Here is a 72,089-nt window from a genome sequence, read left to right as displayed (position 1 = left end):
CAAGCGTTGCTATCTCAAGCTTTTTTGTCAAGTTTAGTTGCCAAAATTATAAGTATGGATTTCTAGTCTACTTATAGCTATGTCTCAGATTAGGATAGAATGTGTAGTTGAGCTTTAGACTTCACGACGTTCATTGATTGAAGAAGAAGAACTACTAAGAGGAGCTTGTGGAACTTCTACAACAAAAGGTATGTGGAGACTTGAACTCGTCTATCACTCAGAAGTCTATTTCTATTTTATCTCCTATTGAGACAAAAGTCGTATAGCTATATGGACTTTAGTTTATACACATTTGATATTTCGAGCTGAGTTTAACTCGCTTACATATTTCTCGAAATATGTGTTGGTAAGCTTTCGCTTTAACCAAGTTCATCTTTTATTCTTGACGAAAGTCAAAAGATGATCATGTGAAAATCGCCTGGTAACATCTTACATGATTTGTGTGAGACAGTCATTTGATGTAGACTCAAAATGTTTCGTATTGATCTATTGATCACTTGAAAATTGCTTTGAAGCTAATAGTTTGTGTGAGATATCTATTCCCGTCTTCTAAGAATATTTCAATGATTAAAATGGAGTTTAGAACAATTAACCATTGATTGGATATAACACAATATGTGTACTTGTATGCTAACTGTTGCATGTTACTCCAAGTCCGAGAACTATAGTATGCATACCCGTACGCGTACTGGTTTAACAATTGAAGTCCGGGGACTTAGTATGCACTCCCGTATGCGTACTGGCTTAACATCTCAAGTCCGGGAATTTAGTATGAGTACCCGTTTACATACTAATTCAACTGAGTTCGGTCGTGAACGACAATGTGCGTACCCGTTTGCATACTGGCGGACAGGCCAAGTCCATAACTCTAAGTATGCATACCCGTTTGCATACTTGAGTGGGTTAAGTTCTAAAATCGGTTTATTAGTGAACAAATACATTTATATAATAAGGAATGCAATCTTTTGCAAGCCGTGGCTATAATGTTCATGAATTGACTCAAGTGAATCAAAATCGATTTTGCTTCAATTGTGTCTTGTATACTTCTATGAGAATATAAACAATTGAACAAACTCTATAACTAGTTTCATTTGAGTCATTTGAACTAGTTGTGATGAGGATGAACAAGGTTGATATGAAAGTGTTCATATGACTAACTTCGGTTAACTATTGTTGAGCCAACCAAGTGTACACGTTTAGGTACGGTTACCCATATCTAAACGAAAGAACATTTCATTTGTGTATAACAAGCTAAGTTCAATATAACGGTTGAAAGATATTTGCTTGAATCTAATCAGGTTTTCATCTAACGGTGAATATTTAATGCTTTGTTACCAAGGTAACATTGATTGCAAACCCTGGTTTGAAGACTAAGGGTGAACTCTAGCAACTGGGAAACCTGATCCTCACACCTCTTGTGTGATACTAATTGCGACTAGATTCGGTTCTTCTTTAACCTAGGTTTTTCTAAAACCATTATTAGGTTAACGACTTGAAGACTTTATTGGGATCCTGAAGCCAGACCCAACTATTTTCTTTGTAGTTGCGTGTTCTGATCTTACTTTCTTCTATCGTATTGAGTACTATCTTCTCTAAGATTTGATCGAGATTCAATCTCCGATGGGTAAGATAAAAAGTAGTCACAAACATCTTCGTCTTATCGTTTGCGATTCCACAATATCGTGGTTCGCTACCATACGATTAAGATCATTGTGAGGTGATTGAATATTACTAGGTTGTTCTTTGGGAATATAAGTCGGGTGTATCAATTGGTTCCTGTTCACCTTGATTTATCAAAATGCGGAACAAAAACTCGTAGGTATTTCTGTGGGATACAAATTTATCTATTCAATAGACTTTTCTGTGTGAGACAGATTTATCTATTCAATATACTTTTCTGTGTGAGACAGATTTGTTTATCAAGTCTTCGACTTTGGGTCGTAGCAACTCTTAGTTGTGGGTGAGATCACCTAAGGGAATCAAGTGCGTAGAGTCATGCTGGGATTCAGAGGCGTAAGGAACGCGATTGTACCTTAATCAGTGTGAGATTGGTTAGGGATCAACTACATTCCAGTCTGAAGTTAACTTGTAGTAGGCTAGAGTCTGTAACGGCTTAATACAATGTGGTGTTCAAATCTGTACTAGGTCCCGGGGGTTTTTTGCATTTGCAGTTTCCTCGTTAACAAAATTTCTGGTGTCTGTATTATTTCTTTTCCGAGTTATATTTTTATATAATTGAAATATCACAGGTTGTGCGTAGTTCAATCAATCAGATAATCCAACCTTTGGTTGTTGATATAAATTGATTGACACTTGAACATTGGTCTTTGGTACCTATCAAATCATTTCTCATATTGATCTAGCTTATAGATTCCTATATGTTCGATTGCAGATTGATTTGAGAAATTGAGATATAACTCTTGGATGTATTTTCCTTGATTGAGTCTGACTATCTAGTTGATTCTCTTGGAAATATATTTGAGTTAGTCAATACATATTGCCTAAACGAAATATTGGGTGTGGTTGTTAGACCCCCGCCTTTTCATCTTACTTGGAGAACTTACTACTTACTAGCCATACTTTAAAACATAATTAATCTCATTAAATTTACAGAACAATGATATTACTTTTATTTTTTAATCAGCAAAGATTAGCAATATTTTAAAGTGCCACCAAAGGTAAGCAAAACAAGCTCAAGAGATACAACAAAAACAACTCGAGTTGGAGATATTCCTCAAGCGACAGGTGCCCAATGATGTTATCTCAAAGTTGTTGTAGTAATAGGTTCGTTGAGGCTTGTGAAAGCAAAAGATTCTAGACTTAATAAAACTTAAAAATAAAGAAAACTTAACTCAAAATTGATTTCAAGATATGAGAAAATAACCAAGACATTGATTCCACTATTACACATGAATGAATGATGGTAAATAACCCAAAACTCTAATTATCTTTAGGCCCCTTATTTTCTTAACTCACAAATAATTAGGAAAATTCTCAAATATTAATTGTATCCCCTAAGCATAGATTATCTAAACAAAGTATAACTTATCTAATTGAATCAAAACTAATGAAGAAAATTATGCAAACAATTAAAACTCTGCAAAAGAAATAATTGAGTGAATTATAAATTATAAATTAGAGAAAATAAAATAGTTGCCAATTATTCATGCGTAAATAGCTTCCTCATTGCCTTGGTTGTGAGATAATTAGCTCATCATCATGTAGGAAACACGCTCTAAAATCATTATTATTGCTCAAAGGGTTTTTACAAAGATGAAATGGAGAAAATGATGAAAATCGGGTGTTTGCAACGTTTATAGTTGTTGCAAACACTGTTACAGAAAACGATAAAGATGAACTGTTGATGTTACTGTAACTCTGCGACCCTTGTATGAATGTCGTTGTCACTGTAGCATGAACGACAGTCTCTGGTGGTCTTTGTTCTTCGTGTTCTTCGCAGCAGCAGCAGAAATGGTGGTCTTCTGCAACTCGATTATCTCGACTTTCTGATGCTCTGAAACTCTCCCAATCTCTCCGTCCCTTTCTATGAACCCCGAAGCACCTTTATATATCCCACAGACTCCACATTAATTCTCAAATATTTTGAAAATATCTCCCATAACTTCGACAGTAAAGAAAATAATCTCGAAGATATTTTCTTTCCCTTCTTGCTTTTCACGGTTCTGCACGCATCTAACACCCTCCAAATGCGTATGATATGAGTCTCGGAGGAAATTAAGCTCTCTATCCACACGAAATCTTTCCAAATATAAAAAGAGAATCCGAGAATAATACACTTCTCCTGTTTCATCGTGACACGAAGTTTCCTTCCATTTTTACGTTGAAAAGGTCATTAATTTCCCTGTTTCATCGAAACAGGTTATTACCAAATACATACCATCAAAAATCCTGTCGCAATCTCGTCTAAATCTTCTCAGAATTTCTCTCAGTTTACAAAACCAAATTTTCCCGCCAGTTTCGTGTTTGAATGAAGAAAAAAGAAGGTGTGTCCCCTAAACAGAGTAGGGGTGCACTTATCCGCGGGGTGGAAATAGTAGCTCCAGGGTGCAAATAGCGGTGGATGCCCCTTATCACTAGGGTACCCCTTATCCAAAATGTGGGTCCGAATAGCAGGTGTCCTCCGGAGGTGCCTTTAGCAACTTTTCGAGCCGATTTATCCAAAAATGTTTATTTCCCAAAAAATACCTACAAACACATAAAACATCAAAATTATTACAAAATCGAGTGCCAACAATATATAGTATTGAGATCTAATTAGACACAAAAATGTATCTATCAAATACCCCCAAACTTATTATTTGCTAGTCCTCGAGCAAAACTAATAAAAAATAAAACCGAGTTAATCTCGGGAGGGTTTACTAGAGGTGTACCCACAAAACCATGACTTCTAATTGGTCACAAGTATCCAAAGAGCTATGAGGACATACAAATTCTCAACCTATCTCCAAGTAACTAGAATGCCATAGAAATTAAAGGTGTCATCTCTAAAGCTGACTGAAGAAAAGGGGAGACACATCCGCAACACTGCTAGATAAAGAGATATCCGCTACACAGCTGGATAAACATTGTAAGATGCGTCCGCTGCTTTACAGCTGGATAAAATTAGGAGAGAGATAAAGATGAGAGGGACATCTTCTACACAGCTGGACTAATTACGTGTGATGAGTTAAACCAGTGCTAGAAAGATCTTGTGCCAGATTGAACGCGGACTAACAAAGCAACCAAATGTATCTTTCTTCGATTCTCTCATAGTGCTCAGTAGAAGCAACGTATTCTCCGGTCTTCAACTGTTGATGATAAACTATCGAACCTCATGGAACCTTGACAATTAACTCTTCTCTTCGATTTCTTGCTTTACTTAAGAATTTCTACTTCCCTATGCCTTATTGAACAAAAAACTAATTATAGAACAAAAAGAACGTAATGATTTTTATTTTATTTTATTATTATTTTATTTTTCATATTTCATCATTTTTTTTCTATTTTCTTTTTCTTCATTTTTTTTCATTCATTTTTTTTCCAAAAGCTACAAGACAAAAATTTACATGGCAATGAGAGAAGGACTTTAAAACTTGGATCTTCGCAACTTGTGATGTCTTGGTATCATGAATTCCAACAACTTATATCATTTGCTCTTATAACTTCTTGTAACTAAGTCTTCAACTTTGATTTTTGAATTATTCTTTTCTATTGTTGCTTCTAAACCTTAAACGTCTTCAACTTTCTTCATAGATTTTGATGTCTCTTCGCTTGTTGATGATGATAAGTTTCTACTGAGAGAGAGTCGTAATCCAGTAACTAAGACTACATTGTGAGGTTGCTTTGTCTTTCTGGCATTTCCTTACCTACTTGCCTTTCCATCATGGATGGTTAGGTCCATCACGGTTACCCTCTAAAAGGAACAAGTTCTCTCCTGAATTTCAAAGATCTCAATGTCTTTTTCTCTAATGTCTCAAAAGATTGTTATCTCTAGCATTCCAATTTCTATCTTTTCGGTGAGAAACACTATGTAAACTTAGCTAACCGGATACTATGTGACGCTAGAAGTTTCAAAAATGCGACTAAAAAGTTCTTCCCCACCCCCAAACTTAAATCTAACATTGTCCTCAATGTTTCTAATGAAAGATCAGTACCAAAAGTAAAATAACACGAGGAAAAGTTGGAAGATAGTACCTGGGGTGAAGAAAATCAAAAACTAATATACGACATACAACTGCCTCGATGGTCAATCAAGGGTAAACAAGGTCCTCCAGAGGGACCTCCTCAACATCACCTGTAGGAAAGGGCTCTAAAAAGGGTTTCAATCTCTGACCATTAACCTTCGAAGAACTACTACCATCCGGTGTCTCAATTTCAACAGCTCCATGAGGAAAGACAGTGCGAACAATAAAAGGACCCATCCACCGAGAACGTAACTTCTCAGGGAAAAGATGCAAGCGTGTATCATACAGAAGAACTTTTTGACCTGGAGAAAATGACTTCCATAAAATATTTCTATTATGTACAAGTTTCATTTTGTTCTTATACTCCTTCGCACTATCATAAGCATCTATACGAATCTCGTCCAACTCATTGAGCTGGAGTTTCCTATGGGCTCCTACCTTGTCAAGTGAAAAATTTAGCTGCTTAACAGCCCAATAAGCTCTATGTTCTAACTCAACAGGTAAATGACATGCCTTGCCATACACAAGCCGATAAGGCGACATTCCAATGAGGGTCTTAAACGCAGTACGGTAAGCCCATAAGGCATCAGTAAGCCTATACGACCAGTCTTTCCGATTAGGATTAACTTTTTTCTCTAATATATGTTTTATCTCCCTATTGAAAACCTCTACCTGACCACTAGTCTGTGGATGATACGGGGTAGCTACCTTATGTGTAATACCATATTTCCTCATCAGAAGCCTAAAAGGCCCATTACAAAAGTGCGACCCTCCATCACTAATTATAGCTCGCGGTGTACCAAAACGTGTAAGTATATTATTTTTCAATAACTCAATCACAACCCTATGGTCATTGGTTTTACACGCAACCTCCTCAATCCACTTAGAGACATAGTCTACAGTGACAAGGATGTATAGGTTACCAAAAAAATTAGGAAACAGACCCATAAAGTCAATACCCCACACATCAAAGACCTCAACAATTAGAATCGGGTTCAAGGGCATTATGTTCCTATGGGAAATAGTTCCTAATTTCTGGCAACGTTCACAAGTAACACAGTAACTATGGGAGTCTTTAAACAACGAAGGCCAATAGAATCCACACTGCAATATCTTAGCAGCAGTCTTCTTAGCACTAAAGTGACCCCCACAAGCATGATCATGACAAAAGGAAATAATACTGGACTGGTCACTCTCAGGTATACATCTCCTAATAATCTGGTCTGGACAATACTTAAACAAATAAGGATCATCCCAAAAGAAGTGCTTAACCTCTGCTGAAAACCTAGAACGATCTTGTTTACCCCAATGTTGGGGCATTCGACCAGTAACAAAGAAAAGTTGTTCATCAGGAAAACTATCCCTTATAGGAAGGGAATCATCAGGGGAATCAACAACTAACCTAGACAAGTGGTCTGCTACTACATTTTCGGCACCCTTTTTGTCTCTAATGTCTGGAGAGAACTCTTGCAACAAAAGGATCCACCTAACCAATCTAGGTTTCGTATCCTTCTTAGACAAAAGATATTTCAAAGCAGCATGATCAGTATATATGACGATCTTAGAACCTAAGAGATAGGGTCTAAACTTGTCTAAGGAAAACACAATGGCTAACAGTTCCTTCTCGGTAGTGGTATAGTTCAACTGGGAATCATTCAGAGTTTTGCTAGCATAGTAAATCACATGAAGTAATTTGTTTTCTCGCTGACCTAGCACAACACCAATAGCATAATCTGAAGCATCACACATGATCTCAAAGGGTAAGTTCCAGTTGGGTTCCTGGACTATGGGGGCGGTAGTGAGTAAAGTCTTAAGCTTCTCAAAAGCCTCTAAACAAGCATCATCAAAGACAAACTTAACATCTTTTGCAAGCAAATTACAAAGAGGTCTAGAAATCAAGCTAAAATCCTTAATGAATCGACGATAAAAACCTGCATGCCCTAAGAATAACCTAATATCTCTTACGGTTTTTGGGACCTGTAAAGTCTTGATAAGGTCAACTTTGGCTTTATCTACCTCTATACCCTTAGAAGATACGATATGCCCTAAAACAATTCCTGATCGAACCATGAAATGACATTTCTCCCAATTAAGCACTAGATTCTTTTCCTTACACCTAGTCAACACTAATGACAAATGATGCAAGCACTCATCGAAAGACGAACCAAACACTGAAAAATCATCCATAAAGACCTCTAAAAACTTTTCTACCATATCGGAAAATATGCTCATCATGCAACGCTGAAAAGTCGCAGGGGCGTTACATACGAAAGGCATGCGTCTATACGCAAAGGTACCAAAGGGACAGGTAAAAGTAGTTTTTTCTTGGTCTTCTGGGGCAATAACGATCTGATTGTAGCCTGAGTAGCCATCTAGAAAACAGTAATGACTATGTCCAGCTAATCTCTCTAGCATTTGGTCGATAAAGGGAAGGGGAAAGTGGTCCTTCCTAGTGACCTTGTTCAATTTCCTATAGTCAATACAAACACGCCAACCCGTGGTCACTCGGGTCGGGATTAACTCATTGTTATCATTCTGGACTACAGTAATACCGGATTTCTTGGGAACAACCTGAACGGGGCTGACCCACTTACTGTCTGAAATGGGGTAGATAATGCCTGCATCTAACAGCTTAAGAACCTCGGTTCGAACTACTTCTTTCATATTAGGGTTTAGTCTTCGTTGCATCTCCCTAGAAGGTTTGGTATCTTCCTCTAAATAGATCTGATGCATACAAACAGTAGGACTTATACCCTTAATGTCTGCTATGGTCCACCCTAAAGCTTCCTTGTTGTTTTGAAGGACGGTCACTAGCCTACTTTCCTGATCACTATCCAAGTCGGAAGCAACAATCACAGGTAAAGTCTCAGACGGGCCTAAAAACACATACTTCAGGGTATCTGGCAATGGTTTTAGGTCCAACTTAGGAGGCTCTTCTAACGAAGGAACTAGGGTAGACTTAGAAACTGGTAGTGGTTCGAACTTAGGTTTCCATCCGTTACTAGTGTCTAACAAAGGGGTTGAATCTAACAAAGCATTCACCTCATTAATCACATTATCATCATCGAAATCAATCCCAAAGTGAGCTAGGCATTTCTCTAACGGATCTTCTAACAAAGTGTTTGGTAATGACTCCTCGACTAATGTTCCTATCATGTTTACCTCTTCTATGCTCGAGTCATCTAGTTCAGAGGGTAGCTTACTAATATGAAAGACGTTCAGCTCAATAGTCATATTACCAAAAGACAATTCATAATACCAGTTCGACAATTAATGATCGCATTGGATGTTGCTAAAAATGGGCGACCTAAAATCACTGGTATCTGGTTCTCTGGGTCAGGGACAGGTTGGGTATCTAGGATAACAAAATCCACTGGATAAATAAACTTGTCGACCTCAATAAGAACATCCTCGATCACACCACGAGGAATTTTAACGGACCTATCAGCTAACTGAAGTGTCATCTGGGTAGGTTTCATATCACCAAGTCCTAGCTTGAGGTACACATGGTATGGAAGTAAATTCACACTGGCTCCTAAGTCAAGCAAAGCTTTCTCAACACGGTATTTACCTATTGTGCAAGAAATGGTAGGGGACCCTGGGTCTTTATACTTAGGAGTAGTGGTATTCTGAATAATGGAACTCACGTGACTAGCTAGGAAGGCTTTCTTTTGGACACTAAGCTTACGCTTTCGTGTACACAAGTCCTTAAGAAACTTAGCATAAGCGGGAATCTGCTTAATCGCATCCAACAATGGTAGGTTGATAGTACCTGCTTAAAAACCTCCAATATATAAAGTTGGACTCCTCTTAGTTGGAACTAGCAGCTGGGGAAGGGGCTCTGGGAACAAATCCGCTCATAGGACCCTCATTGGTCTCTTTAGAGACTCTATCAGTCTCCTCATTTTCTGGCTCAGAAGGGTGAACTACAGCATGTTCACTATCAGGCATGGCAACCTTATTGTCAACTTTCTTTCCACTCCTAAGGGTTGTAATAGATTCACATGATTGTACGATTTCTCTGCTTTAGGATTGGGTTGAGTTTGACTAGGAAACTTACCTTTTTCCCTCAAAGATTCATTTATCTGACTAACCTGGTTTTTTAACTCAGAAATAGCTTGGGAGTTAGCATAACCTATTTTTACTTTCTTCTATCCCTTGAGCAACCATTAGGTTGATCTTATCAGAGTTTTTAATAAACGAGGCTAGAGTGTCTTCTAAACTTGTGATCTTTTTATCCGAAGGGTTCTGAAACTGGGGTTGACCTGAAGAGTTCTTAGCATAACCAAAACCTGGGGGAGGCTGAGAATTACTAGACTGACCTTGATTCTGGCCCTTAGACCAAGAAAAATTAGGATGGTTTCTCCAACCAGGGTTGTAGGTTTCTGAGTATGGGTCAAACTTCTGACGGTTTCAAACCTAGCGTTGTTATAGACAGCATGGGCTTGTTCTTCACTAACATGACCTTCCCAAAACGAGTTATTGGGCTCTACTCCACAACTAGAGACTTGAGAGGCTCTAATCCTATCATCAGGTTCAACAAGAGACCTATGTTTAGGCTGATTCAATTCCAAAGCTTCTAACCTTCTAGAAAGCAGCAAACTTAGCATCTGACTCGAAGCTTGTATCTACCACATTGGTGCTACTTCTATTGACCAAGAGTCTTTTAGGGGTTCAACACAAGACTCCCACTGTTGGATTTTCAGCAACTCCTAAGAAGGTAAAGCATCATCAGCTTTTACTGGTGAACTCACCAGCGCACATAGACTGGACCATGGATTTGGTCGAATAGTCTAAACCATCATAAATAATCTCTACGAGTTTCATCTTATCAAATCCATGGTGAGGACACTGGGATAGGAGATCATTGAATCTCTCTAAAAACCTATAAAGAGACTCTCCCTCTTGTTGCACACTAGCACTAATTTTCTGCCTAACAGCTGCAGTTTTATGCTTAGGGTAGAATTTCATATAGAAAGCAGCAATAAGCTCCTGCCATGTTTCAATGGATTCAGATGGTAGGTTGTTTAGCCAGGTCTTGGCTTTATCTTTCAAGGAAAAGGGGAACATCTTAAGTTTTAAAACTTCATCAGTAAGGTCTTTTATTCTAATTGTCTCACAAATTTCCTCAAAGTCCTTAATATGAAAATAAGGGTTCTCATCATCTTTTCCTAAGAATATAGGTATCATCTGAAGAATACTAGGTTTTATCTCGAAATTAGCCGTATTGGCTGGAATTTAATGCACGAAGATCGGTTGGTCCTAGTTGGGAACATGTAATCTTTCAAAGTTGCCATCGATGGCACAGCTGAAGTACTAGGGGTACTTTCCTCACGAAGAGACAGATTCTCAAAACTGAAGTTTCCAAAAATGGGGCTCTCAAAAGAAGAGTCTCCGAGCTCCCCGCCTTCACAAGAAGAACTACTAGGTTTGTCACTAATCAAACGACCTAGAGTGTTTCTTTTCCAAGCCCGTTCTCTAATAATCTCGGGCATACACTAGAAAAACAAAAAGAAGAAAAATCCTAACTGGAAGGAAACTTCTATGCAAACAAAAACAAGGATGACTCCACCACAGCAAACCTATTGATTTATAGCAAACAAAAAGCATGATGGCTCCACTTACATTGTTTCTAGACCAGCTTCTAATCCTTCGAAAGGGAATTCGTTACAATTTGAGCAAACCCCTCTGGAATCAATCCGAGTTAAAGTAAGTTGAATAGAGGCGAGGGAAGCTCAGTGGAGCTTTGATACCCAAGGCCTCACCGGCTTAAGGCGGCGCAGTCACGCATTAAACTCACAGAAACCATCATGAACTTCGAAGTATGCTTAAAAGAGCAACCAATATTTTTCGAATGACTTTCCTATTAAGCTCTTTACCCTATAGGTCTCGTTCTATTCCAAATTTTAAAGCTTAGGTTCGCGTTAAGTATCCTTTTCCTAAGGCGGTCAAGAAGAGAACGGTGATGAAATCCGAACCCTTATCTTGTATGGCCAGGCCTTTGCCCTTTACTAGGAATTAAAGCAGCCGTATTCAGTTCCTCGACATATATGCAAACGAAGGAGTACAATAAACCCACTGACATGGGATTCGCGGGTGTTTATATAAACTTACCTCCCATTCCAGACGGGGATGAACCGTTGTAGTCGACTCGGGCCACCGACTCCGATGTCAGTGTACGAACCCGAGGGGCCGAGACGATATCGTAACCGTCGTCCTTCTCTGCACACAGTTTATATTTAAACTACCCTTCCGTAGGGTTTTAAAAAAATAATGTCCCAAAGTTTAAAGTCTAAAGTACAAAAATAAAGTGCAAAAGAAAAGGAAAGTCTAAAAAAAAAAATCTAAAAAATTAAAATGTCTCTCTTTTTTTTTCTCTCTTTTTTATAAAATCAAATAAAAAATATCTTCTTCTTTCGCTCCTTTCGCTTTGCCTTTTACTCCAAGTCTTTAAGTATTCACCAAAAGCTTTGGCAAAATTTTCTTTCGCTCCAAATTCCAAATTCTGTAAGGAAAAGACAAAAACCCAAAAACGTAAAGAAGAACAAATAAAATAAACACAAATAAAAACCTAAAAAAGAAAAAAAAAATCTAAAAAACTCTAGCCTAAAGACAAGCCCGCGTCGGCGGCGCCAAAAATTGATGTTATCTCAAAGTTGTTGTAGTAATAGGTTCGTTGAGGCTTGTGAAAGCAAAAGATTCTAGACTTAATAAAACTTAAAAATAAAGAAACTTAACTCAAAATTGATTTCAAGATATGAGAAAATAACCAAGACACTGATTCCACTATTACACATGAATGAATGATGGTAAATAACCCAAAACTCTAATTATCTTTAAGCCTCTTATTTTCTTAACTCACAAATAATCAGGAAAATTCTCAAATATTAATTGTATCCCCTAAGCATAGATTATCTAAACAAAGTATAACCTATCTAATTGAATCACAACTAATGAAGAAAATTATGCAAACAATTAAAACTCTGCAAAAGAAATAATTGAGTGAATTATAAATTATAAATTAGAGAAAATAAAATAGTTACCAATTATTCATGCGTAAATAGCTTCCTCATTGCCTTGGTTGTGAGAGAATTAGCTCATCATGTTGGAAACACGCTCAAAAATCATTATTATTGCTCAAAGGGTGTTTACAAAGATGAAATGGAGAAAATGATGAAAATCGGGTGTTTGCAACGTTTATAGTTGTTGCAAACACTGTTACAGAAAACGATAAAGATGAACTGTTGATGTTACTGTAACTCTGCGACCCTTGTATGAATGTCGTTGTCACTGTAGCATGAACGACAGTCTCTGGTGGTCTTTGTTCTTCGTGTTCTTCGCAGCAGCAGTAGCAGAAATGGTGGTCTTCTGCAACTCGATTATCTCGACTTTCTGATGCTCTGAAACTCTCCCAATCTCTCCGTCCCTTTCTATGAACCCCGAAGCACCTTTATATATCCCACAGACTCCACATTAATTCTCAAATCTTTTGAAAATCTCTCCCATAACTTCGACAGTAAAGAAAATAATCTCGAAGATATTTTCTTCCCCTTCTTGCTTTTCACGGTTCTGCACGCATCTAACACCCTCCAAACGCATGTGATATGAGTCTCGGAGGAAATTAAACTCTCTATCCACACGAAATCTTTCCAAATATAAAAAGAGAATCCGAGAATAATACACTTCTCCTGTTTCATCGTGACACGAAGTTTCCTTCCATTTTTACGTTGAAAAGGTCATTAACTTCCCTGTTTCATCGAAACAGGTTCTTACCAAATACATACCATCAAAAATCCTGTCGCAATCTCGTCTAAATCTTCTCAGAATTTCTCGCAGTTTACAAAACCAAATTTTCCCGCCAGTTTCGTGTTTGAATGAAGAAAAAAGAAGGTGCGTCCCCTAAACAGAGTAGGGGTGCACTTATCCGCGGGGTGGAAATAGTAGCTCCAGGGTGCAAATAGCGGTGGATGCCCCTTATCACTAGGGTACCCCTTATCCAAAATGTGGGTCCGAATAGCAGGTGTCCTCCGGAGGTGCCTTTAGCAACTTTTCGAGCCGATTTATCCAAAATTGTTTATTTCCCAAAAAATGCCTACAAACACATAAAACATCAAAATTAGTACAAAATCGATTGCCAACAATATATAGTATGGAGATCTAATTAGACACAAAAATATATCTATCTCCCAAAGAACAAGAATACAACTAAGTTATGAAGTACATGTCCCAAATATCGATAATGTTGTCTAGATTAAAACCATTTAAGCCGTCATATGAACTAGCCCAGTTGAAGACTTGAATCCGAACTTGCATAATAATATCATTTAGCATCATCGTTTTATCATCAAATACTAACGCATTATATATTACTTCTCATCAGAAAGGTTATGTTGTGAGGTTATGATCACTTTACTGATCGAGGATGCATGTGTTGCATCTTCCATGCTAACTTAAGGTCAATATTGTATAGGAGACTAAATCCCAATTAAAGCTTGATTAAAGATTAAAAATGAAAGTAACACATCTTTTTAGGACAACTCCTATGGAGCAAAAAATTATCCATATCTTTATGATGGTTCACATCTTATGAACCAAAAAGTGCTATTATAGATGAGTTTAATATCCATATGTTTTTAAAGTCCAGAGGGGACCCCTGAAATATGAGGAGGTTGTTGTGAAGAGTCCATCAAATCATAAGATGACCAGATTCCCCATTCAGATATTGTGTCCGGACATATATACTTTTTTTCTCATCCGGTCACTTAGTGACGGAATGCAGTTTTTTATTGTTTGAGTAGTGTAACTTGGGATAGATAGTAACGTTGTTTATTGAAGTTACTGTTTTGCTCAAATCGGCGACGTTTATCAGCATCACTAATTTTAATATTGTGAAATCAGCCACTTAATGACCGGATGGATTATCTCTTTTGATTTTTCACCCATGGTGGGTTTTAGCTCCGCTCTTTGCCAAGAGTCCACATATATATGTGGATACTCCTTAAGTTATAAATGATTTTACCTTCATACCGTAGGAGTTGCCAAACTATGAGTTGAGTTTTGTTAGGACTTCTGATTTTTGAACGATTTCCTAAAACTAGTTATTTCTGAAACCTAATATCTTCACTCCCTATAAAAGAAGAGTATTGTTCATTGTTTTTACAAACATCTTGGGAGAAATTGTTCGGAACCGACACTAGGGTTTTCCATATATCTTCGATATTTGAAAAAATGGGAAAAAGAAAATCGAATGACAAAACTTATGATCTAGAAAAAGATCTTATCCCCTATAATCAGATTGAGAAGATCATACGCACATAATCAAGGATCAACATGAGCTCACTAACTTCATTGATAGTACATATTTTGACAAATATCAACTTCTCAAAGGAATGGAATTCAATGCTGAAAAGAGATTTGTCTTGGAAGTTTCTGATGTGGACAATGTGAAGCTTGTTCAAGATCGAAACTGGGGACACTTTTTAATTTTAAAAAATATTCATCTGATGTGGTAAGAATCTTTTATGCCAGTCCCAGCAGTTAATGTTCATGATATGCAGTGGAGTTAAGGCTAAAAGAACTCACCGGAAACCCATTTTTTGACAAACATGATTCTTGACTGTGACTCCCATTGTTTGCTGGGGACTCTTCACAGACGAAATGTGAGGTAGAATATAAGATCCCAGAGATTTCTCTGCATAGCATACCCACCTGAATAACAAACAGAAAAACATGAATTCAGGCAGCAGGTGAGCAACTATAACATGAGAACCATGCAGAACAGTACTAAAATGACGATTAACAGATTTCTGCAATCTCAAGACATATGTGTTGCTAATAATAGTTGCAGTTGATAAGGGATATCCCAATGGAAAAAATGACTCGATAGCTCTAGTTGGTGCAAAAGCCTACTATTTCTTGATGATAGAACTAAATTACTGAACAAATGAAAGTTTAGTAATTAGTGTTAGTTTATTTTATTTTTGTGGTTATTGCTGCATTCTTAATCAACAACCTGACTCATTCGGACCACAAGGGATGACCACGCTCTATTATCTGCCAATTTTATAACTCCATAAAGTAAATTTTACAACATAGAAAAGATGAAACTTCAACATCTAAAGCTGATTTGAGGAGGTTAAAGGATTCATAACATGATAGTTCTATTTTGACGATGATATACCTCGTTAACGGCTAAAATTGCTAAATCAGAGACCTGTAGAATATCATGTCATTATCTAACATGATAAAATATCACGTCACTTGCTAAAACAAACCACTACATGACATGATAAAAAGTCATGTCACCCAAAACCAGTTCTATTACAACCCTTGACACTCATGTAGAGACGCAAGTAATATAAGGATTACAACATACCTGGACATGCTGATGAAATCATTGGTAACGACTGTTGTTGTTTGTATCGAGTAACAAATTCATTACACGATTCAATGAGTGATAAATCTCAACTATTGCTGGTATCAAATACACCCTTTACCCCGAGGACTTCAAAAAGGTTGTGAGTTTTCCAAAAACCTAGAAATTCAAAACAAGGTGTACCAGAAACTTGTCCCTCGTGTGCCCAAAGGAAACTATCAATCATGTTAATAATGGAAAGCTGCTTGAACAGTAGGAAATTAAGAGGAAAATGTAAGAACAAACTTCACCGTTTCAGTATGGAAGCCAGAAATAAAAGTTAAGTGGAGGAAGAAACGCAAAATCCAACTGGTAATAACTAAAAACAGAAACTGAAAGATCATAATCAAGGAATTCGATTACATCTGTGAATTGGTAGCTGATTTGTTAGCAACTCGATATAAATTAAACAAGATAACTTGACCATCTTTTAAGCGTCGCTAATTTCGCAACTATGGCCATATTCTGAAAATAAAAAATAACATAATCCTAGCTGAGCTATATATATAAGCGTTACTGTCTCCAGTAGCATTCCATATTTTTGAGCTATATATATAAGCATTACTGTTACAGCGGGGGGCCAAGATCAAGTTTCTAGAGAGCACTGGTGATTTTTTATGAACTAGTTATTTTTTCCTACATACTGTTAAAAACTCATCAAGTGTTCATGAAAGCTTGTATCCCTACTTTGATTTTAATCTGATCCAATAAGAAAAATTTGTAGACATTGTTTGGATTTTATGTGCAACTAGACAGAAATCACATCACTTATCCACGATAAGTTGATAATTAAGATATACAACTTGTTTCTTACCCGCATAATACATATGAAGGTTCAACAATAAGCGAATAAACTCTCACAGTCATACTTCATTCTGCTTGCCGCATGATTATTACAGATTCATATCAATTCAAATGTTACTAATTACACACAAATGATATCATCTTTTATTATAAAAGAAAACACAGTAGAATACAGATAAAATAGACACCTCACCTGCACGCTACGCAGTCCTTCAATGAAATTTTAACTGGTTTCGTGTTTAATTGTTTGACAAAAGGTGCAATCACCACTTGGTTCTGTAAATAAATAAAACAAGTACTAGTCAAAAACCATCAATTAACTAAATTTGACATGTAATAACTATAGATAAATAAGTGAATATTGGCATAAAATATTCTTACCACATCAGGTGAATATTTTTCAAAATCAAAAAGTGTCCCCCAGTTTCGATCTTGAACAAACTTCACGTAATCCGCATCAGAAACTTCTAAGGAAAATCTCTTTTTTAGCATTGAATTCCATCCCTTTGAGAAGTTGATATTTTTCAAAACATGTGCTATCAATGAATTTAGGGAGCTCATGTTGATCATTGATTATGTGCGGAAATATGATCTTCTCAATCTGATTATAGGGAATAAGATCTATGTCTGGATCATAAGTTTTCTCATTCGATTTCCTTTTTCCCATTTTTTCAAATATCGAAGATATATGAAAAACCCTAGTTTCGGTACCGAAAAATTTCTCCCAAGATGTTTGTAAAAACAATGCACAATATTGTTCTTTTATAGGGAGTGAAGATATTAGGTTTCAGAAATAACTAGTTTTAGGAAATCGTTCAAAAATCGGAAGTCTTAGTATATGAGGAAACAAATCCGAGTTCAGAACAAGGTCTTTCTTTTGGAAAATCGATTTTCCTTGGACCGGATATTTATTATGGATCAATTATATATTCATGCCAAAATATTTGTCAGCTCTATAATTATCAGAATATGATAATAATTCTGAAACTTACTCAAGAAATTCCCAATAGAGTATACAAAATTTAACATGACAAGATATTTATAAAAAATACTTTAGAATTATAAACCCAATAATGTTTCAAAAGATCACTTGCTTCATTAAAGAAGCCTCTGTTAATAGAATTATTAACTGAAAATCATCTTTTACATAGTCTGAAGGATTCCAAAATCGCAGCCTGATCAGCGATACATTGACAATCTTAGATCTGAAAATGTACATATATATATTTGGGTAATAAATCAAAAATATATTTAAGATCCCAGATTTTTCAAAATCATAATAGTCATGGTTAATACGTAGAAAAATCCCGAGTGGAATCTTATACATTTTTAAGATAAGAACTGTCACATAGAAAATTGTATCGGTGTTACTAAACTTGTTAGTATTAAATACCATGAGATACAATTCTATGATAATCAAGAGATTATGTATGTCAGTAGAGACATACACAGACATAATCCATATTCCTAACAAATTTAGGAACAAGAGTATTACATACTTCGTTCGTGTCTTCCACCAAGAGTCTTTGAAGTTATCAAATCTTGTTAATACGTCAATTGAATCATCCATTAAATTCATATCTTATAGATTGGATCGCACCAAACACATATTTTTAGATATTTTCGTGTTTGCCTGCTTTGATACCGATTGAAAAGACGAGGGTACCCGAATACACCACAATCTTTTATATATCAACCTATAAGTCTTTTACCGAATGTGATCATCTATGGACAGAGTCGAGACAATACAACAAATACGGTTCACACTTCGTGTAATTGTCTATGGATACGAGGTCGAGACAATACAACAACAAACTCACTTGTGTGATTGACTATGGATACAAGATCGAGACGATACGACGATGAAGTGATCACTTGATAATAGCTTCGTTAATAACTGAAACTCTCTAGGATCAATATCAAGTGTTACGGATTTACGTACAAGTGCAATTTACTTTAATTATAATAAAATAATTATAATGCGGAATAATAAAGTAAATGGCACATCAAGATTTTGTTAACGAGGAAACTGCAAATGCAGAAAAACCCAGTGACTATTCCAGTTTTCAATATTCCCAGAATTAAGCCGTTATACAAAATCTAATACCAACTTCGTACATTTGGGACCAAGCAGACTACCCCCAGATACTTAGTTTCCCCAGTATCCTTGCGCCTTTGCCTTATAGAGTCAAGAACGCGAATAACAAGTCCTTTGGATCGTATTCCAAACAGCAAAGGAAGAATATGTTTGATAACCACTCTAATCAGTCTTTCTAGAAGATATGTGAGTTGTTGACAAAGGCTCTTCCATTTAATCTAATAAACTCCTTTGTCTAGTTAGATCAATCTATCTTTTTATTACCGAATTAATCAAATTATAGATTCACAATCAATCAATATATATCTCAAAGAGAAACTATAAAGCGATGTCGATCTCACGCAACTAATCAATCAAGTCTATCAAAGATAAACTAATTCTAGTTGGATCCCAGCCGATCAAGGTTTATGCACTAAATCCACAAGATACGGAAATTAATAAGAATTCTTCTTCGTCTTTAAATCTTCTATTGCTTTCAATAACTTATACAACACCGCTTAAATCCTCTTGTGATCAATCAAGCGCAGAACGGAGTCTGTTAACAGTGGATTATCACAAGATGTCTTTAGATCCGAAGATGGTTTTAAAAATCCTGTCAATACTTTGATCTAGTTTGAGTGAGCCTTATATCAGAAGAGAAAGTTTTCAAGAATAAACAAACTAGGTGCAATCAAAGTTTCAACAACCGTTAGTCAATCAAATCAATAATCGAAAACTAATAACACTACGATTATCTAGTTTCCCACTAACCGTAATCTTAGAGCTTTTTGATCGCATAGAAGTCTTTAAACGAGCGGCCCTAAGAGATTTCGCCTAATTAGGGTACTTTCCTTTTCGGATAGACGGCTCCACAAGAAACAACAAGAATGAAGTTTTCCTGGCTCTTAGGATAGTTTGCAAGAAATGCAAACTCAAGTATTTATACACCAAGGTTGTTTTGACAACAAGGAAATTCCAAAATCGAAAATACTCTCAAGATATGCATTAAAGTACCTAAATTCGGTTTTCCTATTTCCAATTAATGTTAACCAATATTTCCGAAAACTCTCTTAGAAAAACTTCTATTATTAGTCTAACACATTAACTAATAATGTTTTCCAGAGGATATGCTTCAATTGCTGGTAATTAAAACATATATGATGAAAATCATAATTAAATGCCTTTCACTTTTTTGGACCAGGATCACTTTGAGCCTCAAAGAATATCTTTGAACAATTAATGATAAAAGTTAAGTACATGTTCAAACAATATCGACATCTGGAATCTTCTCATCTTGACAAACCCAAAACCCTAATCCACACACACCATGAAGAAATATGTGAACCATGGATATTGGTTTTGTTCATGGAACCGATTAACCATCACTCGAAAATATGTTGTGACCGGTTATAACATGATTTCCAATATAGGTTGTAATTTGTTACACCTTGCTCCACAAAGTAGCTTGTGACCGGTTACACCTTGCTTCCCGAAGAAGCTTGTGATAGGTTACACCTTGCTTCCCAAAGGTAGCCTGTGACCGATCACAACTAACTTCCCAATTCATCTTGTGGACGGTTATATTTTGGATCCAAAAGTAACTTGTGAACGGTTACAACTTGCATTCCAATATAGCTTGGGATCGGTTACACCTTGATTTCCAATGTAACTTGTGAGCGATTCCAACTAGCTATATTATACAAGCTGTGACCAGTTATACCTCAAGTCTCAACATAAGTTAAGATAGGTTCTACCATAGTCATCTTCCGTTGGTCATCCAAAATGTACTCAATGAATAACAATACCAATCATGATTTCCCTTTCGAGTTCATACATTTACTTCCTTAAACTAATGTAAGGATACATAGCTTTCTAGGATGAAATCACATCTATATAATGCACACATAATCCAACAAATATATACAATAGATTATGTTGATGTCGTATTTACGAAGTTCCAAAAGATAAGTGTTTATATTTAGTAATATGTTTTCCTTGATACTTTGATCATACTATTATGACCAAGTATCATCACTAGAGTATGATATACAATATATACAGCTTCGCATGTTATGTTTTCAATAAACACGACTTGAAAGATACGTTAGGAATAGAAATAAGATCAAATCAATATTACTAACCTAAGGTGAAGGGATGATATCGTCGTTGTAGTCGTTACTTCTTCTTATCATTAGGTCTTCGTAGTAATACTTGTACGTCTCAACATTCCTAGACTTTCTAGTCTAACCTAAACGAAGTTGACTCTAGTATTTAATCAAGCGACTCTAGATAAGTTTTGATACTAAAATATGACAATCAAACTTGACATACCAAAGCTTGGTAGCTTCAACCGAGCTATGCTCTAGTAGTATTTTGCAATCCGTTGATGCTAGGATTTCCACTTGGTTTCATAAATTATTATCCCATGCTGCTATAACTACTTTGATAAAAACATATTGGTCAGGCTATTCCCCTTTACCAAATGGGTGATTTTTTTATTCCTAAGTATCCTTGTAGAAAATTGATTCTCATCTCTGTTAGTTTTGGTGGGGGGGAACTGTCGACCCTAAGGGTAGTAAATTGTATATTCTAGGTTGGGATATCCTCCATTCTCCAAAATCTGAAGGAGGATTAGGATTTAGAAAAACTAAGTTGAATAATCTGGCTAAGCTTGCTAGAAAAGCTAGGTAAGTCATTGAGAATCCTAATTGTCTCTAGGGTACTACTTTCAAAGCTAGATACTTTCCTATGATTGATTTCTAAATGCTACTGCCCTAGTAACTGTTCTTGGACCTGGAGATATGTCCACGTACTATAAAAGAGCTTATCACACATTTTATCTCCTTGATTGTTGGGGATGGTCAATTCAATGACCCTTAGTGTGATAAATGAGTTTTTTCTTTAGGATATGCTACCCCTAATCCTTTGGTTCCTAGTGTGAAAGTTTCTTATTTCGTTAATCATGACAGCAAAACTTGGAACATTAGTACACTCAACATCCATTTTGATAACACTTTTTTTGAGAAATTCATCACTATTCCTTTAAGCCAGTTGTGCAGTCCTGATAGGAGGGCTTGTGAGCTTTCAAAGAATGACATATTTTTCTCAAAATATGCATACTTATGGGACCTAAACCCTCCCCATATAGTAATCATTGGAATTGCATTTGGAAACTAAGAGTCCCCCACCGTATTCAGTTATTTGTGTGGAAATTTTTTAGGAAAGCCTCACCAGCTAGAAATGTCGATGACTCGATGTCCTCGGTTGAGTGCAATAGATGTACTGATCCTTTTGAATCTATTATGCATGCCCTGGTGTTTTGTTATTTTTCTAGTCATGTTTGGTTTCTTTCTTCTTTGTGTGTTAATACTTCTATTTTTTAGGATAAATCCTTTTTAGATTGGCCCATGTACTAGCTAGTATATTATATTATTAAACTTCCTGATGAAAGCAAACATTTGTTTTTGTTACTATCCTCTGGTCTTTGTGGAGTAGTAGAGATAATTTGGTGTTTAGAGGGAAACATGAAACCTACTTAGTTGTTATTAACACATCCAAAGCTATGCTCCTGTCTAGAAAACCTAAGCTACAAATCCCAACCAACATCAATATCAGTTATCTGGAAAAATGGATGTCTTCCCCCTTTGGCTGGATAAAATGTAACATTGCTGGAGCTTTTTGATGTATCCTACGGACGTTACATAGTACCGATACTGTACCCATTTTCACCACTTTTGGCCAAACAGGTGTGAGGTTTTAATCTAAAAGGCCTCGATACTATGTAGGGAGATTCCACACCTTATTAGCCTCTACCTAGAATTCCGCTTATCCCATGTGGGACTAATCTTATGGGCTTTGGGTCAAGCCAAATCCCCAACAATCTCCACCTTGGCGAGATCCAAGCTATCTCACCAACCATCGTCGTACAATCGCCATTATGCAACATCTTAAGGTACACCTTGCTCCTTCATGTCCACAACTATACATTGATTGGAACCACTTAGGTGTATTGCATGCCAACTCAATCTATCGTACACGATCACCATCCGTATACTACCTTCGAACCTGGTTACAGTCAATATGCACCACTGAGCCTTGGTATCCCGTTCAAGCTTGCTTCACTCGAGTTATGTTGTGCTAACTCTACCATTAGCCCTAGCTCCATCTCGGCTTGCCAAGCTCTACCCGAGTCAAAGTGTTCCGCATCACCTTACTCTGCCTTGCGCACCTCATCCTACCTTAGGGTTGATTGACATCCATAACCGTAGGGTTGACATCCATAACCGTTGGATCTCTTAGTAGCCCTATCTCTGATACCAATTGATGGATCCTACAGACGTTACATAGTACCGATGATAATCGTTCGATCAATAAGATCATGTTGCTTTGTTTATGGCTTGCATCTATGTGGTTCACTTTCTCTTCTTCTTATCCTAGGTCATAGTAAGGTCCGTGGAGAAATTCGAGATATTAAGTGTTTCTTGTTATCTAATATGTTTCCGCAAGATTAGCACGTAGATGTCTCTGAACCCCAATAATTGGTATCAGAGCATTAGGTTAGATACCAATTGCCGCAACAGTTGGTATCAGAGCTTTAGGCTGGATAGAAGATTCTGAAGAGAGAAGTTTTGGGTTTTCTGGTTGGTAGAAAATTTTGAAAGACGAAGGATTTGATTTCATCAAGTATTTGATGTTATAGCTTCCGAAGATGCAAAGTTTGATGTTTTCAAGTATATGTGTAGGATTTGATTTCATCAATTTTGGATACAAAGCAAAGTAAAACATACTTCTGAAGGAATGAGATTATATCATGTGATCTGCATTCGATATGGTCAAGAATTATGGTTATGATGTTTGTGGTGCTCTACATTGGAGATTTTACATTGATACTTATTGGAGCATAAACCCTATGCATGGCTTCAAGTAAGTTTATTTATTCTCTATACTTCGTACTATATTCTTGGAACTGTTTGAAAAACCTGCGTAGATTGGTTTTCAATTAATTGGTGTTTGCTTGGCAAGACACAAGAAGGCAGGAATATCGTAGTTGGGATACAAATTTTTAGTTTATATGTTTGTGGAAGTAAAGATGGAATATTAGCATGTAAAAGTCTCATTATTGTTCCATACCTGAAAAGACGAGGGTACCCAAATATACCACAATCTTAAACTTTTCCACCTATAAGTCCTCTTACCGAAAGTGATTGTCTATGGATTGAGTCGAGACAATACAACGAATCGGTATTAACACTTTGTGTGATCGTCTATGGATACAAGATCGAGACAATACAACAATCAAAGTGTGATTACTTGATAATAGGTTCGGACTTAACCAAACTCTATTGGATCACTATCAAGTAATACAGAGTTAACTTTTGTGTAATTTACTTTAAATTATAATAACAACAATTATAATTGCAGAAAACAAAAGTAAATGACACAACAAGATTTTGTTAACGAGGAAACCGCAAATGCAGAAAAATCCCGGGACCTAGTCCAGAATTGAATACTCTCAAACACAAACTTCGTATAGTTGAGACCAAGCAACTAAACCTATAGTTCACCTAGTTTCTTCAGAATACCTGCGCTTCCGACATTCAATGAGTGCACATACTGGAACAATTCCTTTGGTTCGTATTCTAAACAGTAAAGGAACAACAGATCTGTTCGGTAACAACTCTATTCAATCTCAGTGATATGAGTTAGACAAAGGCTCTTCTATTTAATCTAATAAACTCCTTTGTCGGGTTTAGATCAATCTATCCAACAACTACCAAAGTAGCAGAGTTCAGATTATGCAATTAATAATAGGATCTATCCAGATGCTAAATACTGATGCCGATCTATGCAACTAATCAATCAAATCTATCAAAGATAAATCGATTATAGTTGGATCCCAGCCAATCAAGTTTTGTGCACACCAAAGATTATGAAACCAAATCAGAAATCTTCTTCGTCTTCAAATCTTCTTAAATCTTCAATAAACACCTGCACACAATAACTTGAATCTCTTGTGATAAATCACACACAAAATGAAGTTTGTTAACAATGGATTATCACAAGATGTATTTAGATCAACAAACAGTTCTAAAGATCCCGTCGACACTTCGATCTAGTTTGAGTGAATCTTATATCAGAAGAGAAGATTCTCAAGAATAAACAAACTAGGTGCAATCAAAGTTCAACAACCGTTAGTAAATTAAATCAAATCAAAAACTAATAGTACTGCAATTATCTAGTTTCCCACCAACGGTACTCGTAGAGATTCTTGATCCCGAAGAAGTCTTTAAACGAGCGGTCGTAAGAGATTTCGCCTAATTAGGGTACTTTCCTCTCCGAATAGACATCTCCACCAGTAACAACACAACAAGGTAGTTTTGCTGGATCTTAGGATCCTTTGCTCGAAATGCAAACCTGGGTATTTATAGACCAAGGAAGTTTGGACACCAAGGAATTTCCAAAACCGAAAATATTTTGAAGATATGCAATATATTCCAAATTCAGTTTTCATAATTCCTAGAAATGCTATGTCCAATATAAACCGAAATCCTACTAGAAAATCTCCAATTAGTAAATGCACATTACCAATTTTATTTTCTAGAGATATCCATTTTAATTGCTGGTAATTAAAAGCGTATAAAATTAACAACCTTAATTAAAAGATTCTCAACTTATTTCGGTCCGGGATCTCCTTGAGTTATTAAGGAATATCTTTGAACAATAAAAGATAAGAGTTACTGAACATGTTCAAAGTATGTCGACGTTTTATTTCTTTGTAAATCCTTTTTCATATTTACAATCTTGGAAATGATTATACCACACTTCCAAACAAGTTTAGAACTGGTTCATTTGATTTCCAAGAACTATGTGATTGATCAAATCAACACACTAATCATGGGTTTACGGTTCTACCAAACACAAGGATCGTAACTACCTTAATATGGTTACTGAGACCGGTTACATCAGTTACCAAATTGGTTACATCAATTACCAGGACCGGTTACCATATTCTCATGGTATTACTTGTGATCGGTCACACCAGTTACCAGGATCGGTTACACCAATTACTAGGATCGGTTACACCAATTAATAGGATCGATCACACAAATTACAAATATTGATCATACCATCTTAGGTGATTACTTAGGATCTGTTACACTAATAAAAGTCATACCAGTACATAAGTCAGGCATTGTGACAAGTTTTACCAAGATACATAACTAGTTATGATCTGTTCTACTAAATCACACATATTGGTAATCCAAAGATATGCAATGAATAACAATACCAATAAGCCTGGCGATTTCCCTTTCGATTCATAAAACAAGTTCATGAATGTACTTCCTTTAAACGAATGTGAAACATTGTTTCCTAGGACGAAATCTTCACCCATACACATACACATAATCACAATAGCATTCATATGATTATGTCGATGTCTTATATACAAAGTTCAAAATATAAGCGTTATACTTCGTATTGTAATTCCTTAACACTATGTCTACTAGAGTATAATCATTCACAGCTTCGCAGTTATGTTTTCAATATGAAACGACTTGAAAGATACGTCGGGAATGAAACATTTCAAGTCAAAATATTACTAACCTCAAGAGGAAGGACGGTGTCGTCGACGTAGCTTGTTACTTCTTCACATTCTTCAAGTCTTCGAGTAATACTTGTATGTCTCATTATCCTAATCTTTCTAGCCTAACCTATACGAAGTTGTCTCTAGTACATAATCAAGCGACTCTTTAATTGAGTTTTGATTCACTAAAATATGACAACCAAACTTGACATACCAACGCTTGGTGGGTTCAACCGATCTATGCTCTAACAATACCAAGGGAAACAATAATTTGGTTATCAATCGTCATCAGTTTGGATCATGTTGCTGAGTTTTCTTTAACCTGAAGTTGCAGAATGTGAAGATGGATTCATATTCGTTATGCCTTAGTTGTTTGTTACAATAAGGATTTAGGGAAATCTCGTAGTAGGTTTCAGTTTTGGAAGTATTGATCGTTGACCAGGTGTTTGAGGGTGAAAACGGTTTCTGCTGATTTCGGTAATTTCGCGTGAGTGGGTGAGAAACGAGTCTAAACCCTAAACAATGTACTACAAGGGAGTACTTTAGATTCGAGAGATCAATCTGTACAAATCCGTCCTAAACCAAGAAATGCCCGTTCCAGACTTGCTTCGGTCACAAAGTGAAGGAGAATGGTTGGTTTTAGGGAGGGAAGCGAAGAAAGTGTTGAGACCAGAATAGTTGTTTGACTTGTATCAGAAAGTGAAAGCTAACATATGGGAAAGCTAGTAAGTGATTTCCGAGTGTTTTATGCTCCTGACCAAAACTTGTTATTTTGTGGAAATAGGTAAGACCTATTTATACAAGTCGTAACCCAAACGTACTCTGGTCTCGCAAGAAATAGAAACGGCTGAGTAAAGTGGAAGGAGGTGGTAACGGGTAATGTCTGGAATTGATGTTCCATAATGAAAGAAACGTTTCACCATTATTCCTTGCATTTACCAACCGACTCATTCTTATGACACTTTCTTGTAACGGGCGTAGTGTAAGCCGCACGTTGTAAACCGTCAAACCAAAACCCTAATGAGCATACCCCAGTTTGTGACATGTATTGATGTATCGAGTGTTTTTGTGGAAAACGTGTAGCATGTTGTTGTTGTTTGGAAAGTTGAGCTTGGGAGATTTGCCGACTCGGTGGTGACCCTCGACGGTCGAGATTTTTCATCTTCAGAGGAAGGGTAGCCGTTGATTATTGCAACCCTTCGCTTTGTATCCAACAACATGAAAGCACGGTCGACATGACTTTGAAAGATTTAGGCGTGGCCAAGCTAGGATTTTGGCGTGGTTTAGGGGCGGCCAAAATTCAGGTTTTGGCATATTTTGGGCGCGGCCAAAATTGGGGCTTGGCGTTGGGCCAAAGGTTGTTGCGTGTTAGCTGGTGACTTTGGATGGCTAAGATCTGTGTCCCAGATGGTAGGATGGTCGTTGATTGTTGCAGCCCTTCGTTTTGGTAGCTAGTGGTACGAAGGAAAGGCTGACATGGTTTTTGCATAGAGTAGGCGCGACCAAAATTAGGGTTTTGGGAAAACCGTGGTGTTTGGCCTCGGGCCGCAAGTTGCCATGCGTTTGGTGGCGAACTTGGAGGGACTAGATCTGCATCTCAGATGGAAGGGTGGTCGTTGATCGTTGCAACCCTTAGTTTGGCATCCAGCGGCATAGTTTAAGGCCGGCATGGCTTTAGCATAGAGTAGGCGCGAAAAAATTAGGGTTTTGGGAAAACCGTGGTGTTTGGCCTCGGGCCACAAGTTTCCATGCGTTTGGTGGAGAACTTGGAGGGCCGAGATCTGCATCTCAGATGGAAGGGTGGTCGTTGATCGTTGCAACCCTTCGTTTGGTAGCCAGCGGCATAGTCTAAGGCCGGCATGGCTTTGGCGTAAAGTAGGCGCGACCAAAATTAGGGTTTAGTGCAAACCGTGATGTTTGTCTTTGGGCCGCAAGTTGCCATGCGTTAGTTGGCGAACTTGTGTGGCTGAGATTTGCATTCCAAAAGGAAGGGAAGTCGTTGATTATTGCAACCCTTCGTTTTAGCGTGGAGATGTAGCGGGCACGGCATGCCTTGGCACGGAGACGTGGCTGGCATGGTTTGCCATTGGCACGGTGGTGCGGCTGGCATGCCTTGGCGCAGAGACGTGGCTGACATGGTTTTCCATTGGCACGGTGGTGCGGCTGGCATGGTTGGCATGCCTTGGCGCATAGACGTGGCTGGCATGGTTTTCCATTGGAAAGATGGTGCGGCTGGCATGGTTAGCATGCCTTGGCGCAGAGACGTGGCTGGCATGGTTTGCCATTGGCACGGTGGTGCGGCTGGCATGGTTGGCATGCCTTGGCGCAGAGACGTGGCTGGCATGGTTGGCATGCTTTGGCGCAGAGACGTGGCTGGCACGGTGGGAGAATTAGGGTTAGGCATATACAGAGGTGATGTCAGTTAATACTGAAGGGTTCTGCCGTGGAACATGACACATGTATAAAAAAAAAGTACCCTGGTAATTCTTACGCAAGCACGCTGATTGATTCAATAAATGCGCTATTGGTCATAGTGATGTCATGTCAGATATACGGTTTTATGATTTTAAACCTAAGCTAAAAACCACCATCAACATTAAGTCCTCACTTAGCTCGGAACAGGAGCATTGTTGCGAGGTAAGCATAAGATGGTGACAGACAAGGACAAAATCGAAGCAGCGGTTCATGAAAGATGGCTAGGAAAATTCGTCTAACCTTTTCGAGAGTGTTCTGAGAATTTGTGATCCTTGTGTTGGCGGCCTTGCATGAATTCTACTTGCGTCGTTTACTGGCTAGACCGTGAAGTATTAGATGATATTGCTGGTTGAAATGCAGGATGTCAGCTCGGTTTGGTCATGTGTCACCTTGGAATGGGAGCCGCAGGTATTGCGTGGCTCGGAATGGAGCCGCTGGCGATCGGCTTGGTGAGGCGTTGGAAGAGGTTTGGCGCAACTTGGATCGGGGCAACTTGGACGCGGCTTGGCTTGGGCGTGACTCGACTCGGGCGCGGCTTGGCTCGGGCGCGGCTTGGCTCGGGCGCGACTCGGCTCGGGCGCGGCTTGGCTCGGCCTGGCCGCGGATTGTTGATACCGTGAGGCGGGCCTGGTTGCCTCTTTCCATGTGTATCTCGAATATGAAGCCTCTTCCTCATCCAAATTTGAAAAGCGTTACATCCTTGTGTTTCTTTTGTTTGCCTTTCATTAGAGTTTTGGTGAGAGACTCCGTTTGAGGCTGATTTCCGGGCCGTGATGTAATGACATTTTGTCTACTTGGCCTTTGATTTTTGTTTTTTCTTTAGGGTTTTCCCAGTATTTATGCCGGTGAAGGTGCGTCGTCTTTCTCGTTTCAAAACAAAGGTTTCTTCTTGTTGAGTCCATATATCTTCATCATGTCCATCAGAAGTGAATCATCCCCGAGCCAGCCAGATTCTCCACTCAAGCGCGTGAGGCCTAATTCTTGCAATAACTCCCCTACCCGGATCATCCGAGTCAAAAATATTATACCGGTATGCTTTCATTGATCAACATATGCTCTATTGTTTGTTGTTCCTTTGTTTGCTGACGAGTAACAAAATATTTTTTTTTTTTGTGTGTGCAGAGATATCCCGTCGGAGCATGCGTCACCATCATTGATGAGGATGACCTGGTTACCCCCCTTTCTTTGAGTATGATCTTGCCAAGCGCTGCAGATCTGGAGAACGCCGATTTAGGAATCTCCTATCATGAGTATCCCAATGCAGGTTGGTCGTTCGGAACCCGTATGCGGTGCTTGTCTTCCAACTATCGGAACGTTGGTGGGTTTCTAGTGCGGAAGGAATTCGTGACTCTTTACACGAAGATATGGATGAGATACGACCACATTGCCACCCGGAATGTGGTGCAACATTGCTCGTCTGCCTTGGTTTCCACAGTGAATTGTCTCTTTCCATGGTCGCAGAGATGGAAAACACGTCCATCCGTGCTGTTACGGAATCAACTATTCAGAAGTGGGATAACATGGTGTCTACATGTGAATCCCTGGAGTTCAACGTGATTTAGTTGCGGCATCGTCTTGATATCGTGAAGGTCGACAGGGCCGGTATTCTTTCTGGTTTGGTCCATGCTGCAAAGGCTATTTTGGAAGAGGAGAAGGATCTGGCCATGGAGTCACAGTGGGTGGAAGAGTCAGCCCGGAACTTGAAGAGTAGAACTGAAAGGTATAAAATCCGGTTGAGGATGATGCTTTCGAGGAATTACAATCTGTTGGATGGGCTTTTCTGAGTTATGTAGTTGTGAAATGTTTGGCTTCTTTTTGGGTCTCGAGCATGTTTTTTTTTTGAAAGAATAAGAGAATTTTATTGGCTTTCTTTGATTTAAACAAAAGAAAGAAACTTGAGAATTGAGCCCTGGAAAAGGAAAAATGCCCGACTATCCGTGCTTATGATATGGCAAGGCGCGAGGTGGCGGTCAGGCGTAGTATGCCTTGAGCCACTTTCCGTTGATGACCGCTTCCAGTTTTCCTCTATTTTCTTTAATGACCTTATAGTACCCACTGCTGTATGCTTTTGTGACTATATAAGGCCCTTCCCATTTTGGGGAGAATTTAGGTGTGGATGCGTCTTGCTGGATGTGTTTGGCAGTCTTCAGTACCAAATCTCCCACTTGAAAAAACCTAGGTTTCACGGTTTTGTTATATTCTCTGGAAACCCTATTCTTGTATGTTTGCGCGTGCTCTTCCGCTTTGGATCTTCTGGAATCCACAGTGTCCAATTCTGTTATTCTGGCGCTCAATGCTTCTGCTTCATTCCATCGGACTCCGCTTGCTTCAGAATCCTAGCTGATGGGATTTTAACCACCGTTGGGAGGATGGCGTTTGTGACATAGACGAGGTAGTAGGGAGAGGGGCCAATGGAACTTCGTGGTGATGTCCGGTACGCCCAGAGCGCTATTGTCAATTGTTCGTGCCATGTCCGAGGATTATCGTGCACTGTTCGGCTGATGATTCGGATCAAAGTTTTATTAGTGCTCCCAGCCTGTCCGTTTCCTTGGGGATAGTACACAGTGGAAAAGACTTTCTTAATTCCATACTCTTCAAGTAAGTCTCCTACTTGCTTGTTGCTTAATTCCACCCAATATTTCGATTAGCAATCTGTATGGACTAACTCCGAAATACTTTGCTAGAGAATCAACTAGACAGTCAGACTCAATCTAGATAAAAGTATCTCAAGGAGTTAATATCTCTCTCTTGATTTGATTTTTACTCAAGCGAAAAACAATAGCGAGTCTTTATAAAATACAAGGAATACTTGGACGGTACCAAAGACCAATGTCCAAGGATCAATCAATATCAATCAACAACCAAAGGTTGGATTTCCAATTGATGATCATGAACTCACAACCTGTATTATTTCAATTATATAAAATATAATGCGGAAAAGAAACAACACAGACACCAGAAAAACCCCGGGACCTAGTCCATATTGAATACACACTGTATTAAGCCTCTACAGACACTAGCCTACTGCAAACTAACTTCGGACTGGACTATAGTTGAACCCCAATCAGTCTCCCACCGATCCAAGGTACAGTTGTACTCCTACGCCTCTGATCCCAGCAGGATACTGCGCACTTGATTCCCTTAGATGATCTCACCCACAACCAAGAGTTGCTGCAACCCAAAATCACAGACTTGATAATAAACAGATCTGTCTCACACAGAAAAGTCTATAAAAGGATAAATCTGTCTCTCACAGATAAACCCTAGGTTTTGTTCCGTCTTTTGATATAAAATCAAGGTGAACAGGAACCAATTGATAATCCGGTCTTATATTCCCGATGAACAGCCTAGATTAATCAATCACCTCTCTACAATCCTTCCTGACTACACAAGCGAATTGTCGAGGAATCACAAACAGTGAGACGAAGATGGTTGTGACTTCTTTATCTTGCTTACCGGAGAACTCTCAGGATCTCAATCCAATCAATCGATTGTACTCGTACGATAGAAGATACAAGATCAGATCACACAACTACGATAAAGTAGTATCGGTATGGCTTCACAATCCCAATGAAGTCTTTAAGTCGTTAACCTGATTTTAGAGAAGAAAATCAAAGGTTAATGGAGATCGAATCTAGCGGGCGCACTAGTAGCACACATACGTGTGGGGATTAGTTTTGCACAATGCTAGATGTCTCCTTTATATAGCCTTCAAATCAGGGTTTTGCCTTAGTTACAAAGCAATCCTTATTCACCGTTAGATGAAAACCTGATTTAGATTCAAGCTAATATTTCTCAACCGTTAGATCGAAAACTTAGCTTGTCACACACACTTGGGTAGACGTTTACTGGGTTCGTGAAAACCATGCCCAAACGTGTACGTGTATGTTGGTTCAACATAGTAACCCAAAAGGTTAACCATATGAGCATTTCATATTAACCTTGTTCTTCTTCACCATAACTAGTTCAATTGACTCAAATGAACTAGTTAAAGAGTTGTTCAATTGCTATGAGATCTTATGTAACTACACAAGACACAATTGAAACAAAGATGATTCGATTCGATTGAATCGGCTCATGAACATTATAGCCACGGTTTGCATAAAGCATTCCTTAGTAATTTAATGTTTCATGTTCAGAGCACATCTTTAGATCATAACCTCTTAAGTTCACAAACAAGTTCGCGGACTTAAGTTAATCGGTTGAGTTTTCCAAACTCAGCAGAAATTCTCGGAAAGAACTTCCGCCAGTTCGCGGACTGGGTTCGGACTAGTTCGCGGACTTAACACAAACGAGTTTTGGAAAATCCAGCAGAAATTCTCGGTCGAGAACTTCCGACAGTTCGACTGACTGGAAGGTTGCGGACTTGGCAAGCCAATTCCACAATCCTCCCGATTTCTCTTGATCAACAAAGTTCGAAAACTTCGGTTCAAGGAATACATGGTTATGTAATCTAAACTCTCATTTCAATCATTGAGACATTCTCAGAGGACGCTATGTAGCCGTTATTCACAGACCGATTCACGTCAGAGCAATTCTCAAAGTGATTGAAACTTTTCATGACTTTCGTCACTAGGTGAAGATAAACTTGATCAAAGCGAAACGCTTTACCAACACACGATTTCGAGATAAAAGATAAGCAATGAATGCTCAGCTCGAAATGTCAAATGTGTATGATCTAGTCTATATAGCATACGACTTTTGTCTCATAAGAAGTAGGAGATAGAAGAGATAGACTTTTGAGTGATAGATAAGTTCAAGTCTCCACATACCTTTTTGTTGATGAAGTTCCACGGTTCCTTGTATAGATCTTCGTCGTTGTATGATGAATCGCCATGAAGTCCTTGAGCTCAACTACACTTTTCTATCCTAGTCCGAGACTTAGCTATGTAGGCTAGAAATCAAGACTTATAGTTTTGATCACTAACATTGACAAACATGCTTGAGATAGCAACGCATGCGAGGTTGACCGAGCTATGCTCTAACAATCTCCCCCTTTGTCAATTTTAGTGACAAAACTATTAATACATATGGAATACAAAAAAGATAAACTTTAGTGGCTCCTATTCCATAGTCTAATCTTCAACGTTCCTTGAAATCTTCGTCCTTCCAAGTACTCCAATGATCCCAAAGGTTGTAAGTTTAGCACCATCGTTGTTGAAGATCCGTAGCTATAACAATGAGAGAAATCGAGATTCTCGATCATTATTATACAGTGTCATAGTATTATTATATAACATCAAAGTCCAATTGTATCACGACTTTAACAATAATACTACGGTGATATGTATCACTCCCCCTTAGTCAATACTCCATCTCGATCATGGAAACCACTCCCCTTACACAATGATCCGAAAACCATATGTATTTGTAGTGTGAACTACAATATTTCTCCCCCTTTTTGTCAATAAAATTGGCAAAGGTACAAGAATGGGATCATAATGAAATTTCCACAAGAGACATTTCATGACCAAAAGAAAAATACATACCAACTTAATTTAGATGCAATCTAATAGCAAGCTAACAACATTCATCAAGGAGTTTTAAGATACAAGATAACCCCTATAAAATTCCACAGCCGCACTCCCCGCAAGATATTACCATTAAGCACAAGTTCAAAAGAACTCTCCCCCATTTGATGTCATTCCCGAGAGAACAACAAGAGCGACCTTAATTTCGAAAGAAAAGAAGGATTTTTTTTGGACACCAAAAACCATAGGAATGATTTTCTATATCCAAAGCTCAACCAAATTAACACAAGTAAACCCATGATTAATTCAATTGGAATACGCAACTAAATCAAACCACAAAAGTGATCAATTTAATTGAAAGTGCTCAACATAAGTAAACTCACGGAGCTACGACTAAGTCAATCACACGGAGATGACTAACTTAACCGTTCAAATACTCAACATAAGGAAAACCTTACGGAATATATGACTACATTAACCAAAGAACATGATAGTGTAGCCTTTCATATACTCAACACAACTTGTGGAATATAAAAACTCAACTAGATTAATTACAAGAGAACCTATAATTAATCTAATTGGAATACAAATAACCAAACTAATCACCGAAGTAATCAATTTAATTATTTTGGGCTCAACATAAAGAACTTATGGAACCCCGACTAAGTTCATCATAGAATATGACAACCTTAACCGTACATGTACTCACATAAGAAAGAAACTTATGGAGTACTAACTAAATAACCAAACTAGTTGATTAATTTAGTTCCTAATGCTCGACATATAGCATCTTATGGAACAACCAACAAAGCCAAGGTAAATCGACTTAGTTGTAAGGTGCTCAACATAAGACACACAATGGAGCCTTCACGGTAAAACATAATAAAATGGATCAATGAAGATCAATACCGTCGATAACATACAAGGATCTATTCTATTTTCCATCATAACGACATAATAGACTTTATCCTTGTTGAACAAAAGATTTTATCCTATTTTCCATCAAATACATGACTACATAGGCATAACTTTTGTATATGTCAAAAGTCCATTCGTCCTTTCATCAATACGAATACCGATTCATGAACGACTTTACTTTTGACTGCAATATGGGACCTTCAAGTTCACGGACGTAAACAATACATATCCCATAAAAATATTTCAATATCACAAACCATTAAAATACTGCAATAAACATCATCCTCCAAATATTTTTAGAATTTAAAACCAATAAACCTAAAAAATAACATAAGAAGATGAAAACAAAAATAGCTATGTGTAGTCACAATCATCGCTATTCAAAGCACTAGTTATTCTTCCAACTAATACAAAAATAAGACATCCTAGGCGACAATGCCTTTGAGAAATTCAGCATCATTCCCGAACTCCTTGTTGTCAACAACCATAGGAACATACGGTTCACGAAGATAAGAGTTTATATCAACGAACTGTCTTGGTTGATTATGTCGTACCAAGACTCTCTGAATTTCTAAGGAGTTTAACACAAAAGCCTTTATTTCACGAATCTCTTTTCTTACTTCCTTCAACTCATCAAGAACATCGGAAAACTTCTGAGAGTTAGAAGGCACAGCCCTGGGATTTCTTGTATTCCTTCTTTTTATTTTCAGGCACTTAGAAGCAGGAGATTTTTCTTTTTCCTTGATTGAAGATTTAACAATCATGTTGACATCCTTTCCATCTGACATGGTGCCTTGAGAACAGTTATAAACAACTGGATTTGTGTGATTGGATCACCTAACTCAACAAACAATCTTATATAGGATGTCAAAAAGGAAAAAGGAATCTAGGGTTCGAAACCTATTGACAGGTTCGTATACGCCCAACTCTAAAACCCTATAAAGAGTAGAATTGTCGATAATAACCCTTTATTTTATTTGATAGACATAAAATAACAAATATAAGAAAAGAAGGAAAAACTTTACTGAAGCCTGAATCAGCACTCAATCTTGTCTCTTTTCGATCAGGCACATGAGACAAGATTTTCCCAACAATACAATCAAGTTGTGTTGCGATGAACAACGATTTGTCCATCTTTTTCCTCAAGGGAGGAATCTTCATATTTCTGTCTATCAAAACGATTCGACCATAGTTTCTTTTCAAATGGTCTTACTCTATCCCTGGAAACCAACTTCTTAGATGAAGATAAGATCCTACAAACCTCGGCGGTCTTCTGAGCAAGTTTCAGCTTACTTGCTAATCGATCTGCTCTTCGTTGAAGTTTGTTGGCGTGCCTTATTTGGTGCTTGTACTTGTCACACCTTGATAGTTCGTGTCCCTTCATCGAACAAAACGAGCACGTCAAACTTGGATAGTATTCAGGCATCTGAGATGTGCAAGCATCTAGACATACAGTAGATCCTGAAACATTACTGACAGGGTTTCCAGTTAGAGAATCTTCCATCTTGATTGGGTTTCCTTCTTCTCCGAACTCATTGAGGTTGATATATGTATTACTACAAGTATCAAAATCGATGTTTTCACCCAGGAGCCCTACACTTGATTTCCTATCTTCATCGGAATCAGAGGTTTCAGACATTTCATCAAGTGTTACAGCTAGACCATTGTTCCCAGTGTATTTTCTACGATTTAGGCATTCGTTAGCAAAATTGCCAAAACCCTTACACTTAAAGCACTGAGGCATGTCCTCGTCATCAGCCTCGTCAGCATCCCTTATTTTAGGAGGTACGCGACCGTGAGGTTTGTCTGATGACCTAGGTTTGTCTCTTGAAAACCGTTTACTTCTCTTCAACAGAAGATCCCTAAACTGTCTTGTGATCAAGGAGACTGACTGGTCAAGGTCTTCATCTGAAAAATCATTCTCAGACTGATCATCCTCAGAGACATGAACACTTTTACCTTTGGCAAGTAATTTAGTGCTCTTCTGTGCTTTAAAGGAAACATCCTTACCGACTTTGGATGTATGCTCATGGTCAAAGATCCTTAGCTTCCCAACCAAGGTGTTTCTGGAAAGATTATTGAGGTTATTCCACTCAACGATGGCATGCTTCTTAGACTCGTATCTAGATGGCAGCGATCTGAGAATTTTCATCACAATGTCCTTTTCAGGAATAGTCTTACCCAATGCAAAAGATGCATTAACAATTTCAGACACTTTGTGATTAAACTCATCAAATGTTTCTTCATCTGCCATATGAAGGTTCTCCCAATCGGAATTAAGGTTTTGAATCCTAGCTTCCTTTTCACTGGAGTTTCCTTCAAATACGGTTTCTAAGATATCCCAAACATCTTTATACCTAGTGAAATTAGACATATGGTGTTGAAGACTTGGGGCAATGGCATGTATGATAGCATTTAACCCTTCAGAATTCTGCTTTGCAGCAAGAATCTCGGCAGCATTATATTCACCAATATTCTTGGGAACAGTTCCGTCTCCAGCTGCAACAACGGGCGCATCATAACTATTCACCACATATACCCATGATTGAAAATCACGCGATTGAAGAAAATCTTGCATAGCAATTTTCCACCATAAGTAATTGGAGCCATCGAAGACTGGTGGTACGTTAATAGAGATAATACCTCTGTCCATAAAGTCAGATCGCTACAAACACAGACTTGTTAGGTCTTGAACGTGTTTGCATGCTCTGATACCAATTGAAAAAGCGGGGGTCTAACAACACCACCCAATATTTTGATTAACAATCTGTATGAACTAACTCCGAAATACTTTGCTAGAGAATCAACTAGACAGTCACACTCAATCTAGATAAAAGTATCTCAAAGAGTTAATATCTCTCTCTTGATTTGTTTTTTACTCAAGCTAAAAACAATAGCGAGTCTTTATCAAATACAAGGAATACTTGGACGGTACCAAAGACCAATGTCCAAGGATCAATCAATATCAATCAACAACCAAAGGTTGGATTTCCAATTGATGATCACGAACGCACAACCTGTATTATTTCAATTATATAAAATATAATGCGGAAAAGAAATAACACAAACACCAGAAATTTTATTAACGAGGAAACCGCAAATGCAGAAAAACCCCGGGACTTAGTCCAGATTGAATACACATTGTATTAAGCCGCTATAGACATTAGCCTACTGCAAACTAACTTCAGACTGGACTATAGTTGAACTCCAATCAGTCTCCCACTCCAGGTACAATTGTACTCCTACGCCTCTGATCCCAGCAGGATACTGCGCACTTGATTCCCTTAGGTGATCTCACCCACAACCAAGAGTTGCTGCAACCTAAAATCACAGACTTGATAATAAACAGATCTGTCTCACACAGAAAAGTCTATAAAAGGATAAATATGTCTCCCACAGATAAACCCTAGGTTTTGTTCCGTCTTTTGATATAAAATCAAGGTGAAAAGGAACCAATTGATAATCCGGTTTTATATTCCCGAAGAACAGCCTAGATTAATCAATCACCTATCTACAATCCTTCCTGATTACACAAGTGGATTGTTGGGGAATCACAAACAGTGAGACGAAGATGTTTGTGACTTCTTTATCTTGCCTATCGGAGAACTCTCACGATCTCAAGCCAATCAATCGATTGTACTCGTACGATAGAAGATGCAAGATCAGATCACACAACTACGGTAAAGTAGTATCGGTCTGGCTTCACAATCCCAATGAAGTCTTTAAGTCGTTAACCTGATTTTAGAGAAGAAAATCAAAGGTTAATGGAGATCGTCTCTAGCGAGCGCACAAGTAGCACACAGATGTGTGGGTATTAGTTTTGCACAATGCTAGATGTCTCCTTTATATAGCCTTCAAATCAGGGTTTTGCCTTAGGTACAAAGCAATCCTTATTCACCGTTAGATGAAAACCTGATTTAGATTCAAGCTAATATTTCTCAACCATTAGATCTTAGCTTGCCACGCACACTTGGGTAGATGTTTACTGGGTCTGTGAAAACCATGCCCAAACGTGTACGTGTATGTTGGTTCAACATAGTAACCCAAAAGGTTAACCATATGAGCATTTCATATTAACCTTTTTCTTCTTCACCATAACTAGTTCAATTGACTCAAATGAACTAGTTAAAGAGTTGTTCAATTGCTATGAGATCTTATGTAACTACACAAGAAACAATTGAAACAAATATGATTCGATTCGATTGAATAGGCTCATGAACATTATAGCCACGGTTTGCATAAAGCATTCCTTAGTAATTTAATGTTTCATGTTCAGAGCACATCTTAAGATCATAACCTCTTAAGTTCACAAACAAGTTCGCGGACTTAAGTTAATCGGTTGAGTTTTCCAAACTCAGCAGAAATTCTCGGAAAGAGAACTTCCGCCAGTTCGCGGACTGGGTTCGCGGACTGAGTTTGCGGACTTAGCACACAAACGAGTTTTGGAAAATCCAGCAGAAATTCTCGGTCGAGAACTTCCGACAGTTCGCGGACTTGGCAAGCCAATTCCACAATACTCCTGATTTCTCTTGATCAACAAAGTTCGAAAACTTCGGTTCAAGGAATACATGGTTATGTAATCTAAAATCTCATTTCAATCATTGAGACATTCTCAGGGGAGGCTATGTAGCCGTTATTCACAGACCGATTCACGTTGATGAGCATGAAAGTGCGACGCATTTTCACCCATAAATACATTAACTGGGACTCATTTTATCACTAATAAACTTGTTTGTCGGTATTCTTGTGAAATAAGCTCTTATGGAGAAAGTTGCTCGAAAAGTGGTTTTTGTACCCCGGAGGACACGTGTTATTCGGACTCTCACCGTTGGATAAGGGGCACCTCAATTACTAAGGGGCACCCTAGGACATCCCAAAAGGCATCTGCTATTCGCACCCCAGTTCAGGATAGGGGCACTTCATCTTCAACAATTCAAAATTATGTTTTTGGCGGGAAAATGGCAGCAGAATTAGGGTTTCGTTTTTGGAGGTCTTATAGTGAGACTAAATGGCTGAAATCAAATGAGTTTGTTCCTAGGGCCTAAACAGACGTGGTGACGTGCTTTGTTTCAGTTATTTTTGGCTGGATAATCAACGATTGATGGAAGCAGCAAAAACAGTTTTGGCGGGAAAACTGGTTTTGAACTGCCGGAGTTAGGGTTTTGATTCTAGAGGAGTTTGAGTGAGACTCAATGGCTGAAATTTCACGGGACGACTTGATTAAGTTTATAAGGCATGGTATGATCAATGGTTTGGGTTAGAATTGGCTGGAACGTCAGATGGAATAAATCGGGGAGTTACGTGTTTCGATAAACCCGATATTGTTGTTTTGAATTTGGAAGAATTCTAGTGAGATTAAAACGCTGCAATCAGTTGGATAAGGCCTGTTACGCTCGGACAGGACTGGTAATCCCATCAGAACCGGTAAAATTTGGCCACATCATCGGAAAAAAAAAACAGGGTGTACGTGCTGAGAAGATACACTCCATTAATCCCGAGCAGAGTTGGTGAGATTTTCTTTTCGTTTTTATTTGAGAACGAGCTGCGTGGTCAACAGAAGCGTGTAGGATGGAATCTGCAACCATGCAGACGCGTGATGGAGCTAAAGAAGGAAGATTATTCTCACAATAGACCGTGGAAGATAAACATAATTACTATGGTATTATTCGCATTCACTGGGGAATATCTCGGTGTTGTTGGGTATAAATAAGTCAGAAGAGTCGAAGAGAAGGGACATTGAGAGTTTGGGGCAGAGACTGAGGGTAAAAGAGGAGGTTGCAGAGTGAATCATCACCTGCAAGAAGAATAAGCCACGAACAAAATAAGACTGCAAACTGCAGTCGTTATTTCTAGTGTCTTATTTTTCCAACATCCTAGTGTCTTAAATTTTGTAACAGTCCATTGTAAGAAGTAGCTTCAGTTTGCAACAAATATTGTTCTGTAACGCCTATACAGCGTTGCAGGTTCATTGTTTTATTAATAAAAACACCATTTGAGCTATAAATCATATTTTTTGAGGGTGCTTTTATCATGAGAAGCTAGACCCCAACACTGGATCGACGGAGGAAGCCGGACTTCATACATGGGTGAATTTGTTTTATTTTCTATTTGACTTTTACACTTAATTAAAATAAAATTATGATTTGAAAAAATTAGTTATTATTTTATTAGATGGGTCATGCTTGCTTAGATGTTTGATGTCCCATGCTTACGATTTATAACTAATGTTTGGAGAATCTACCTTGGCAAGAATAAGAGTCGATGTTGTTTTATTTGTCGAGCGATAATTGTTTGAGAATGAATAATTGAACCTATTGATATGAGTTTGGCCGAATCCTAGACCCAGTAACTCTCTATTTTATTCCTTTAAAATTAATCTTAACAAGACTTAGAGTCCGAATCCTATTTACTAAAAAAAACAACGACAATCAAAAATATTAATCACACGTCAGAGCAATTCTCAAAGTGATTGAAACTTTTCATGACTTTCGTCACTAGGTGAAGATAAACTTTATCAAAGCAAAACGCTTTACCAACACACGATTTCGAGATAAAAGATAAGCAATGAATGCTCAGCTCGAAATATCAAATGTGTATGATCTAGTCTATATAGCATACGACTTTTGTCTCATAAGAAGTAGGAGATAGAAGAGATACACTTTTGAGTGATAGTTAAGTTCAAGTCTCCACATACCTTTTTTTTGATGAAGTTCCACGGTTCCTTGTATAGATCTTCGTTGTTGTATGATGAATCGCCATGAAGTCCTTGAGCTCAATTATACTTTTCTATCCTAGTCCGAGACTTAGCTATGTGGGATAGAAATCAAGACTTATAGTTTTGATCACTAACATTGACAAACATGCTTGAGATAGCAACGCATGCGAGGTTGACCGAGCTATGCTCTACACCGTTGTCAGTGATGATATGTTTAGGTACACCAAATCGGCAGATGATGTATTCCTTGATGAATGTCGCGATTGTGGCTCCAGTAGTTCCTTGTAAAGGTATGGCTTCGACCCACTTGGTGAAATATTCAGTTGCCGTGATGATGTACTCATGGTGCTTAGAAGACGACGGGTTGATCTTTCCAATGATGTCGAGTCCCCAACTGTAAAAGGGCCACGGACTTCTTATTGAGTGTAGAGGAGTCGACAGTACATGGATAAGGTTTCCGTGGATTTGACATTTTTTGCAACTCTGAACAAAAACAGCTGCATCGTCCTCCATGGTCGGCTAGTAGTATTTCTCGTGTATTTGAAGAAATAGTTTTCATTTTCCATAGCCGTCACGAAGGTAACTAATATATGGTTCCTGCTAGTACCCAGTGCGGCCAATGTTGAAGACTTCCAATTGATGCGGCGGTGCTTGACAATTGGAACAGGTTTCTTGGAGTAACCGAGATTGAGCCTCCATTTCTGTCCAGTAGAAGCCAAGGCGTTGCAAACGGCGATAGAGCGTCACCACCAATGTTAGCCCACAAACTTCGTTGTGAACGCGGTTGAGTTGTTGTTGCGCTTCTTCCTCTCCGAGGCATCTCGACAAGGAACCGTCTGGGTTTCGGTGATACAACACTCCCGGAGCATGAAGAAACTTTGTAAAGTTTTGAGACTGACTCTACCCTGGGAAAGCAAGTTGTTAAGCTCTTGGATAATTGGCATCCTCCAGTCGTCGGCTTCAGCCTTTTCGGGTTGCGAAAGCCATGTTGAAGCTACGGTCCATCTCTTCACAGTCAGGGTTTCCTCAGAACCTTCGAATTGCAGTCTCGATGCTAATGCGGCTAGGAAATCAGCATGTTGGTTGCCGCTGTGCCCAACATGCGTTATGGTCGCGTCAGCGAAGTAATTTAGTAGTTTCTGTGCCTCGGCTCTGTACGGGGCCAAGGTTACTTCCTTCAGTGTGTACACTCCATTCACCTGGTTAACAAGTAATTATAATCTCCTCTTATTTCCAGACGTGTGGCGCCAGCTTGTTTGGCCAATGATAGTCCGATGAGAAAGGCTTCATATTCTGCTGAATTGTTGGTGCAATGGAAATATAGCTTGAAGGAGTGCGAGAAGACTTCATCGGCTGGGGATACTAGAACCACACCTTCTCCTCCGGTACCGTTGTTGGGTGTGGCGGGGCCGTCAAAAAATAGTAGCCATGTTTCTTCTTGAATGAAAGAGATTTCTGTAAAATCTCCAGGGAGTTCCTCGTGTAGTGTCGTGGCATTCTCTCCCGGGGACGCTGCTAGCAAGTCCGAAACTGCTTGCCCTTTGATAGCTCTTGGGGAAGCGCATGTTATGTCGAATTCTGAAATTTGGAGAAGCCATTTGACTGGCCTTCCTGTCAGGGCCGGTTTTGAGAGGAGGAACTTCACAGGATCGGACTTAGATATCAGTACCACTTTGTTGGAAAGCGGGTAATGTCTGAATTTCTGGATGGAGTGGATCAGGGCCAAACACGCCTTTTCTTCTTTGGGATATCTGAGCTCAGAATCTCTTAAAGTTCCACTGAAGTAGTATATGGGATGTTCAATCCCTTCGTCATCGTCTTGGGCGAGGAGAGCTCCGACGGCAGTGTCACTAAAAGCGGTGTAGAGGTGCAACGGGTTTCCTTGTGCGGGAGACTTCACGACGGCTGGGGAAGATAATATTTGCTGAATCTTCCGAAACGCCTCCTGTTGTAGTGGGGTCCAGACAAAGCTCGCTCATTTCTTCAGCAAGGGGGTAAGCGAAGCAACGAGTTGAGCTAACCCCGATATAAAGCGGAGAATGTAGTTTATTTTACCCATGAAACTCTGGAGTTCTTTCACAGTCTGCGGAGGTGGCATTGTGAAGATGGTTTGGGTCAACTTTGATCCCCTCGGCGGTTACCTGGAAACCTAGGAATTTTCCCGAAGAGACACCAAAAGCACATTTCAATAGGTTCATCTTCAATTTGTACTAGCGATATCTTTCAAACACCTGCCGCAGAATCTCCGCATAGGTTTCCCTAGTTCTTGATTTAACGACTATGTCGTCTACGTAATGTTCGACTTTCTTGTGCATCATGTCGTGAAAATGGTGGTAATGGCGCGTTGGTATATGGCGCCAGCATTCTTCAGAGCAAAGGGCATTACAGTGTAGTAAAAGTTTCCGAGAGGGGTTCGAAAAGCCGTCTTACTTGCATCGTGTTCGTACATATTTATTTGATTGTAGCCGTTGTATCCATCCATGAAAGAGAACATACCGTGTCCACTTGTAGCGTCTACCAGCATGTCAATGTTGGGGAGTGGAAAGTCATCCTTAGGGCAACATTTGTTCAAATCTCTAAAATCAACACAACACCTGATCTGGTCGTTCTTCTTTTTCACCGGAACTACGTTGGCTAACCAAGTAGGGTGGTGTATCGGCTTGATGAAACCAGCCGCCAGTAGTTTTTGAACCTCTATCTTAATATGTTCTTCCACATCGTGCCTGAACTGCCTCAGGGTTTGTGTAACCGGTTTGGATCCAGGTATTACGTGTAGATGGTAAGTGGCCAGCTTCTCGTCCAATCCAGGCATCTCCTCGTATGTCCATGCAAACACATCTTGATATTCCTTGAGAAGGTCTACTATCTTTGCACGTTCGTATGCGCGCAGAGTCGAGCTGATCGAGATGGGTCGCGGAGATTCCTCACTCCCGATATTAACAACCTCAAGTTCGTCCATGGTAGAGTTGGTTCCGTCTTGTAGCTGTCGTGGCGCATCAGGTACTTCCTCTTGCGGCTCGTAACCGTGTTCACATCTCGTTGGGCGGAGAGACTGTGTGGTAGTCTCTCCTGTTAATTTCTAACAGCGACGCTGATATACGATCTTCCCCTTTTCGTCATGGCTCATGATAAAAGCCCGTTCTCGCTTGGTACGGGCGTGAGGCAAGCTCCGTCATGGCGGGTGGAGGTCGGTGGATCTCTCTTCCGATGGGGAAAGGTGATACCGAGTTTCTCCGTGAAATGGCGCAAGCTCATGGCCCTCTTCAATTGACGCCCATTTTGGCAGTGGGGTGTGGCGAGCTTTGTCGGATGTGGCCTGCGGGCTCTTTCTGGGCTCAAACGTCTCCATGCCGCAGATCGGCGCATATGGAGATAATGATGCAGCGATGCGTATGACTTCTCCGTGTAGCATGGTTTTCAGGCACTGGTGGTATGTCGAAGGAATGATTCTATTATCATGGAGCCACGGCCTTCCCAGTATCATGTGGAAATCTGGCTCCTTTTCGATTACTTCGAACCTCACCCTTGAGTGGACTGGTCCTACTGATAGATTCAGGTTGATGTATCCATACGTGTTGGTCTGGTTGCCTTCGAAATCGGTCATCATAGTGGGCTTTCGCACGACCTCGTTTGGTCGTACCCTGGCTGTTCTGAGTGTCCTGAGTGTAATGACGTTGGAGGATGCTCCTGTGTCGATGAGAGCCCTTTTGAATTCTACATCCTTGATATGGGATATAATGTGTAGGGCCCGGTTATGTCCTTCTTCTGCCATCATATCTTCGTCGGTAAATGTGACATTGTTGATGGAAATCTCTGGCATCCTCGAAGTCTCCAAACGTGAAGGAACCAGGGACACGTTTAATGTTATTCGATTGATGGCGGTGAACGTCTCCATCCGTTGATCCTTTGAAATATGCAAGAGTTCACACAAACTTTCACCAGCGAGGCCGCTTACTGGTCCGCTGGTTTCTGATTGGTAGTGAAGCTGTTGACTTGGAAGTGACTGTCCGGGGCGTGAGTCCCCAGTCCTGGAGTTTCCGGGGCAGGTGGGTCGCTCAATTCTAACGTTAGGCTGATAAGGAAGTCGAGTATGATGTTGATCGCCTCTTTCATCAGATCCATATTCTTGGTATGTATCTCCTGAGCCCGTGCCAAGTCGATCAGTCTCGGGACTTCTCCGTCGATTGCGTTGTTGGATGCTGCGTTAGGAGAGGAAACATTGCCATTCATCTAAGTGGAGTTTGGGGGCATGGATTCAGTCCTAAAACCGACCATCTTCTTGAATTGGAGTTATGAAGCGTAATCCAAAATTGGTATTGCAACCGAGAGATTAATCCTCACGTTATGGTCGCCAATTGTTTGAGGGTGAAAACGGTTTCTGCTGATTTCGGTAATTTCGCGTGAGTGGGTGAGAAACGAGTCTAAACCCTAAATAATGTACTGCAAGGGACTACTTTATATTCAAGAGATCAATCTGTACAAATCCGGCCTAAACCAAGAAATGGTCGTTCCAGACTTGCTTCGGTCACAAAGTGAAGGAGAAGGGTTGGTTTTAGGGAGGGAAGCGAAGAAAGTGTTGAGACCAGAATAGTTGATTCTGGAAGAGTAGTTGTTTGACTTGTATCAGAAAGTGAAAGCTAACAGATGGGAAAGCTAGCAAATGATTTCTGAGTGTTGTATGCTCCTGACCAAAACTTGTTGTTTGTGGAAATAGGTAAGACCTATTTATACAAGTCGTAACCCAAACGTACTTTGGTCTCATAAGAAATAGAAACGACTGAGTAAAGTGGAAGGAGGTGGTAACGGGTAACGTCTGGAATTGATGTTCCATAATAAAATAAACGTTTCACCATTATTCCTTGCATTTACTAACTGACTCATTCTTATGACACTTTATTGTAACGGGCGTAGCGTACGCCGGACGCTGTAAACCGCCAAACTAAAACCCTAATGAGAATCCCCCAGTTTGTGACATGTGTTGATGTACCAAGTGTTTTTCTGGAAAACGTGTAGCATATTGTTGTTGTTTGGCAAGTTGAGCTTGGGAGATTTGCTGGCTCGGTGGTGACCCTCGACGGTCGAGATTTTTCATCTAGAGGAAGGGTAGTCGTTGACTATTGCAACCCTTCGCTTGGTAGCCAGCAGCATGAAAGAATGGCCGGCATGACTTTGACAGAGTTGGGCGTGGCCAAGCTAGGATTTTGGCGTGGCCAAAAGTCGGGTTTTGGCATAGTTTGGGCGCGACCAAAATTGGGGCTTGGCGTTGGGCCAAAGGTTGCTGCGTGTTAGCTGGTGACTTTGGACGGCTAAGATCTGTGTCCCAGATGGTAGGATGGTCGTTGATTGTTGCGGCCCTTCGTTTTGGTAGCTAGTGGTACGAAGGAAAGGCTGACATAGTTTTTGCATAGAGTAGGCGCGACCAAAATTAGAGTTTTGGGAAAACCGTGGTGTTTGGCCTCGGGCCGCAAGTTGCCATGCGTTTGGTGGCGAACTTGGAGGGTCGAGATCTGCATCTCAGATGGAAGGGTAGCCGTTGATCGTTGCAACCCTTAGTTTGGCAGCCAACGGCATAGTTTAAGGCCGGCATGGCTTTGGCATAGAGTAGGCGCGACCAAAATTGGGTTTTGGAAAAACCGTGGTGTTTGGCCTCGGGCCGCAAGTTGCCATGCGTTTGGTGGCGAACTTGGAGGGCCGAGATATGCATCTCAGATGGAAGGGTGGCCGTTGATCGTTGCAACCCTTCGTTTGGTAGCCAGCGACATAGTTTAAGGCCAGCATGGCTTTGGCATAGAGTAGGCGCGGCCAAAATTAGGGTTTGGTGCAAACCGTGATGTTTGGATTTGGGACGCAAGTTTCCATGCGTTAGGTGGCGAACTTGTGTGGCTGAGATTTGCATCCCAGAAGGAAGGGCAGACGTTGATTATTGCAACCCTTCGTTTTAGCGTGGAGATGTAGCTGGCACGGCATGCCATTGGCCTATGTGGTGCGGCAGGCATGGTTGGCATGCCTTGGCGCGGAGATGTGGACGACATGGTTTTCCATTGGCACGGTGGTGCGGCTGGCATGGTTGGCATGCCTTGGCGCGGAGACGTGGCCGGCATGGTTTTCCATTGGCACGATGATGCGGCTGGCATGGTTGGCATGCCTTGGCGCAGAGACGTGGATGGCATGGTTTTCCATTGGCACGGTGGTGCGACTGGCATGGTTGGCATGCCTTGGCGCAGAGACCTGCTGGCATGGTTTTCCATTGGCAGGGTGGTGTGGCTGGCATGATTGGTATGCCTTGGCGAAGAGACGTGGCTGGCATGGTTTGCCATTGGCACGATGGTGCGGCTGGCATGGTTGGCATGCCTTGGCGCAGAGACGTGGCTAGCATGGTTTTCCATTGGAACGGTGGTGCGGCTGGCATGGTTGGCATGCCTTGGCGCAGAGACGTGGCTGGCATGGTTTGTCATTGGCACGATGGTGCGGCTGTCATGGTTGGCATGCCTTGGCGCAGAGACGTGGCTGACACGGTTTGCCATTAGCACGGTTGGAGAATTAGGGTTAGGCATATACAGAGGTGATGTCAATTAATACTGAAGGGTTCTGCCGTGGAACATGACACATGTATAAAAAAATGGTACCCTGGTAATTCTTACGCAAGCACGCTGATTGATTCAATAAATGCGTTATTGGTCATATGATGTCATGTCAGATATACGGTTTTACGATTTTAACCCTAAGCTAAAAACCACCATCAACATTAGGATTTGATACGTTCCACAAGTGAAGAGTTTGATTCTCACTCTTAGTATTTGAATTGCGTGTGGCTAAAAATAGTAGCAGGACATTGATCGTTGGATGAATATGTGATATTAGTTGTGGTGGAGCTATGGATTCTTATTATTGTATAAGAAGCAGTTTGTCGACACAGTTTGTAGGGTTTGTTTGTCTGTGTTGAGTATGACATTGTGTCGGGTATAACAATATTTTTTGGGGTTTCTCTCATACTGTTTCCGATGAAGAAGCTAGATAGTTTGTGATCTTTTGATTCTTATCGATGACGTTCAGTCGAAGAGTTTTTTGGTTGTACACCATTTGAAGTCGATCGTAGCTGGTTGAAGTGCAAGATCGTTGGTCTATTTGTGTTGTCGATACGTTCCTATTTTGGTAAAGACCCGTAATGAAGAATTAAAAAGGTATCGCTTGGACACTTCAAGAGTTTAAAGAATAAAGATACAATACTACACAATGTGTATGGTGGTGTGGCTACGAGATAGCGCATACTATTTAGGAGAAAACACGGTGCATGAATTTGACGGGGCTACAATTTCGGCGTGTTTTTCAATCAACCTTTTATTATCGATTGGCTATTTAATTTCCCGATGATCAGTGTGAGACTTTCTATTGGAGAGAGCTATATTGTAGCAATGATAATATTTGGGGGTTTGATCGTCTGCCACGGTTATTGAAATTAATATCAATAGTGATAGAGCCTGTAGATATGAAGGTAAAGATTTCTTTTGAGAAATTTGGTTCAGCAACGTTATAGTTTCCGTCAAGTTATTTTCTCTACATAGCATGAGAAACTAAATACAACAGCGCCTTGAATTGCTTGGAGCTTGAGGAAGTTACCAAAAGGTGGCAAAGACTCAAGGGCGCATAATGACTATAACTAAGTTCGAAGGTAGCATATGGACAACTATCGTGTATGATCTGATTGAGTTGGCATGCAATACACCTATAATGATGCCAATCAATGTGGAGTTGTGAACATAAATGAGTAAGGTGTATTTTCTCAAGATGTTGCATAACGGGTGATCATATGATGATGGTTGGTGAGATGGTCAAGATTTTTCGCCGTGGTGGAGATTTGTACAATCACCGATAGGTTGGATTGTTAAGTCTGAGATGGTGATGTTCAAGTTTGGTTTGCTCTCTTCTAGTGGAGGTTCTATGGAACAATTTGGATGAAATACATTTCGGTTTGATTCCTTTTGAGAATATGTAGGCAACTAGTGGTGGTGCAATCGATGTTCAGAAGAAGGAGGAATAACAGTTGATCGTCTCATGCATGGATGCATGATCCGAGGTGGAGAATTGTAGGGAAACGGTGGGTTTCCTAAATTGGGTCAACTTTCATATATAATATGGGTTTCCTAATGGCCATGGTTTCCTTGGGAACCAAGTTTGTGACTCCTATATAAGGAGGTCTAGGCTAAGTGTTTTAGCAATGGAATCCTCAATGGAGATTTGAGGAATTCATTCCACCTCTTGGGGTGGTATGTGAGAGACCTAATGGTCGAATAAGTACATCATTATGATGCTTATAGAATGCTTATCGATGTTGGAAGATATGTCATTATGGAGTATTCCTATGGAGATGTTGGTAAGACACCTTGTTAAAAAGAAGATCAACTTGGTGGTGCTGGATTAGATTATTGGTGTTGAGCTGAACGCATATATGGTAATCTATGTCAGTGTGTGCAGAGAAGATCGTCTCGCTGTGGTAGATAATGTGGTAAACATTATCACGTATGGGTGAAGACACTACTTTGGATTTTATAGGGTGTTTGTAAGAGTTCTTGTGTTCGGTCACGTTGTGGTGAGTCGATGGGTTGATTAGTCAATCGGGATGTGTTAGTCTCAGTTGATTCTATAACAAATAAAGAGGTCGTAGCCGTTTGGTGGATGTAGACAATATTACACACATTGTGTATATTGTTGAACCACGTTAAATATGTGAGTACTTTACTTCTTGTTGCTTTGTTTATGGCTTGCATCTATGTGGTTCTCTTTCTCTTCTTCTTATCCTAGATCATAGTAAGGTTCATGGAGCAATCCGAGAGATCAAGTGTTTCTTATTAGCTAATATGTTTCCGCAAGATTAGCACGTAGATGGCTCTGAACCCCAACACTTTTGATGATCTAATCATGGATAGTGGTGCAGGGTATGTGATTAAAGACTATTCGAACAAAGCCTCCTTTGCACTGAGATGGTTTTTGATGTGGCATCTACCATTGAAGACGAAGCTAGAACCAATCTGAGTAGTTGTCAAGAAAACGGTGGAACTTAATGGTGATGCCAAAGCCTTGATCGACCAATTTTTCTCTGGTGATTTTAATGGTGAATAAAGAACAGATGTTATCTTTAAAGATATTATTTTTTTTCTTTCACAATTAACTGCTTGTTTATTTTCTTTTCAGCCTAGACTTTATAATTCTTTCGCTTATGCTTTAGCTCATTCGGCTAAAGTTAAATCTTCCTCTATATTCTGGTGTGTACCTCACATCTGGCTTATATCCATTACTGAAGAGGACTGTCAGCTGGCCATCACTCATAAAATAAAATAAAATCTGCATTGCTTTCGATGTATGTGGTTCCGCCTTATCCAAAACTAACGAAGAAAAAAATTACATATAGGGTCGGGAGTTCCAAATGATCCAGAAGATTTAGATAATAATCCTTATTCTTTCAAGGAAAATTAATGATCATCTCCTCTCTAAGCTAACATAGAACAAGAAATATGGAGCAAGATTCCTATAGGGATATAAGAATCTAATACGTGACAACTTGTATTTTATTCCTCAAATGGACTAAATTGTAGACTTCTCCATGCGTATCTAATACTCTAGTCTCTACTGCTGCAACTCCATGCTCTAATCTTCTCCACCAGTCTCTCACTAATAATAGAATACAACGTGTATAGTATACTTTACCATCCAACTAGACAACTCCATAAATACCAAAAAAAAGAATACTCATCCGTCTCTTATCTGTACACACATACACATTTTTCTCCTCTTGTTCCTTAAATAATGTCAAATTTAATGACGTGCAGAAACTTTATTCTACCTTAATTTAACCTTTTAGTTTACCCTGCGACACTTCTGTTTCCAAGGATAGAATGGTTATTATAGCTAGTCCACTTTCGCTTTGATGATTGTTTTATGAACAACTTTGGACTGTACTTTAACAAACTAGACTAGAAGAAGAAGAAGAACATCTCCGGCTGGAGAAGTGTTGTTGGATTTTCAGACAAGTAAAGAAAGAATGGCTGAAAGCGTTGGAACACAATTGTACACAATAGCAATAATAATAGGGTTAGTATGTTTTGCAGGTTTAATGGCAGGTCTTACTTTAGGTTTAATGTCTCTTAGTTTAGTCGACCTTGAGGTACTCATCAAATCTGGTCGTCCTCAAGATCGGAAATATGCTGGTATATACTTCTTTCTCTGCCCTCTGCTCTCTATTTCTGAATTTCAGTTGACATAAATTGTATTTTCAATCAATCACCTTAATTTGCTTATGGATTTGAATTTGAGTTAGTAAAGTAAGTCAAATCAGGTACTGTTTCATTTAGTGGTCTTTTTATATCTGGGACTAATTAGTCTATTAATTAATGAATTGGTTTAAGATTCAATTCTTTTTTTTTGTATTGAATTGGTTTATTTAGTTTTCTTGAATGAAAATTACTATGCAATCTTTTGATTGGGAAGAAGACATCATAATGGAAATTATTGTTTTTCGTACAGCGAAGATATTTCCAGTAGTAAAGAATCAGCATCTATTACTATGCACTCTTTTAATTGGGAACGCGTTAGCTATGGAGGTGTGTGTCAATTCTTTCGATTATTACTATTATTGTGGGTTATTTGATTGTTATTATTTGTGTTTCATCTTGGGGTGTTAATGTCTTCATTTGGTGTTGCAGTCTCTCCCGCTATTCTTGGATGAGCTCGTGGCTCCTTGGGCGGCTGTTCTATTATCTGTGACTCTAATCCTCATGTTTGGAGAGGTGCCTATTGATTGAACTTCACTGTGTATAAGTTGTTCATGGGATATGGTTATTAACTAACATAATCTGTTTGCAATAATTATATATTCAGATATTGCCACAAGCTGTCTGCACTCGTTATGGTATGAAGGTGGGAGCGATGACAGCACCCTTTGTTCGTGTTCTGCTTTGCTTGTTCTTCCCAATTGCTTACCCAATTAGTAAGGTAAAACCGGATTATTTGTATATTTCTGCTCAAACTTTACGAATCGTTCATATAAATGTTTTCGGTTCAGGATTTTAGTTTCAACAGATGATCTGTTTCATTGTAGATGTTGGACTGGATGCTGGGTAAAGGTCATGCTGTCCTTTTACGGAGAGCAGAGCTCAAGACATTTGTTGATTTTCATGGGAATGAGGTATTAATCTGAGTAATTGGTCACAATCTAGTGTGCGTTTTTTTACTTCTTCAGTCCTGGCTTTTTAAACCTAGCTGTAAAATCCATAGTTAGTATCAACAAAATACCAGTATTTGAGTATGTACCCATAACCTGGAGGCAGGAATGCTTCCAGCTATAACAACTATTAATGGTTACGAACTTACATCTCTGTTGTGTGAATGTTAGTACAAATGGTTATAACCATTCTAAATTTAAGGAGCTACATACTTCTTAAGTGAAATAATAATTCACTTGTAGACATAAGAGAAAGCGGTTAGCTATTCCATATAAGCATACTAAAGAGGGTGATACAGGAGTATTTATGGTTAGAGTTTTTCATGTACGTGTTCGCATGGGTGAGTGACCTCTCTCAGAAATTGAGATATATCACTTCACAAGAGTTTCTACCTCTTAGAGTATCCTAATGTTTTTACAGTTTCCTAAGTATTCTTTCTTTTATATTAAGCTTTTTAATGAGGAAGGTAGTCGTCATGCGTTAGGGGTTGCTGAAGAAGCAGAAAGTAAAATAAGAAAGAAGTAGAAGACGTGTCTGTGTCATTGAATTTGAAAGTTATTAAAAATAAGAAGCTTAACCTCTAATTGTTCTTTTTGTTTCTGTTTCTCTTATTTGGTCATTTATTTAATTACCTCAAAAGGATCTCTTGATTTATTTTGTATCTAAAGGAGACAAATCCTGAAATTGGTAATTATGACTGTTAAAGTAAAATTCCAACAACAACATTTTACTAATGAACTTTCTGATGCCAACTTGTTAACTTTGTTGAATGTGGTTGATATTGAAAAGTTACTGTTTATTGTTTAATATTTTACCAAGATTTATGATGTCAGCTTCGGTATTATGTTCCATAACCATTTAACCATAAAATCAATGGTTTCTACCTGTGTTTTGTGCTTGTCTTGTGGCCCCTTTTAACAGAAGAAACCTTGTTGTTTTATGTAATGTTCAATAGGCTGGAAAAGGTGGGGACTTAACACATGATGAAACTACCATAATTGCTGGTGCTCTCGAGATGACTGAAAAGACGGTAAAAGATGCCATGACTCCCATTTCCAGCGCATATTGCATTGATCTAAATTCAACTCTTGATTTGTGAGTTTTCTTATGTCACTGCTCAATTTCTCATCTGTTTTAGTCCTTTTTCTTAGTGTTGACACTTTAGGTGCCCTATTTTTTTAGGGAGACATTGACTGCGATAATGACAAATGGACACAGTAGAGTTCCTGTTTATGCAGGCAACCCAAAGAACATAATTGGGCTTGTCTTGGTAAGTTAATAGGCTGATATAACTTTTCGTTTTACGTCCATTTGATTTACTTGCTGTCTTGGTTTTTCTTTCCTGTTCTGCTAGGCAATATAGTTGGTGTTCTCAGAAAGGAATAACGTGTTTCTGTTTACATTTTCTGCAGTTCTGAGAAAAGTGATCTCTAGGTTTTTCTTGTTCTTTTCTATAAATTGCATAGCTTTGGCCCAACAGTCTAGAGTTGGCTTCATTAATTTTTCTTTTGCTTTTATAAATTGGTATTGTAACTATTAGTGAGATATTGATTGGGTGTTCTGATACCCAAACTCATCTCAGACTTGATCATGCAATTTGCTTGCTATCAAGTTTAAAGTTCAACAGTTTTTGCTATGTTGTTTGTGGGGTGTCGTGATACGGTGATGGTGATCGATGTTTTTTTATCCATGAAAGTAATTTGTCTCTTTGCTACTTGTGATGCTTGATTTTGCAGGTCAAAAATCTGTTAACAGTTGATTCAGATGACGCAGTCCCTCTGAATAAAATGATCATACGGAAAATTCCTCGGTGAGAAAACTTTCCATTCATGCATATAGTTACTATTTATTGAGGAGTAATATGATCATCAACCTAGTTCTCTTTTTCTCTTGTTTCAGATGCGAAAACTAAACCTAATCTTTTGTTGCTTATCCACTAGTCAAGGCTCACCAAGGCCTGTTGTTGCTTCCGTATTTTGCAACTATATCAAAAGGTTGAAATAATAAAAAAATGCTAGAAAAGATGTCGCTTGATATGTCCTGCCTTAGTGATACACAATGAAAACTCTTTTACTAGTACCCAAAGCTCGAGGGACAAGTAGTCACTCAATTTTTCATTTTTAGTAGGATTAGCGGGTGACACTGGTAATGTCAAGTGTATACTAGAATTATAAGTCAAACTACTGGACCCTGCTTACAACCAATGATTTATCTTGTGGGACGCAAGTTGGACCTAGTTTTACTATCTTGTACAACTTCTACTCCCTTTGGTCCGGGCAATTGGGAAGTGTGGAAGAACAACAAGCTGGAGGGCAAGCATACAAGTTTTCAAATTTTGATCTGGATAAACTTTCATGTAGGATTGTGTCACTTCACATTGTCAATCATTTTGATCTGGATAAATTTGTTATGCTGCACTTCGGGCCATCAGTCTCTAGAAGTTCGTTTCTGAAATACTAACAATCATTTTTCGTGGGGTGTCATTAATATCATTTTTGCTTAGCCACCTATTTGTTTTTTGTTATAATTCAGGGTTCCAGAAACTATGCCTCTTTATGATATTCTGAATGAATTTCAGAAGGGTCATAGTCACATAGCTATTGTGATTAGGGATCATAATGAGACAAATGAATCAAAGAAGGCTAAGGAGATCAAATACATTGAGACAAAGTTGCATGGTAAGAAGCTGAAGGACTCATCTGTTACCACTGCACAAGGTGAGAAAAAAATCTAGCCAACAACTGCCATTGCGTGTGGCTGCCAAATCTCTAATTCATGTCAATTTCGAAGGAATTAATTTTCTTTTACTGGATTGCAGAACACAAAGGTTTAAACCCCCACGTTCCTGGAGCGAAACCAGAGTCTCGTGTATCTCAGGTAGCAGTTACAGGCAACGATGGAAATCAACAGTCAAAAAGTCGTCCTTTGGGTGCTTTTGGCTCAAAAAAGCAACATAAAGGTTGCTCACATTGCATTTTAGATGTTTTGAATTCTTCGATTCCAGAATTTCCACCAAATGAAGAAGTTGTGGGTGTAATTACCATGGAGGATGTAATTGAAGAACTTCTCCAGGTATGCACATCTTACGAAGCTTAATTCCTTGATAAATCAACCACAATAAATACAAAGTACAACTTCAACTCGAAGAGTTTTATGGTTCATGTGTCTGACTGTTATTGCAGGAGGAGATACTGGATGAGACTGATGAATATATAAATATACATAACAGGTACTTAACTGCACTCTATTTCTCCACTACTGCTTTCTGAATGTAATACTAGATCTGTCTTCAAAATTAATTAAATTGCACTCGGCTATTTGGGCGTACAGGATAAAAGTGAACATGCAAGGAAAAGTTCCGAGCCTGAACTCACCAGAACCTTCTCCCATCTTTTCGTCAACTGGATACATACAAACGCCTTACAATTTGGAGCAGCATTCAACTTTAAATGAGAAGGCTTAGATCATCATATCTATTATCTACTAGCTTAAAATTATAGAGGAAAAGCATTGTAAATTTTTTGTACCATTTGAACCCTATGATAAGGCTTTGTTTTGGATCCTTTAAAAATCTGAATACGAAAGTTCTAAACACGTGAAGTATGAGGCTGATCGGCCGTTGCATCTCATTCGTACAAAGGCAACCGAAGTTTGATGATTGTTTAAACTTTGAACATGCATCTGATGTTTCAGCAAAAATAAAGCCGTCTCAAATTGAAAGATCATACTGCCAACTTTTTGCACAAATGTGAAAATATCACTTTTCTTGAAACATAACTGAAAATGTGAAAATATCATTTTTCTTGAAACATAACGGCTTGTCTCCCAGATGTGCGTGCGGATCCAAAGTCAGACGGACCGTTGAAAGCGGAAATCTTACTTTCATTCTCTCTACTCTCTAGTTCTCTAGTACTAAACCCAGTCGCCGATGTTTATTACCAGCAGTGGGCGAGTATAACCAAAAATTTGGGATGAGATCGTAACACAGTGGGACGGAGTAAAGATCAAATCCCAACCAAAGATCAAATTCCAGACCAAATATGGTCGCGACCAAATCCCAAATTCTAATATAGTCGGGCGTAAATTTAAAGTACGCTTGTTGTTGGGCGTAAATTTAAAGTACGCTTGTTAACGTGCGGAGATTTAAATTACGCCCGATGAAAATTCAAATTAAATAAAAAAGAAAAAGAATGAGGCGGACTTTTAAAGTCCGCCTGATGAAATTTTACGAAAAAAAAATGGGGCGGACTTTTAAAGTCGCCCTGATGAAATTTTAATGGGGCGGACTTTTAACGTCCGCCTGATAAAATTTTACGAAAAAAAAATGGGGCGGACTTTTAAAGTCCGCCTGACGAAATTTTAATCATGTACCGTTGCGTCACAACACGGACTAAACCCAAAATTTGGTCTTTTTTTTGATCTTTTGTTTTGATCGCACCACTGCATTTGCTCTCGAGTGCCGGGAGAGTGAGACTATTGGTCAGCTACAGTCAAACTCCATAATCTGTGAGCTTTTTCCTTAAAAAAACATTCAAATTAAATCCTTTGCTCTCTTTTTTGAATTATTGAATTGTTTTTATGTAATTAATAATAAAAATGAGAAAAAGTTGATGCAGTTGGTGTATATTACACTCTACCCCCAAATCAGCTGATTATTAGTTCTACCAAGTACCTCTTTTTCATTTTCCAAATCTGGGTACTTTACAAAATTCCTCCTTTTCTAGTTAAATCTTACTTAATTTTTATATCAATTCTTTACTTGCTTAGGATCTACTGATGTTTCTCAATCTTGGGGGGAGCTTCAAAGTTTCATAGATTTGTCAAAATTCTTCTTCATTTTACAGTTTGTGATCCTGCTGCTATTTAATTGCTATTTTGAAAATGGCAATATCCAAGTTTGGTAAGAATATGAAAAGACCATATGGGTTTTGTGTGAAGATGACAGCAGTAGCATTACTGGGTCTTTGTTTTATCTTCATTTGGTCTACATTTTCATCATCTTCTAGTTCTTTAACTTATCAAAGAGATAGTTTTGGTGATATTGCTGAACCTGCTGTAGCTAATTACAAGCTAAGTTCTAAAATTCATCCTAAGAAGAGTAAACATGATGACAAAGAGAAAGTGAAATCTGTTTGGGGTGACAAAGATAAGAAAAAGGAACAAAGGGTTGTACCTCCTGTGATTACCCATCACAAGGAGAAAGACAGGAAAAAAGTAGTAGAGGTGATTAAGCCGAAAGAACAAGATTCGGGGGCTTCGAATAGTACTATTGAGGTGGAGAAATCGGAAGAGGAGAATTCGGAGAAGGAAAGTGATGGGGAAGATGAAATTGATGATAACGAAGGGGTGGATGTGGAAGGAGAAAACAATGGGGAGACTGGAGGAGAAGTGGGTGTGGAAGGACAAGAAAATGGGGAGAATATTGAAGATATTGAAAATGCTGAATCAAAAAAAATTGGGAAGGTGAAGAAGAAGTTAGGACCTGTATTTGAATCGAATGTGCAATATACATGGAAAATGTGTAATGTAAGAAGTAAATACAATTATTTGCCGTGCACTGATGTGGAGAGTTCCACTGGGAAGTTGCAAATTTATAGGCATCATGAGAGGAGTTGCCCAAGAACACCTCCAATGTGTTTAGTTCCACTTCCTCCAGGGGGATATGATACCCCAGTACCTTGGCCTGATAGCAAATTGAAGGTATGTGAGGAGTTCAATCACATTTTGTGTGTTAAAGTTTGTTGCAGGTATTATATTGTTGATTTCTTGATGCTGGAAAGTATAAATGGTTTTGCAGGTATCTTATGGGAATGTGGAACACCCAAAACTTGCTTCATTCATCAAAACTCAAAATTGGCTTATGCTGTCCGGAGAATATCTTACCTTCCCTTCGAACCAATCTGAGTGGAAGGGTGGAGTTCTTCACTACCTTGATTTCATTGAAGAGGTGAATCTTATTTCCTTGTGTCCGAATATAAGTTTCCTATATATCTTATGTGCTCAGTGGTGTCTGTCTAGTTAATTTCTTGAGTAGCACATTGAAATGTTGATAACAATTTCCCCCACTAAGTGCCACTCAACTAACTTAGAAGTAAGAATTGGTCGCAATCTGACATAATTTAGCAATAATGGAGATTCAAAATTTCTTGACTATTTAGCAAGTGGTGGTTTTGATCTATAGACTACACTACATAGTTACCATGGTACAGGCTTCTGGATGTCGGTGTGTGCATTATTTGGAGTAGATATCAGGACAGAAAAAGCAAAACTAGTATTAAACCTACTCCCTCCGTTTCAAAAAAATAGGCTTGTTTCATGTGTCATTTGTATATGAAATCAGCCTCTTTTTTTTTTGCAACGGAGGTAGTATGTTTTTAAACAATGACATAGAGGTTTCAACATGTTATTTGGTTTTACTGAATTATTCTATCGTAATCTTAGATTCGTTGTGTTTCCTTGAAATTTGGTTGGCTTAAGTAGATGGTACCAGATATCGAATGGGGAAAGAACATTCGCATAGTACTAGACCTTGGATGTATGGATTCAAGCTTTGGTGCTACTCTACTTGACAAAGAGGTATTAGCATTGTCACTAGGGTTAAAGGATGACTTGACAGATCTTGCACAAATTGCACTTGAGCGAGGTTTTCCTGCAGTTGTGAGCCATTTCGGAACACGAAGGCTTCCTTTTCCTAGCGGTGTATTTGATGCTATACATTGTGGGGAATGCAGCGTACCCTGGCATTCTAATGGTTAGATATTTCTCCTTCTTCTTTTTTCGCCCAGCATCAATTTCGTTTTGGTTTACTGATCAGTAATTATTTTGAACATTTTCTTATTCCTTAAAGGTGGGCGGCTACTTCTAGAGATTAATAGAATACTGCGGCCTGGAGGATACTTTATTTTGTCGAAGAAACATGACAACATTGAAGACGAAGCAAGTGAGGCCTCCTCTTTGTGTTCTTGATTTTTTGGTACTGATGCACGTCATTGATAAGATGAACTTTATTCTCATCCCCAATTCTATCTTCCCTTTCTTTTTCCTCCAGAGATGCTGGATTTGACTGCTTCGATCTGTTTTAATATCCTTGCTCATAAAACTGATGAAACCAGTGATTTGGGCGTTAAAGTATATCAGAAACCGGATAATAATGCCATATATGAGTTGAGAAGGAAAAAACACCCTCCCCTCTGCACGGAAAATGAGAAGCCAGATGCAGCCTGGTAAGCCTTCTGTTTTTACCCGGACTTTGATCTAGCAAGAGTACTACTGCCAACTGGAACTGAATTGAGAAGCAAAACATCAATTATTGTACCACCCTTTGTGAATAGAACTTTTCATCTCCACAGGTATGTTCCAATGAAAACTTGCTTACACACCATCCCAGCTTCCATTGAGCAAAGGGGGACTGAGTGGCCCGAGGAATGGCCTAAGAGGCTTGAAACATTTCCAGAATGGTTGGGCAACACCGGAAAGTTGGCTGCAGACACAGCGCACTGGAAAGCTGTTGTTGAGAAGTCGTATCTTGTTGGGATGGGAATCAATTGGTCAAATGTCCGGAACATAATGGACATGAAAGCTATTTATGGAGGGTATGTACCTGATTATGTGTTCTTCTGTTAGCAGGATTCTTTGGTTAGTTGTTTCTATTTAACTATAAAAGAAAAGTTGTTCATAAATCTGCCTTAACAGATTTGCAGCAGCCCTTGCACAAAAAAACGTGTGGGTAATGAATGTTGTCCCTGTCAATGCTCCTGACACACTTCCTGTGATATACGAGCGCGGGCTTCTAGGTGTATACCAAGATTGGTGCGAGTCATTTGGGAGTTATCCAAGAAGCTACGACCTTTTGCATGCTGATCATCTCTTTTCACGTCTTAAGAACAGGTTCTAATTGATTTGACAGTTGAATTTCAGTTTTTCTTTTTAATATGCTACTCTTGTGTTTGCTCTGTTTCCCTCGTGTAACACAAATATATATGTCCATGGAGTGTTCACATTAGATTCTGAAATAAAGCAAAGAGTCTAAATCATTCTTTCATTTTTATTGTGTAAGTTAGTTGGTCTGTTCTATTAGTAGTGGATTTGATCATAACTTTGTTTAATGAATCGGGTTTCAGGTGTAAGCAACCTGTGGGGATCGTGGTTGAAATGGATCGACTTTTAAGACCTGGAGGTTGGGTGATTATTCGAGACAAGTCAGAGATTTTGGAACCTTTGGAGGCAATCTTAAGAAGTCTTCATTGGGAGATGGTAATGACATTCACCCAGGATAAGGAGGGTATAATCTGCGCACAGAAAACCACATGGCGACCTTCTTAAAATTTCACGTAAATGAAGACGTATCATTGAGCTTGCGCCATCAAAATTCTACATCAATTGAAGGAGGAGAAGAATTAGAGCTTGTGTTTTGCTACGGAACGTTGACTCAAAGTACAGTAACTGAGGTAGATATGTGGTTTTACATAGTAAATTGTAGGAAATGCTGTGATCTCTTGCTTCTCATTCCCACACTCGTGAGAAATATGTGAACAGCTTTCCCTTTCACATCAATGAAAATCATTTTTTCCACTTCTCACTTGTTACTTTTTCCTCGAGATTATATCTGTGGAATGCATCAAAACAAGCAAATATGCTTGTTGGAGTTCAGGTTTCAGGGAAATGCCTTGTGACAGATTTTCACTTGGTTACTACTAAAATCAGTAGTCAAGTTTAGATGTAGTAAGATTTCTAAGAAGACATTCTCCTTGTATTGTCAGATAAAAGCTTCACGGTTATTTCAACGCCACCTCGAGCAGCAATGATGCAGCACAACATCAAAATGAACACCTGTCATTTTTAGCACCTGCCGCTGAAGAAGAATTCATATCTAAAACTGCTGCAAGAGAAACCAACAATTTCTAGAGTTGAAATATAGTCTTGTGAAGACAATATGGTAAAACCTTATAGTAAAAAGAAAAACTAGTGACAGTAATTGTTAAAATATAAGGTGAATTTTTTATGTCTTTTGCATAAGAGTGAAAAATGAAGTCGGTATTTTTAAGCTACTAAATCAGTTTATCAAAGCCAGTTCACATCTGTTTTCCAGAATCAAAATTCCAATAAGATACCTCATTCAAAAGCCAAAGGCCATTGAGAAATGCAGTTATGAACACCGTGAAACTAGCGGCGGATCGCTAAATAATATTTTTTGTTTCTACCTTTCACCAAGTCGACTCAAATGTGAACCTTTCCAGTTTAGGTGTCCGTTAATTGATCAATTACTTTTGATGCTAAGAATAATTACCTTTGGCATTACTGATTGCTCCATAAAAGTATACAGTACGACCAAAGCAAATAGTCGGATTTTCATCCTACAAAAACTAGCCCTGTAATGATGAACCTCGAGTGCATACTGCCACATCGTAGAACTATCATGACGTGATAGTGGGTAAAGTAAGACAAATGATAGGTCGGTAAACGTCATGGATCCAGCCAGCAGCAATTTTGTTTTTGTTTTCAACTAGGTCCGGATGAAACCTGTATCTTTTGGTAGTTATGCTAAAAATAAACTTAAGACAGGATTGCACGTAAGACATATATGATCTAAATCAGCTCGTCACGTCCTTGTGTCGTTCGAATCCTCAACTCCCACGACGTATGTTAAAAACTAACTAACTAATAATTATACAATTTCACTCATTCTCTTTTTCCCTTTCACCACCTATATATATCTGTCTTCTTCTGTGCTCTCTGTATCTGATCTCTCATGGCTACTGCTGTTTCTTGCAAGTCAACAAGAGGAAGAGATAATCATCACACAATCACAATGAGCAAAACAGTATCAAGGATAGCTGATGAAGTTTCATGGTGGTGTGCTCTATTATTAGTATGTGTAATCTTAGTAACTGCTATCAAGGAGATTAATTCTATTTCTACTGATGGAAAACATATTGGTCATGGTCATGATGAGATGGTGATGATCAGTAGTGGAAATGGAAATGATATGAGTAATCATTTCTGGATTGGTGGTAATAATAGACCATGTGAAGAAATCTATGTGGTTGGTGAAGGTGAGACTTTACATACAATTAGTGACAAGTGTGGAGATCCATATATAGTTGAAAGAAATCCTCATATTCATGATCCTGACGATGTTTTCCCTGGACTTGTTATCAGGATCATACCATCAGATGCTCCTAGTATGGAAAATGTAGTCTGGTAATTAAAATGTTTAGGCACATTTGTTTTAAATTCTTTGATTGCAGAGTGAGAGAAATGCAAGTTTGCATATATATTTCTAATCGATGAAAAAAAATTTAAGTATCGAAGTATGTATCCAGACCTCTTTGTACGTATAAGAGCTTGATCTTGTTTGATGATCTCACCTGTTTAAGTTTATCAGCTTTCTAATTAATATTTATGTGTATTTTTATAATTGGGGGAGGATCTATTGACGTAGTTCGTCTCACATGCACAATTCCAGCACCAATTTTCTTATAAAACCAAAACAACAATGAATATTAAGCTAAGTTTTTGGTGATATATTTCTCTTACAAAGTTTTAATCTTTATTGAGATATTGTATTTACTCATTTTAAGTTCTTTTTGATGGCATTTATGTGTTTTGCGCAACAAATCTGCATTTCGTTAAACTAATCTTGTTTATACTATGATAAGTCGGTTTAGTCTTAATCTGCATTAAGGCATGTTTATGGTATTAACTATGTCTTAAAGACTAGCTTAAGGTTAATGCTAGATAATGTTGAATCTAAGCACTTTAGCTTGACATGTCATATGAGGTGTTCAATGTAGCCATGAGGTGTCATCCAACTCATGATGGAAAGATTGGTGGACATGTGCAAGCATGACTAGGACTCTCTTCTAGCCTCATAAGTTTTCTTTAAAAGCAAATCAGTTTTCATCCATCATCAAGTAATGTGAGGAAATATAAGTTGATATTAAGTCATGAAAGGTTTAGTGTCTTAAGTGTTTTTATTTCCTTGTTCTCAACCTGTTTTTGTATGAACTATATGTAGTGTCACTACTATGTATAGTGCAGGTTTCAATGAGTTGTTGAGTATGCTAATACTAGTTTCTAGTCTAATTTCAGCATGTAGTGAGCTTATAAGTTATTTAGTGGTAAAGCATAAAGATTAAGGAGCTGAAATTCCAACACTTTCCTCCTTCATTTCCCAAAAGCACGCGTCCTTCTTGCAATATTACCATTTGAATTGTTAATAAAATTTGACCCATTCCGCCTAAAAAAAAAATGACTATCATTAAACAAATTTATCGGCTTAAAAGGATGCTCCTGTACTTTAGAAAGTGTTGATTGAGAAAGATGCCGTCACTTTGCATTCTTTCATTCTTTGTAATTCTTATTTTCTTGTCCATTCAAGTGAAGGAATGTTCTTTTGAGTTTTTTCAAGACAAAATATCATTGTTTGTGATGATATGGATTCAAAAATTGGATATGGATTCAAGTATTAGTGATTTACAGTTCAATAATTGGCTCATTATTTTCTCTACAATGTTATTCTTTTGACATTCATATTTATAGATGCATTTTCATTCTCTCCGTGAGTTCCATACAATAAGTGCTTGTACAGATTTTGTAGGAACTTAACAAAGCGTGATTAGCTCTTGGTTCTTACATAGCTCATCTAATTTTTAATCTTTATACCAATTAGGAAATAAAGATTGAGCATTGTGTTGGTCGACTATTACTTGTGACAATCCAATCATTACATGATATTATATTCCCACTGTGATTCATCAAAATTAAGATTTTGGATAGATCTTCGATATTTTTTTCTCCCAGATTTTAAGTATTATACAATGTTGAATGACGACTTTGAAATCAACGAAGTAAATAGATCGTACGTATTACCTCATCAGGTAAATTAATGCCAATGCCTTCCCTCTCTAAACTTGGTATCACCTTCAAGGAGTATAGTTTGTACCAAGTAGCAACAGTGACGACAAGGACATTTTCATATGTATTAATACGAGGTCACATTTATAAAATTGTTCTTATTATTAATTTAATTCTTAGGTTAAGAAATATGTATAATTTGATTGTCGTGTTTATACTCGGTGTATAAGTGTATTAAAATGCATTCAGACGATATAAAGCTTATAAATATTCACGATCATAATTTCAAAAACATGTTATTTCTAAATGACAGTGTTTAAATATACCCTCGTCATAGTTAAATACAACTCCTTTTCTAATTGTTTAATATCGGAAACCCAATTGATTTAAATAACAAAAACCCACCTTTATTATCTTCTTTTGACCTAATTTTATTGGATTTTTTAATAAAGTGGCCATCTTTATCAATTATATTTAAGAAAGTGACCGTTTTTTGAAATCTTTCTACCAAATAGCCGAGTTTGAGATTTTCCGTCCCGTTTTTTTCAAAAAACGGGTAACACCAGTTAACTGTAGACGTGGCAGTTTTCCTATTTGTAAAAGACTTAAAAGCCCCTGAAATTAAAACCCAATCTCTTGTGTTCATCCCAAAATAAGAACCCTAGTTTCAAAATGGCCTAACAAAAATCAACAAATTCATCGTTGCTAACCCCAATTATGAGCCAAAGATGAACTCTTTTACAAGCTCTTTAATGGTGATTATCAAATCCACCCAACCAACAAAAACTAATAACAAAACTAAGAAAACATACATGATTCATAATCCAACAATCTGACATCACTATCACGAATAACAGATTTAATTTGTTTCCCACACAAAATTATTTCGCGGAATCTTGTTTTATAAATTCATTCAAATAAAATGAAATTGAAATTTTTATATATTGTCTAATAGATTCAAATATAGCTTTTGAAGTATGAATTTAACTTAATTACATGACACAAAACCGTATTGGAGATTCAAATACAGTTGACTAGTGTATGTGATTTATCATTTTATGCTTCTTTCATCATGAACTAAAACTCTATTAAAAGAATTAGACTTGGTATTACACAAGGAGAAAGGGTGAAGCTTGCCACTAATGCTTTTTCTTTTCACCATTAGCACGACTCCTTAAACTTCACCCAAAAAGTTAAATTGGGTTAAACTGATAATCATGAAATTATATGCTGGCAACTAGCCATCATCATCGTCGTTGAATTGTTCGTCAAATCTTGAATTTGGTTATGAAACTGGTGGCCAAGTAATTCTAAGAGCACTAGTTCAACGGTTTCTTTGATCTCTGCAATTATTCCTACGGATGTAGAGTTTGTGGTCGAGGAAGAGAAAGAGGCAGGAAGAAAGAAGGAAATAAAGATATAAGAAAGAAGAGTTCTTGGCAGGAAGAAAGAAGGAAATAAAGATATAAGGAAGAAGAGTTCTTTTACTAGGGTTTTTTTATAAGGATACGGTGGTAATTTCAGTGATTCAAATTCCATGAACAAAAAGTAGTAGATTATTTCCTGATTTTCATTCATACCAAAAACTATAATGAAAGTCTCGATCAGATTAATAGGTTTAGAATTTCAGAACCAATGTTAGATTGATATCAATGCTAGATTAATATTAAATTGAGTTATATTTTGACTTATCATGATTATTAGAGGAAAGATAATTACAGAGAGGTAATTAATATAATCTATCGTGGATTGATATTTAGAACCAAAATGTACGGGAACTAATCGTGTTCAGATCAAAAACTGAACTTAAAAGAGAGAAGATGTTAACCGGTAGTGATGATGGTGGGTAATCATCACATACTTTATGTAGGGTGATATTGTTAATATATTAAAAGGTGAGGGTTGTATTTAATCAAATCATGGTTGCATTTAGTCATTGACTTCTAAATTTACTATTAATGAATTTTCTTGTTAACACAAGCTAGTATTTTAGATTTGATAATAATATACCATTTTGTTCTAATAAGTATCTCTGAAGATACCATACACAATATCAAACAACAAAAAAAGTTTATTTTGTCTTATATGTGATAATACCACATGTATCATATATATATATATATATATATCACATTTATATCTATTCTTAAGAGACTTTTGGTTATATATTTCAAAATAAAAACATTTTTGACATGAACGACATTACATATTTCATTGTTCATGGGCATGTTCTTTCTCTTTCTCCACTACCATATTTGTTAAAAGGGTTATTTAATGTTTGGTACCCGGCAAATATCCAACACATTGCTTTGGTACCCAACATTTCAAATATTAAGGGTTGGACCCGTCATTGACTGTCAAGTCACACCATTGACTTCAATCAAAAAAATATGGAAGCAGGGGGGGCGACTAAATAAGCGATTTTGAGGCGAAAAAAAATCCTAGCTCACAATTCCGCCAAATTCTCCGTGATTTTCAATGAATACGACGTTGTTTCTTCCTCCTTTAATCTCCTGTTCATCAATTTCAACACAAAGACTACCTAATATCTCAGATAAGTACCCGATTTCTCATTTCTTCGCGTTTTAGTTTCTTTCGTTTTTTTTCCTTGTTTCAATTTCATAGTTTCAATTGATCTAGGTTTAACCTCCGTCTAATTTCCTTCCAACTCCTTTCTGCGTCCATAAGATTTAATTTGTGCTAATATTTCTCGTTCTTATTTATGGTCTGAGATTGTTGTGTGTTGTGTAAAATCCTTCTCTAAGTCCTAATTGCTTGTGTTTTGCTTTGTTTATCCCATTTTTCGGCCTCTTTTTCTTTTATTTATTTTTGCTTGCGTTAATGTTCTCTTTGTTTTAATCAAAATGAAATTACTTTCTTGGAATGGTGAGGGCTGTAATAGTCCTAAAACCTATAACCACCTGAAATTCTTGCTGAAAAAGCATAAGCCAGAGTTAGTATTCATCACTGAATCTAAGATGGGTTTGATAAAGATGGAAAAAACTGTTAGAAACCTCTCAAATTTAGGGATTGGGTAATAATACCATCTATAGGAAAATCATGGGGTCAATTAGTGGCTTGGACTAGTAACAGTGATGTGCAGCTTCTAGAAATCAATTTGAACATTATAACTGTCTCAGTTAAAATTAGAGGTACTCTCTGTCTCATTTCATGTATATATGGAGCATTGGATGCACAAGGAAAGTATGCGCAGTGGGAATATTTGCAAAAAAAATCTGATCAAGTAACATGCAAGGTAGTTAATATCTCTATCGGTCTCGTATCGGTCGGGTCCTATACACCTATACAAAAGATAATATCGGTTTTTATCGGTGATGCATCATTACATCTAGAATTTCAAATATTTATAAAACCATAGTAAAAAATAATAAAAATCATGCATATATCTCAAATTTCCAAAATACAAGGTGATTTATTAGCCAACATTGTGATTGTTGTCCCATTATATCGGTAAATCTTTCTTATTATCCTTCACTTTTATCCTTTACATTTCCCTTCCTTGCAATTGAAATATGGTTTCCATCTTCTATCCTACCATATAGTCGTTGATTTTATGCAATAAATATATTATGACTTTTTACCTTCCCCAATTGACGTTGTACTTGTTTGTAAAGACTAGATGCATGTTGATAGAAAATTTATCCACTGAAACCGATATTATCGATGTATAAGTAAAACCGATATATCGGTCCGTACTGGCCTGCACAACCGATAATATCATTCCATCTTTGTATAGGTATTTTCCGATACCTGATAAAAACCTGTAATATCGACATATACAACCGATATTGACTACCTTGGTAACATGTCCTTGGATGATAGTGATTCTAGTGTTGTATCTTTCATTCAATTTGTTGTTCAACAACTTAATTGGTCTTTTATACTTGAGATTCTTTGGGGATCCTTTCACTTGGATTAACCGGAGAGAAGGGGATGCAAATATTAGAGAAATGATAGATAGAAGTTTAGTTAATATGAAGTGGTTTGAGATTTTCCCAGAAACAATGGTATACCACCTTACTAGGTGTCACGTTCCCATTTAACGGTCTAAAATTTTCCATGGGACATGACCGACAATACTCTGTGGTTCAGTGAATCAACTTCACCCACAAGTACTCAGCCTTGCACACATTCGAACCTCGATAAATGAATGCTCTCGGGAGAACGAAAAAATATTCGTTTTAGCGGGGTTATTTATTTATCGATAAATGAATATTTTATTCATTTATCGATAAACGAGTATTTATTCATTTAGACAATATTTTCTCAATTAAGAAGTTAAATTGTATAGGAGAAAATGTACAAGTATATCAGAAAATGGTCAATTAGAAGAAGAAATCCAAAGAAATTGGTGTCATTTTTAATTTACGTTATAGAAATGTGATCTTTTGAACTATCCTAACAAGAATGATGCAATTATGGAGTCTCCAACAGACGAAGAAATTATTGAGTCAGTAATGAATAATGAGAATGATCCTGAACCAGATGATAGTAGCATCGTACCAAATGTGTCATGTAAATATGCTTTTAAAGCGATGGTCACTTTAAAAAATTACTTGCTACAACACGAGCAAAATATTCCAGAAATTGTGCTACCATTGCATAAAATTAAGAATACGGTGCATTTTGGTTTGGGTGGAAGAAAAAGACAATCAACCATGGATGATTTTTTTTGAGTTCACTCCTACATATATTTTTATGTAAAACTTTCTGATTATGTATTTTGGTTTATTTATATATATATTTTTTTTATATATACAATTCAGTGATTATTCGTTTATAATTCTATAGGGCCTTTAAGGATCCAATTTTTTTAATTCATTAATTCATTAAGCGAGGTTATTCATTTATCACCTTGGCCCAAGTCGGGACCGAAGAAAAATATTCATTTGGCGAGGTTATTCATTTATCGAACATTCGTTTATAGAGGTTCAACTGTACTTACATCAAAGTATGCATTTGCATTATTCACTCTTAAGGCAATACTCAACGGAAGTCTTTTCTTCTTTCTCTCTAACTATCCATCCCCTCATAAGCATAAGAGGTTTGCCATGCATCAATTCTATTTGATAATCTCACACAAATCAGCAACATAAGAACACAAAGACATACTGCAACAAACTTATTTTATCACACTAAAGGAAGATCACAAAACTTGTCCATCACATGGACCAAAACAGGCCATCACCCTCTTAGTGATGCCTTATTCTCTCAAACATGATACCACTCAACAAACTCTATAGCCTACTCCCTCCTACTGATTTACAATGCCTCTCATGCTATATATACAGTAGTTACATAGACAAAAACCGTGCATAACTGAATGCACAAGCCTTGGACAGTGGTCAAATAGGTAGTTTCCATAACCGCCTACAATGTTTTTCAACTGCTAACTTTTATGGTGTTCATCCAATTGATGTTGCACTTGTTCCAAACGGTTATGAACACTCTAATAAGGTTATAAACTCATTTCATAACCGTTCCAGCTTGTCTCGCATCATTGGCATGATCGCAAATCCAATAGCCAACTTGTAACCGTCACTGAGATATAGCGCGACACTATTGCGCTTTACTGAACTTGGCCTTCCTCATATTATCAGCCAACATGGACCTGTACTTTTCTTGGCCTAAGCCAATGTACGTCCAACATTGCACTATAAATATCTTAGTTATCTTCATAGCTCATTCTGGTTATTCATGCATCATTTGCTTCACTTAGCCAATTTTCTCAACAATAGTAATGCCTACCCTTGTCCATCCTTGAACCAATGCATAGGCCAACTCTTGGCCTATTCTTCACTCTCGCATCATCCTTGGGTTTGGGTCAACTCAATTCCATTGATATGCATCAATGCCAACATCACATGTTGCATTTGTCATTTGGCCTTGTCTTGTCTCCCTCAATGAAGCTTTATTATAGTAGAGCCACCCTGGTGCTTCACTGGCCCTGCAGGTTCCCGCTATCTTAGCGCTTCATAGTCTATGAAGTGTAGCACCATCCTGGTTGAACACTAACTAGGTCGGCTATGCTATAACGCGATCTTTGCGCTTCACTAGTCTGATATGTAATACTAGGATAACTTCTGATCATAATCCTTTGTTGTTATATACAGACCATACTGATTTTAGACTCAATAGACCATATAAATGTTTAAGGGGCTGGTTAGAGCATAAAGGGTACACGACTTTTATTGAGAATGCTTGGCATATGAATAGTGTAACTGCTGAAAATGATGTTTTGAATATTCTAGATCACATGTCTACAGATTCTAAATACTGGAACAAGCATATATTTAAGAACATCTTTAAAAATAAGGAAATGGTTTCAAAGAAAATTGATAATGAAAACAGTAAACCAGGAAATCTTTTTTCTAGTAAAATTCTTTAGGATCTGGAAAATGAATTGGGAACTTGGAATAGGATTGAAAACATTTACTAATTGGAAAACAATAGAGACAAATTTATGAATGAGCATGATAGATGCACTAAGTATTTTCATGTGGTTACTTATAGTAGGAAAAGGCATAATTATATCCATTCTCTTTGAGAAGATTCAGGAATTTGGATTGAGGGAAAGGAAAATCTAGATATTATGCTTAAAAATCATTTTGCTGGGATCAATACTACTTCTGGTAATGGCATCAACACTATTTTTGATAGAATTGTTCTTTCTGTGATTTCTGACGAGGAAAATTTGAATTTGATGAAAATTTCGTCAAATGAAGAAATAAAGTGTGTTCTGTTTGATATGAATCCTTAGGGATCTCCGGGCCCTGATGGGTATCCTCCGGGCTTCTTTCAAACTCACTGGAATAATGTGGAAAACCTTGTAGTTGGATTTGTGGTGGATTTT

The 72,089-nt window shown here is 38.1% G+C and overlaps 3 protein-coding genes across 4 annotated transcripts; all 3 read left to right on the top strand.

Moving 5' to 3' along the window:
* The first annotated feature begins 51,926 nt into the window (after positions 1-51,926).
* Positions 51,927-56,988, top strand: LOC113287859 (DUF21 domain-containing protein At1g47330-like). Its single transcript, XM_026536723.1, has 12 exons — positions 51,927-52,345; positions 52,662-52,738; positions 52,841-52,924; positions 53,016-53,129; positions 53,236-53,322; positions 54,315-54,454; positions 54,542-54,629; positions 55,096-55,169; positions 55,892-56,076; positions 56,178-56,431; positions 56,542-56,588; positions 56,690-56,988. Exons 1-12 carry the CDS (start codon positions 52,180-52,182, stop codon positions 56,820-56,822), a joined length of 1,449 nt encoding a protein of 482 aa, XP_026392508.1. The 5' UTR covers positions 51,927-52,179; the 3' UTR covers positions 56,823-56,988.
* A 968-nt stretch (positions 56,989-57,956) lies between these two features.
* Positions 57,957-62,393, top strand: LOC113287851 (probable methyltransferase PMT28). 2 transcript variants are annotated; one of them, XR_003330357.1, is made up of 9 exons: positions 57,957-59,059; positions 59,157-59,306; positions 59,840-60,110; positions 60,207-60,299; positions 60,408-60,582; positions 60,709-60,951; positions 61,052-61,246; positions 61,480-61,806; positions 62,119-62,393. XR_003330357.1 is itself a non-coding variant. In XM_026536710.1 (8 exons), exons 1-8 carry the CDS (start codon positions 58,241-58,243, stop codon positions 61,679-61,681), a joined length of 2,148 nt encoding a protein of 715 aa, XP_026392495.1. In that variant the 5' UTR covers positions 57,957-58,240; the 3' UTR covers positions 61,682-61,934. The 2 variants fall into 2 exon arrangements, 1 of the variants encoding a protein (XP_026392495.1); XM_026536710.1 differs by lacking the exon at positions 62,119-62,393 and having other exon boundaries at positions 61,480-61,934.
* A 710-nt stretch (positions 62,394-63,103) lies between these two features.
* Positions 63,104-63,723, top strand: LOC113329263. The gene has a single exon (XM_026576225.1). It carries the CDS (start codon positions 63,108-63,110, stop codon positions 63,561-63,563), a length of 456 nt encoding a protein of 151 aa, XP_026432010.1. The 5' UTR covers positions 63,104-63,107; the 3' UTR covers positions 63,564-63,723.
* Positions 63,724-72,089: the final 8,366 nt, after the last annotated feature.

The sequence above is a fragment of the Papaver somniferum genome, chromosome 1 (genome assembly GCF_003573695.1).
Source record: "Papaver somniferum cultivar HN1 chromosome 1, ASM357369v1, whole genome shotgun sequence".
Lineage (NCBI taxonomy): Eukaryota > Viridiplantae > Streptophyta > Magnoliopsida > Ranunculales > Papaveraceae > Papaver > Papaver somniferum.
The sequence above is the reverse complement of the archived record's forward strand: the minus strand, read 5'-3'. Positions and strand labels throughout refer to the sequence as shown.

What these genes read in the sequence shown, in the direction of transcription:
- LOC113287859 (XM_026536723.1), top strand. Translation starts at nt 52,180, where the DNA reads ATGGCTGAAAGCGTTGGAACACAATTGTACACAATAGCAATAATAATA. An exon ending in TTGATTTTCATGGGAATGAG is followed by an intron (nt 53,323 to 54,314) that starts GTATTAATCTGA and finishes AATGTTCAATAG; the next exon opens with GCTGGAAAAGGTGGGGACTT. An exon ending in ACATAATTGGGCTTGTCTTG is followed by an intron (nt 54,630 to 55,095) that starts GTAAGTTAATAG and finishes TTGATTTTGCAG; the next exon opens with GTCAAAAATCTGTTAACAGT.
- LOC113329263 (XM_026576225.1), top strand. Translation starts at nt 63,108, where the DNA reads ATGGCTACTGCTGTTTCTTGCAAGTCAACAAGAGGAAGAGATAATCAT.
- LOC113287851 (XM_026536710.1), top strand. Translation starts at nt 58,241, where the DNA reads ATGGCAATATCCAAGTTTGGTAAGAATATGAAAAGACCATATGGGTTT. An exon ending in ACCTTGATTTCATTGAAGAG is followed by an intron (nt 59,307 to 59,839) that starts GTGAATCTTATT and finishes TGGCTTAAGTAG; the next exon opens with ATGGTACCAGATATCGAATG. An exon ending in GAGAAGCCAGATGCAGCCTG is followed by an intron (nt 60,583 to 60,708) that starts GTAAGCCTTCTG and finishes TCATCTCCACAG; the next exon opens with GTATGTTCCAATGAAAACTT.